Below are 72089 nucleotides of genomic sequence, written 5' to 3'. Positions count from 1 at the left end.
TGATAAAAGTGCAACCTGATCATTAGCCATCTAACCAGTTGATGGCATTCCTGAGCATGCCTGATGTAGAACAAAACAATTCTAGCTCTTTAATTCTGTAGGAGCTTTGCTCTGAAAATACCTTGGAACAGAAGGACATGAGGCCAAGACTAAGATAAATATTGAGGAAGTAATAGGCATTTTGGGCGAATTAATGCTGGCATGCCAATTAGCTGAATTTGTCTTTCCTAATTTTAATAGGTCCTGAAGAACCATTCCAGCAGTGTTTGTTGCTGTTGTATTAAACCAGAGCCATTAAGATATCAGGCCAATAAAATGTCACCTGATTAATTTGCCTGCATGTGGCTATGAACTTATTTGAAATCAAAGAATTATTACATTGAATTGAATTGTGTACATTAGGAGATTTAAAATATTATTACTAAAATACCTTTTTATTATGTATAGTTTGTTGTATAATGTTTTCAATTTATCACATTATATTAGCCTTCTTTTTTGTGATTGCAGGAAAGAGTCATGTCAGTTAAGAAAGCCATAGCTTTCAATTTTTCAGTTGAAAATTTGAATTGAAACCTGCAAATTTTTCAATTGAAACCTTCAGTTTTTGGAACTGTTTACTGCAAAATAGTCATAGTGTTATAGATGCATTTAGATGTGTATGAAAACACATCTGAATATTAACTGCATTATACAATACTAATAAGGAAACAGTCTTTTTTTCTTCTCAGGTGATATGGGCTAAAATATAGTGCTGCATATAAAAAAGTCAGAATGGTAGCAGAAAAAGGCTTGGAGTTCACGGTTAATTTATTCCTGAAAATAGTTTTTTTTCCCCATTTTCAATTGAGATAAAGATAATATAAAGTGAAATACTCAGATGTTACATGTACCATTTAATCATCTTTGATGAATGCATATCAATAAACAGAACATTTCCATCTTGGAAAATTCCTTTCACCTTTCCCAGTCAACCTCCCCAGGAGCAAAAACTGATTTCTATCCCAAAGATTAGTTTTGCTTATTCTAGAATTCATATACTCTAGCTGGAATCATACAGATATACTTTTTTTTGTGTGTTTGCTTATTTCATTAAGCATAAGTTTCATAATGTTTCCTTTTTTATTTTTTGAGATAAATTCTTGCTCTGTTACCCAGCCTTGAGTGCAGTGGCATGATCTCAGCTTACTGCAACCTCCACCTACCTCCTGGGTTCAAGTGATTCTCGTGCTTCAGCCTCCCAAGTAGCTGGGATTACAGGCATGTGCCACTACATCTGGGTAATTTTTGTATTTTTGGGAAAGACAGGGTTTCACCATGTTGGCTAGGCTGGTCTTGAATTCCTGGCCTCAAGCAATCCACCTGCCTCAGCCTCCCAAAATGCTGGGATTGCAGGTATGAGCAACTGCACCTGGCTTATCCATGTTTTAATGCATGTCAGTAATTCATGCCGTTTCATTGCTAAGAAGTATCCCATTATATGAGTGTACCATAGTTGTTGTATATTCTGCCACATTACTAAATTTGTTTATTACTTTTAGTAGTATTCTTGTAAATTCTTTAGAATTTTTGTCAAACACAACAACCATGTCATCTGACAATAAAGACAGTTTATATCTATCTTTTGAATCTTTCTGCCTGTTTTTTTTTCTTACTTTATTGCACTATCTGGGACCTCTAGTTCAATACTGAATAGACAGGTCAAGAGCAGGGAACCTTGCCTTGTGCATTTACTTGGTGACGATCATCTGGGTTGTTTTCAGTTTTTGGCTATTATTAATAAATCTGCTGTGAACATTCATGTACAAGTGATTTTGCACATATATGCTTTCACTTCTCTTGGGTAAATACAAGTGGAACAGTTAGAAGGAAAACATGAGTGCTGGATCATCTGGTAAATTTATGTTTAACATTTTAAGAAAATGGCAAATGATTTTTTAAAGTTGTTGTAGCATTTTATACTTCACTAGCCATGCAGAGAGTTCCAGTTGCTCCATGTCCTTTTCAACATTTGGCACTTTTTTTTTTCATTTTAGCCAATCTAATGAGCATGCAGTGATATCTCATTATGGTTTTAACTTGAACTTCTCTGATGACAAATCATATTGAACACTTTTTCTACAAATTATTGGCCACACAACATTTACATATCTTTTTTTGTGAAGTGTTTAAGTGTTTTAATTTTTAAATTGGGTTGTTTGTCTTTTTGTTAGGTGATACAGATGTTATTTGTATATTCTGCTATAAATACTTTGTCAGTTTTATGTGTTATGAATATTGTCTCCCACAGACATGGCTTTATATTTATTTCTTGTTGGTATTTTGTGAAGAGCAAAACTTTTTGGGTTTTAGATATAATTTCGATAAATTATAAAAATAAATTCTTTTTCTATTATGATTTGTAATTTCTGTGCACTTGCCAAGAAAGCTGTGCCTAACCCAAGCTTTTAAAGTTTTTCTCCTATATTTTCTTCCAATAGCTTTATTGTTGTAGTGTTTGTATATGAGTCCATTATCAATCTTTGGTTTGGAATATGGTGAGTAGTAGGTATCAAAATTATTTTATTCCAAAGGGAAATTCAGTTGTTCTGTACCATTTATTAAAGAGGGGTTCCTTTACCATTGATTAGCTATATTGCTCTAACTAAAACCAAGGCTCTATTTCTGTACTATCTATTCAGTTCCATTTATCTCCTTTTTCCAGTGCTATTTTTCTCTTGATTACAGTTGCTTTATAAGAAGTCTTAAAGTCAGGTAGCATAAGTTCTACATTTTTCTTCTTTTATCCCACTAAAGGGAAGTTTAGCTATTTTCATCCTTTGCCTCTTCAGATAAATTTTAAAATTATCTCACCAATTAAAAAACTTCTACAGAGTTTAATTGTTATTTCATTGAATCTGAAGATAAGTTTGGGGAGAACTGATGTTAATATTGAGTCTTCTGATTCATGAACATAGTATTTATTCATTTATTCAGGTTTTCTCTAGTTTCTGTCAGTGATGTTTTATAGTTTTTAGTATAGAAATCTTTTACATCATTTGCTAAGTATATTTCTAAATAGTTGATGCTTTTGATGCTATTGTAAAATTTAAAATATCATTTATTTATTTTGAGAGGGAATCTCACTCCATCCAGGCTGGAGTACAGTGGTTTGACCATGGCTCACTGTAACCTCTGCCTCCTGGGTTAAAGCTTTCTCCTGCCTCAGCCTCCCTAGTAGCCGGGAGAACAGGCATGCACAACCATACCTGGCTAATTTTTGTATTTTTAGTAGAGATGGGGTTTCATTATGTTGGCCAGGCTGGTCTCAAACTCCTGACCTCAAGGGATCCGCCCACTTTGGCCTCCCAAAGTGCTGGGATTGCAGGCATGAGCTACTGGTGCCCAGCTTAAAATTTCATTTTCAAATGGTTAATTACTAGTAAAAGGTAAATAAATGTAGTTATTTTTGGACAGTGACTTTATGTTGTGCCACATTACTAAATTTGTTTATTACTTTTAGTAGTATTCTTGTAAATTCTGTAGAATTTTTGTCAAACACAACCATGTCATCTGAAAATAAAGACAGTTTATATCTATCTTTTGAATCTTTCTGCCTGTTTTTTTTTTCCTTACCTTATTGCACTTTCTGGGACCTCTAGTTCAATATTGAACAGACGGGTTGAGAGCAGAGATCCTTGCCTTGTTTTGATCTAAGGAAAAAAAAATTATTACTTTAGTGTTACGTACAATATTATCTATAGGCTTTACTTAGATGCTGCAATGGTTTGAATGTTTGTGTCTCTTCAAAATTTATGTTGAAACTCAATCCCTAATGCAATAGTATTAAGAGGTAGAGTCTTTGGGGGAAGTGATTAAGTCATGAGCCCTCATGAATGGATTATTACTCTTATTAAAAGGCTTGAGGGAACTACCTATGACCTTTTTTTTGGCCCTTCTGTCCCTTTTGCTATGTGAGGAGACAAAGTATGCCCCCTCCACAGGATGCAGCAACCAGGTGCCATATTGGAAGCAGATAACAGGCCCTCACCAAACACCAAACTTTCTTACTTAAATTAGAATCAGAAGAAATTGATTTTATATCTTCATTCTTTTTTTTTTTTTTTTGAGACAGAGTCTCGCTCTGTCACCCAGGCTGGAGTGCAGTGGCACAATCTCCGCTCACTGCCACTTCTGCCTCCCAGGTTCAAGTGATTCTCCTGCCTCAGCCTCCCGAGTAGCTGGGATTATAGGCACCCACCACCACGCCCAGCTATTTTTTTCTATTTTTAGTAGAGATGGGGTTTCACCATGTTGGCCAGGCTGGTCTTGAGTTCCTGACCTCGTGATCCACCTGCCTCGGCCTCCCAAAGTGCTGTGATTATAGATGTTAGCCACCGCGTCTGGCCTACATCTTTATTCTTTTAAAAACCATAGACATTTAAAGCTATAAATTTCCCTCCAAAAAGTAGTTTTCCTGTATCATAAAAATTTTAACATGTTCTGTTTTCAGTGAGTACAAAATATTTTCTAATTTCTTTTGTGCTTTATTTTTGAGCCATGCATTATTTATTAGTGTATTTTAAATTTTGAAACATTTGGCAGATTTTTTAGGTTTCTTATTGGTTTCTAATTTAATACTGTTGTAATCAGAGGACATATTCTCTATAATTTCAAACCTTTTAAATTTATTGATGCCTGTTTTGTGGCCCATTACATGGTCTATTTTGGTGACTGTTTCATGTGCATTCTGTTCTTCTTGGATGCAGCGTTCCATAAAAGTTAGAGCAATTTAATTGGTAATATTGTTCTGATATTCTATATCTTTACTGATTTTTTTTTGTTTCACTGGTTCTTTCTACTAATAGGAGAAAGACATTAAATTTTCCAACTATGAATGAGAACTTGTCTATGGATTCCTTTAATTTTACCATTTTTTTGCCTTACATTTTTGGGAGCTTTAATATTAAATACAAGCACATTTAGTATTTTTGCATTACTTTGATCAATTTGCCCTTTTGTTAGGTCTTTCTGTCTCTGAAAATATTTATCCTAAATACACATCTGGGTCCTTATTTCTTATTTATATGGCCAGATAGCTTTATTATGCATAGTCATGGGAGGGTAAATAGTTTTTTTCCTTTTAAAATTTCAACCTATGTATACCTTTATTTTGAAATTGTGGGGTGGAGCCAAGATGGCCGAACAGGAACAGCTCCAGTCTACAGCTCCCAGCATGAGCGATGCAGAAGACAGTTGATTTCTGCATTTCCAACTGAGATACCAGATTCATCTCACTGGGGAGTGTTGGAAAGTGGGTGCAGGATAGTGGGTGCAGTGCACCGAACCTGAGCCGAAGCAGGGCGAGGCATCACATCACCTGGGAAGTGCAAGGGGTCAGGGAATTCCCCTTCCTAGTCAAAGAAAGGGGTGATGGCACCTGGAAAATTGGGTCACTCCCACCCTAATACTGCGCTTTTCCAACGGTCTTAGCAAACGGCACACCAGGAGATCATATCCCGTGCCTGGCTCAGAGGGTCCTATGCCCATGGAGCCTTGCTTATTGCTAGCACAGCAGTCTGAGATCAAACTGCAAGGTGGCAGCAAGGCTGGGGGAGGGGTGCCCATCATTGCCGAGGCTTGAGCACGTAAACAAAGTGGCCGGGAAGCTCGAACTGGGTGGAGCCCACCACAGCTCAAGGAGGCCTGCCTGCCACTGTAGACTCCACCTCTGGGGGCAGGGCATAGCCAAACAAAAGACACCAATAACCTCTGCAGACTTAAATGTCCTTGTCTGACAGCTTTGAAGAGAGTAGTGGTTCTCCCAGCACACAGCTTGAGATCTGAGAACGGATAGACTGCCTCCTCAAGTGGGTCCCTGACCCCGAGTAGCCTAACTGGGAGGCACCCCCAAGTAGGGGCAGACTGACACCTCACACGGCCGGGTACTCTTCTGAAACAAAACTTCCAGAGGAATGATCAGGCAGCAACACTTGCTGTTCACCAGTATCCACTGTTCTGCAGCCTCTGCTTCTAATACCCAGGCAAACAGGGTCTGGAGTGGACCTCCAGCAAACTCCAACAGACCTGCAGCTGAGGGTCCTGACTGTTAGAAGGAAAACTAGCAAACAGAAAGGACATCCACACCAAAACCCCATCTGTACATCACCATCATCAAAGATCAAAGGTAGATAAAACCACAGAGATGGGGAAAAAACAGAGCAGAAAAACTGGAAACTCTAAAAATCAGAGTGCCTCTCCTCTTCCAAAGGAACACAGCTCCTCACCAGCAATGGAACAAAGCTGGACAGAGAATGACTTTGACAAATTGAGAGAAGAAGGCTTCAGAGAATCAAACTACTCCGAGCTAAAGGAGGAAGGTTGAACCCAGGCAAAGAAGTTAAAAACTTTGAAAAAAAATTAGATGAATGGATAACTAGAATAAACAATGCAGAGAAGTCCTTAAAGGACCTGATGGAGTGAAAACCACAGCACAAAACTATGTGACGAATGCACAAGCCTCAGTAGCCAATTAGATCAAGTGAAGAAAGGGTATCAGTGATGGAAGATCAAGTGAATGAAATGAAGCGAGAAGAGAAGTTTAGAGAAAAAAGAATAAAAAGAAATGAACAAAGCCTCCAAGAAATATGGGACTATGTGAAAAGACCAAATCTATGTTTGATTGGTGTACCTGAAAGTGACAGGGAGAATGGAACCAAGTTGGAAAACACTCTGCAAGATATTATCCAGGAGAACTTCCCCAATCTAGCAAGGCAGGCCAACATTCAAATTCAGGAAATACAGAGAATGCCACAAAGATACTCCTCAAGAAGAGCATCTCCAAGACACATAATTGTCAGATTCACCAAGGTTGAAATAAAGTAAAAAATGTTAAGGGCAGCCAGAGAGAAAGGTTGGGTTACCCATAAAGGGAAGCCCATCAGACTAACAGCTGATCTCTCGGCAGAAACTCTACAAGCCAGAAGAGAGTGAGAGTCGATACTCAACATTCTTAAAGAAAAGAATTTTCAACCAGAATTTCACATGCAGAAAAACTAAGCTTCATAAGCGAAGGAGAAATAAAATACTTTACAGACAAGCAAATGCTGAGAGATTTTGTCACCACCAGGCCTGCCCTAAAAGAGCTCCTGAAGGAAGCACTAAACATGGAAAGGAACAACCGGTACCAGCCACTGCAAAAACATGCCAAATTGTAAAGATCATCGAGGCTAGGAAGAAACTGCATCAACTAAAGAGAAAAATAATCAGCTAACATCATAATGACAGGATCAAATTCATACATAACAATATAACTTTAAATGTAAATGGGCTAAATGCTCCAATTAAAAGACACAGACTGGCAAATTGGATAAAGAGTCAAGACTCATCAGTGTGCTGTATTCAGGAAACCCATCTCATGTGCAGAGACACATATAGACTCAAAATAAAGGGATAGAGGAAGATCTACCAAGCAAATGGAAAATAAAAAAAGCCAGGGGTTGCAGTCCTAGTCTCTGATAAAATAGACTTTAAACCAACAAAGATCAAAAGAGACAAAGAAGGCCATTACATAATGGTAAAGGGATCAATTCAACAAGAAGAGCTAACTATCCTAAATATATATGCACCCAATACAGGAGCACCCAGATTCATAAAGCAAGTCCTTAGCGACCTACAAAGAGACTTAGACTCCTACACAATAATAATGGGAGATTTTAACACCCCACTGTCAACATTAGACAGATCAACGAGACAGAAAGTTAACAAGGATATCCAGGAATTGAACTCAGCTCTGCACCAAGCAGACCTAATAGACATCTACAGAACTCTCCACCCTAAATCAACAGAATATACATTTTTTTCAGCACCACAACACACCTATTCCAAAATTGACCACGTAGTTGGAAGTAAAGCTCTCCTCAGCAAATGTAAAAGGACAGAAATTATAACAAACTGTCTCTCGGACCACAACGCAATCAAACCAGAACTCAGGATTAAGAAACTCACTCAAAACCGGTCAACTACATGGAAACTGAACAACCTGCTCCTGAATGACTATTGGGTACATAACGAAATGAAGGCAGAAATAAAGATGTTCTTTGAAATCAACGAGAAGAAAGACACAACATACCAGAATCTCTGGGAGATATTCAAAGCAGTGTTTAGAGGGAAATTTATAGCACTAAATGCCCACAAGAGAAAGCAGGAAAGATGTAAAATTGACACCCTAACATCACAATTAAAAGAACTAGAGAAGCAAGAGCAAACACATTCAAAAGCTAGCAGAAGGCAAGAAATAACTAAGATCAGAGCAGAACTGAAGGAAATAGAGACACAAAAAACCCTTCAAAATATTAGTGAATCCAGGAGCTGGTTTTTTGAAAAGATCATCAAAATTGATAGACTGCTAGCAAGACTAATAAAGAAGAAAAGAGAGAAGAAACAAATAGACACGATAAAAAATGATAAAGGGGATATCACCACCAATCTCACATAAATACAAACTACCATCAGAGAATACTATAAACACCTCTATGCAAATAAACTAGAAAATCTAGAAGAAATGGATAAATTCCTTGACAAATACACCCTCCCAAGACTAAACCAGGAAGAAGTTGAATCTCTGAATAGACCAATAACAGGCTCTGAAATTGTGGCAATAATCAATAGCTTACCAACCAAAAAGAGTCCAAGACCTGATGGATTCACAGCCGAATTCTACCAGAGGTACAAGGAGGAACTGGTACCATTCCTTCTGAAACTATTCCAATCAACAGAAAAAGAGGGAATCCTCCCTAACACATTTTATGAGACCAGCATCATCCTCATACCAAATCCTGGCAGAGGCACAACCAAAAAAGAGAATTTCAGACCAATATCCTTGATGAACATTGATGCAAAAATCCTCAATAAAATACTGGCAAACCGAATCCAGCAGCACATCAAAAAGCTTATCCACCATGATCAAGTGGGCTTCATCCCTGGGATGCAAGGCTGGTTCAACATATGGAAATCAGTAAACATAATCCAGCATATAAGCAGAACCAAAGACAAAAACCACATGATTATCTCAATAGATGCAAAGAAGGCCTTTGACAAAATTCAACAACCCTTCATGCTAAAAACTCTCAATAAATTAGGTATTGATGGGACATATCTCAAAATAATAAGAGCTATCTATGACAAACCCACAGCCAATATCATACTGAATGGACAAAAACTGGAAGCATTCCCTTTGAAAACTGGCACAAGACAGGGATGCCCTCTCTCACCACTCCTATTCAACATAGTGTTGGAAGTTCTGGCCAGGGCAATCAGGCAGGAGAAGGAAATAAAGGGTATTCAATTAGGAAAAGAGGAAGTCAAATTGTCCCTGTTTGCAGATGACATGATTGTATATCTAGAAATCCCCACTGTCTCAGTCCAAAATCTTCTCAAGCTGATAAGCAACTTCAGCAAAGTCTCAGGATACAAAATCAATGTGCAAAAATCACAAGCATTCTTGTACACCAATAACAGACAAACAGAGAGCCAAATCATGGGTGAACTCCCATTCACAATTGCTTCAAAGAGAATAAAATACCTAGGAATCCAACTTACAAGGGATGTGAAGGACCTCTTCAAGGAGAACTACAAACCACTGCTGAATGAAATAAAAGAGGATACAAACAAATGGAAGAATATTCCATGCTCATGGGTTGGAAGAATCAATATCATGAAAATGGCCATACTTCCCAAGGTAATTTATAGATTCAATGCCATCCCCATCAAGCTACCAATGACTTTCTTCACATAATTGGAAAAAAATACTTTAAAGTTCATATGGAACCAAGAAAGAGCCCGCATCACCAAGTCAATCCTAAGCCAATAGAACAAAGCTGGAGGCATCACGCTACCTGACTTCAAACTATACTACAAGGCTATAGTAACCAAAACAGCACGGCACTGGTACCAAAACAGAGACATAGATCAATGGAACAGAACAGAGCCCTCAGAAATAATGCCACATATCTACAACTATCTGATCTTTGACAAACCTGACAAAAACAAGCAACGGGAAAAGGATTCCCTATTTAATAAATGGTGCTGGGAAAACTGGCTAGCCATATGTAGAAAGCTGAAACTGGATCCCTTCCTTACACCTTATACAAAAATTAATTCAAGATGGATTGAAGACTTACATGTTAGACCTAAAACCATAAAAACCCTAGAAGAAAACCTAGGCAATACCATTCAGGACATAGGCATGGGCAAGGACTTCATGTCTAAAACATCAAAAGCAATGGCAACAAAAGCCAAAATTGACAAATGGGATCCAATTAAACTAAAGAGCTTCTGCACTGCAAAAGAAACTACCATCAGAGTGAAGAGGCAACCTACAAAATGGGAGAAAATTTTCACAACCTACTCATCTGACAAAGGGCTAATATCCAGAATCTACAATGAACTCAAACAAATTTACAAGAAAAAAAACAAACAACCCTATAAAAAGTGGGCGAAGGACATGAACAGACACTTCTCAAAAGAAGACATTTATGCAGCCAAAAAACACATGAAAAAATGCTCATCATCACTGGCCATCAGAGAAATGCAAATCAAAACCATAATGAGATACCATCTCACACCAGTTAGAATGGCCATCATTAAAAAGTCAGGAAACAACAGGTGCTGGAGAGGACGTGGAGAAATAGACACACTTTTACTGTTGGTGGGACTGTCAACTCATTCAACCATTGTGGAAGTCAGTGTGGCGATTCCTCAGGGATCTAGAACTAGAAATACCATTTGACCCAGCCATCCCATTACTGGGTATATACCCAAAGGACTATAAATCATGCTGCTATAAAGACACATGCACACATATGTTTATTGTGGCCCTATTCACAAAAGACTTGGAACCAACCCAAATGTCCAACAATGATAGACTGGATTAAGAAAATGTGGCACATATACACCATGGAATACTATGCAGCCATAAAAAATGATGAGTTCATGTCCTTTGTAGGGACATGGATGAAACTGGAAACCATCATTCTCAGTAAACTATCGCAAGGACAAAAAACCAAACACTGCGTGTTCTCACTCATAGGTAGGAATTGCACAATGAGAACACATGGACACAGGAAGTGGAACATCACACTCCGGGGACTGTTGTGGGGTGGGGAGAGGGGGGAGGGGGGAGGGACAGCATTAGGAGATATACCTAATGTAAATGACGAGTTAATGGGTGCAGCACACCAACATGGCACATGGATACATATGTAACAATCCTGCACATTGTGCACATGTACCCTACAACTTAAAGTGTAATAATAAAAAAAAATTAAAATGGAAATTTTACTAAAACCCCAAACTGAGGATGACTGGGACCATGTCATAACTTCATAGTAATAAAGACCCTTCTGTGCAAATGCCTCTTCACAGAGAACAATAGGCATGTGATACTAATGGGTTTAAGGGGACCACAGATTCATGTACTTTTTGCCAGATCCTTCTAATTTCTAAGCTATTCCTTTGTTAGAAGCCTTTGAAAGTAAATTAAGTCACCTTGGTCAATAGCTCTGGGAATTGTTATCCCAGATACGAATAAAAAGCAATACAACTTTTGAAAACTTGCTGTCTCTTGGGGCCTGTTTCCTCATCTTTCTAAATAAGAAGGAATAATAAACTACTTTAAGTTATAATGATATTATAGAAATAAATATTTATAAAGTGCTTTGATGAAGAACAGAGGAAGATGCTATGAAGTGCCAACTACAGGTATTATTTAATCACATTCAGCACCTAAATCAGAAAGATTAAATGATGGTTGGCATAACAACTATTCTGCTTCATCTCAGTAAGTAATTTTTCTGAAGTGTTGATTAGTATATTCTTAATTCATATGAATTTAGCTATTACAGTCTGCTCTTGAACAATGGGGGATGGAGGGGAGGGTTAGGGTTGCTAACCCCCACACAGTTGAAAATCTGCATATAACTTTTGACTCCCCCAAAACTTAACTACTAATAGCCTACCACTGACTAGCAGTTTTACCAACAGCAGAAACAGTCAATTAACACATATTTTTATGTTACATGTATTATATACTGTATTCTTAGAATAAAGTAAACTAGAGAAAAGAAAATCATAAGGAAGATAAAAATACATTTCCAGTACTGTACTGCTTTTATTGATCCCATAAGTTTATGTCTTCTGCTTACAAGTTGACTCCTTTGTCTGAAATGGTGGGCAACTGCAGCTGCAGACCTCAATCTACAATACACATCAAGCGATTCAATCTTTTCTTGTAATGTCATGACTTTTCTCTGCTTCTTGGGACCACTTCCAGCATCACTAGTAGCACTTTGTATGGGTTCTATGGTGTTATTCAATGTTTACAGTATTGTGCTAAACACGATGAAAAATACATGAGAACCACAAGAGATCACTTTTTACTGTGACAGCAATTTACCGGAGAGACAAACTGCTCATTTGGAGATATCAGCATCACACTGCAATTTAAGCGGATCCTCACAGCACTTGAGCTCACCATAATAGCAACTGAAGATGGCTACAAAATTATTACAGCAGTATATGTAGTATGTACTATGGTTAATTTATGCAGTTATGATTGAATACTGCAGCTTTACATTTGTTTACATTTCTCACTACAACGAATGGTGCTATGTATGGTAGGTAAACGTTTCTGTGCATTAGTTTTGATAAATTTTAACTTTCTGTAATACACTTGTGTATATTTTATGGTAGTAAATAACAAAATAGGCTACTATCTACATACATTTTATGCATTCACAACATACCTAACTTTTTCTTTTTTTTTTTACTTTTGACTACATGGTTCATCTGCAAGTTTTTTCAAATTGTCACACATTTCCAAAAAATTTTCCAATATATTTATTTCAAAAATTCATGCATACGTGGACCCATGCTGTTCAAATCCCTGTTGTTCAAGGGTCAACTGTAATGGTTTCATTTGCTTGGAGAGAAAACACAGCTCTTTACAAAGGTACATAAATTCATGACTTGAAGGATTGCTACAAATCTTTTTGAGTTCTGTTTCCCAAAGAGATTCTTAGTTCAAATTAGTGGTATGTTTGTATCTTCATGCCACTACAACTATTTTAAGCAGAAAGTAGGTTTAAAGCTAAACCTATTTTTATTTCTTGTATTTTAGAATTTAGTTTATACATTAAGTTTAAAGCATTTGAACTTGCTAAAATGAAGTAAATTAATTTTACAGCTATATCATTATTATTTCTAAGTCCATCCGTTCAGTCTTCCGAGTGGGTTAATGATATAAATGTAATCTAGTAACGTGAATAAGATTGGACAATCCCCACAAAGAAGATTGAGCAAAAAGTTCATGATGCCTGATCACTAAAATTCCAGAGTGTTAGACTATTAAATTAAAAAATTCTCAATAAGTATTAAAAATAAAATGATTTATTAATAAAGTGTTATTTATTTTAAAATTATTTACTTTATTTTAAAAACTGTGGAAGTAATAAGTATTTATTTTATCATACACAAACATTGCAGGAGCACACAGAATAGGAAGCAAACATTCCCTATCCCACATAGTAAATATACTTGAACATGAATGTTGGCACTTGGTATGTATAATTCTGTAGGAAACAGCTTGAGGCCGAGATAGCTGGCTGTTCCTAATAGTTTTTCCCCGTTTTCTACTGTTTTAGAACTTTTAGTGGGGCATATAGTTGCCCAGAATGAAGACTTCATTTCCCAGCCTGCATTGTATCTTTTTATGGCCACATAACTAAATTATGGACAGTGGATTGCTAACAGAAGTATTTTGTACCAATTTCAAGAAACATTTTTTTCAGAGACAAGTGGCATGTGCACTCTGCTCCCCTTTTCTTCATTTGTTCCTCTGTCCTGCTGCCTGAAATGTGAGTAGTTCCTTGGACCATAAGCATGAGAGTTGTATCTTAGGGAAGAGCTGATAATGACCTAGATCTCTCAGGACATCATGGGCCAGAACCACCAGAGCAGTCTTGGCTTTCTTACCTCCAGACCAATAGATGAGAAATACAGAAAGTTCTGTATTGTTTAAATCACACATTCTATTTTTTCCACATTTGCAACTCATTCTAATCTTCACTCATGGAGAGTTCTGAAAGTTTTGGATATATGCAAATATAATTTAAATTTTTGACAGGTGCTTCCAAATTTTCCTTACAAAAATTATTTTACTTCATACTTTACTAAGAGGTCTATGCAAATGCTTTCCCCTCATAAGCCATTATCAGGATTTTAAATATTTTCTGAATAGGTTATTAATGTACTCTTTTTCAGTTCCTGCCCCTTTCATTTTATTTTCTTATCTTGCCCTACATTTTTATCGTTGTTTCTCTCTCTAGATTCTCTAATTTTTTTTCTACCTCTGTTGTGACTTTTTTGTCTCCAGCCTCTTTCTTAGCTTTCTCTTTTCTCCAACGGGCAAATTGGAGTATTATTTTTTCTCTTCCGGAGGATACGCCACCTTGGATCTACTCCCTGGGGCTGGTTCCAGGAATCTTAAAATCTGAAAAGGGTTCAAGCATACTTAGTAGTTGTATTCTTGATGAACTGTGAACCACCACTATTGCAACATTTATGTATATCCTCCAAATTTGCAAAATTCAGATTGCTTATGAAAAATACATACACACAAAATGATTAAAAAATATAGCAGTCCAGAGCTTTTTACCACCAATCTGTACAAAGCAGGCCTTCGTGAGACTTAGGAAATCATTCTACTTTTAAAAGAGAGTATTCTATGCAACTATTTTCTCTACTAATAATTGTGAGTCTTCCATTGTTTGTTACAGTAAAGGAGACTTTCTTTTTTCTTTTTTTTTTTCTGTTCCTTCCAGAGCAGGGCTAACTCTTAGGCAGTGTGCCAGAGTCAGCCTAAGGAGACTTTTGACTGCTTTCTTTCCCCTGCTCTTCCTAGCAGTAATTCTCCATGTGACATTGTTAGTGTCTAACTCTCCAACAATCCCAAGCTGTCATACCCACAGCCTTACTTAAAGAACAGTCTATATACATTTTCTTACCCACAGGTGACCTTCATTTGTCCGCTTAAACTTGACATACTGGCCACAGCTGGTTTCTCCAAGGTTTACATCTGATCCTAAGGCAGCCATCTGGACTTGCCATGGTTACTGAGGCAAGCAGGTTCAAGGGCTTGATAAAAGGAGTCATGTAAGGATTACTCAACTGCATTTTAGAAGTCTGAATGGCACACACTCATAGACACACACACACACATTCAAGGGGCTGGGTAAAGGGAACTCCCAGAAGGAAAGGAATAAGGATGCCTCATGTGATAGCAAGAAGGAGACTGGAGAGAGGATATTAACCATGGCAGAGGAAGTAGACACAGTATAGGGGAAACAGACATGAGATAAGCTGCCACAGGTGTGCCGTAGTGGCAGTACTAAGCAGGGGATGAGAATGGATGGATAAGACATTAGAACTTCTGTGATCTTAAAAAAAAATTCAGTTTTCCAAGAGTCCAGCTGTGTATCTTTTGAAAATGTTTTCTGTCTCATCTTCTTCCTCTTGTCCTTACAATAAATCATACCTACTCAGGTAAATTGGCGTATCTTTCTCATCGTAATTGGAAAGAGCCTAACATATTTTTAATGTCCCTGTTTGCATCTTATTAAGCTTGTTACAGAATATATTTCTAGTTTTTTTCTGTTGGACTGTGCTCTTGCTCCATCAGGAAACAGTTTAATATTCCTCAGATTCGAGGTAATGATCCTGTCTCCTCAATTCTGTGGTCTTCCTAAAGGACTGTGCTAGGAGAAGAACAAGCAAAAATTAGACACCAAATTGTTTTAAGGCTTGCTAGTTACTTGTTTATTGTTTCTTGTGTCACTGGTCTTTATTTAGTTGTTCTAGACATTCTGTCTACTCTCACTTACACAATTTTTATTTTACTCTTTATGGAGCATTCTCATCGGCTTATAAACATATTATTCCTCACATCTGAATAAAACTCTTTTCTTGATTTCACCTTCCCTGTTACTGCCACACCATTTCTTTGCTTTTCTTGGCAAATTGAAAGCATTGCCTATTTTTATTATTTCCAGTTCTCTTTCCATTCTCCCTTAATCTCACTACAATCCAGGTTTTCTTGTTTCCATCACTCCACTAAAACTGATCTCAATAAAGGCCTCAGTAACTTCCACATTGCTAAATCCTGTGGTTAATTTTCAGTCTGTATTTTATTTGACGTAGCAGCATCACTTGATGCAGTTAATTCACCTGGCGTCTGCAAACACTTGATTTCTCTCCTTCATTTCCTGCTTACTCAAATTTTCTGCTTTCTCCCCTTCTTTGCAATCTTTTAATCATGGGAAAGTTCTGTTCTTAGTTCTTTTCTGCCAAGGAGAGAATAGAGTTGTTGTGTTGTGCAAATGCCATGTCAACAATTCAGTTCCCGTTAGATTATTCTTTTAATCCAAACAGTGCAGAAGAATAGAAAGTGAGCTCCCCACCGTGGGCCCTTGGTCCCACTCTTTGTAGTCTTAAAGTGTGGATGTTCTAACAGAAATTTACCATAAATTAATGGATACTAGCCAATACTTGCTGTGCTCTCATGGTCATCCGTGGATATGCACAGAGCAGCAACATATTTGAGTTGCTCGATGTGCTTGTTTGCAGCTGGGCTTGCTCTACCTTCTTGTTCCAGCTCTTATACTGGAAACAAGAGTCCTTTTCAGGGTCTATTTAGTGCCATGTTTTCCTCATTTTTGTGTTTTGGAGGTGATTTTACTGTTTAAAGTGGCCCCAAGCATAGTGGTAGAGTGCGGCCTAGTGTTTCTAGTCATAAGAAGTCTCTGATGTGCCTTGTGGAGAAAATACATGCATTAGATAAACTTAGTTCAGGCATGAGTTCCACTCCTGTTGGCCATGAGTTAAGTGTTAATGAGTCAACAATGTATAATATTCAATAAGGTGCTTTAAACAGAAACACATGTAAAAGAAGGCTGTATATTGACCAGTGAGTTGATAAAATGGCGGTGACCAGACACTAGCAGAAATCTAGCCCTAGCGGCGACTTATTCAGTATTTCTGCTAGGAGCAATGATTTAATATTTGCCAATTCAATGTTTCTGGAGACTTTACAGATCATAAGTACCGAGAATGAGAATCAATTGTATTTGCAAATTTAATAGTAACAAATTGACTTCTAAGATGTCTGTAATAATTTTTACTCTAATCAACAATATATGAATGGCTCTTTGTTTATTCCTTCACTAACAGTGTGTATTAGAAAATGCCAAGTCTTTGTCAGATAGGTTAAAAAGGTGTATTACTCTTATATTAATTTATATATCTTTAATTATGCATATTTATACATATGCATGCATGTATGTCTGTCTGTGTGTGTGTGAGAGAGAGAGAGAGAGAGAGAAAGGTTTGCTCGTATCTTTCACCCATGTTAAAAATTGGTTCCTTGGTGTTTTTCCTTATAGATTTATGAAATCACTTTATATATTGAAGAAATTTATCCTTTACTATATTGGTTGAAGATTTTTTTTCTCAATATGTCATTTGTCTTTCAACTTTGATTAAGTTTTTTTTGACCATTAAAAACTCTTTATAACACTAAATAAAAAGTTTTGAGATACAGCTGGAGATTATGGCAAACAGGAGGCAGGACTAGATTGCAGCCACTTGAACGGACAAAACAGTGTGTGGAGGCTCGCGTCATCAACTTTTGCTTCAGAACGATGCAGGAATACGTTAGGAAAGCCAAGAGAACCTACAGAGCCTCTGAAGGAAGCTGACTGCTCCTACAGGACCCAGGAAACACCCCAAATACTGTGAGTACCCAAACTGTGGAAGTGGGAAAGGGAGATCGTCTGCCCCCAAACACACACCCCCACTGGGGAACCCTGAAGGTCTAGATTACAGGAGAAAATTCTTACCTTACTTGGAGCTGGCTCAGTTTAGAGAACTGAGAGAAATACAGGGGTATAGGAAGCAGCAGGAAAATCCCTGTGGGCTTGCTGGATCCCCTAGAAGGCCCTTTCTGCCTCGCCTCACAGGGGTCCTTGAGGAGGGTTGCCAGAGGCACCGGGAAAAGGCCACAGGGAGAAGGAAACCTCCAGCTGAAATTTGTAACAATTTGAACCAATCGAGAAGTCTCCTGGCCAGAACTCTGGGGAGGGCGTGAATCTGATATACAGACTCCACAGGCAGGGGAAGAAGGATTGCCCTACTTATTTTCGCAGCTGGGTGGTGGGTAGCCTGGGGTAACTTCCTGCTTGCCCACTACCTGGAAACAGACTTGGTGCTGTTGGGGGGGCGGTGGGCATGGTGGGAGTGAGACTGGCCCTTTGGGTTGCTTGGGAGCTGGGTTGGGTGAGGCCTGTGACTGCCAGCTTTCTCCCACTTCCCTGACAACCTGCATGAACTGCAGAGGCAGTCATAATCCTCCTAAGAACATAACTCTATTGACCTGGGAACCACACCTCCATCCTCCACAGCAACTGCAGCAAGACCCACCCAAGTAGAGTCTGAGCTCAGACACGCCTAGTCCTGTTGCCACCTAATGGTCCTTCTCTCACCGCCCTGGTAATTGAAGACAAAGGGCATATACTCCTGGGAGTTCTAGGGCCCACTGCCCCTTCCTCCCGTACTACCACAGCTGATGCTGTCTTGAAAGTGCCACCTCCTGGCAGGAGGCCAACCAGCATAAAAATAGTCCACTAATCAAAGCTAAGGACCCTCACAGAGTCCATTATACCCCCCTGCCACCTCCACCTGGAGCAAGTGCCAGGATCCATGGCTGAGAGATCCACAGATGTTTCACATCACAGGACTCTGTGCAGACAACCCCCAATACCAGCCCAGAGCCTGGTAGGCTTGCTGGGAGGCTAGATCCAGTAGAGACATAACAATCTCTACAGGTTGTGTCTCAGGAAGCCACATCTCTAGGAAAAGGGGGAGAGCACTACATCAAGGAAACACTCTGTGGGACAAAAGGAACCTTGAGCCCTAGACCTTCCCCCTGACAAAGCCTACCCAAATGAGAAGGAGCCAGAAAATCAGCTCTGATAATATGACAAAACAAGGTTCTTTACCACCCCCCAAAAATGACACTAGCTCACCAGCAATGGATCCAAACCAAGAAGAAATCCCTGCTCTACCTGAAAAAAATTCAGAAGGTTAGTTATTAAGCAAATCAGGAAGGCACCAGAGAAAGGGGAAGCCCAATGTAAGGAAATCCAAAAAATGATACAAGAAGTGAAGGGAGAAATAGTCAATGAAATAGATAGTATAAATAAAAATCAATCAAAATTTCAGGAAACAATGGACACACTTATAGAAATGCAAAATGCTCTGGAAAGTCTCAGCAACAGAAATGAATAAGCAGAAGAAAGAACTTCAGAGCTTGAAGACAAGGTTTTCAAAGTGACCCAATTCAACAAAGACAAAGGAAAAAGAATAAGTAAATATGAACAAGGCCTCCAAGAAATCTGGGAATATTTTATATGACCAAACCTAAGAATAATCAGTGTTCCTGAGAAAGATGAGAAATCTAAAAGTTTGGAAAATACACTTGGGGAATAATTGAGGAAAATTTCCCTGGCCTAGCTAGAGAACTAGACATCCAAATACAAGAAGCTCAAAGAACACCCGGAAATTCATCACAAAAAGATCATTACCTAGGCACATCATCATCAGGTTATCTAAAGGTAAAATGAAAAAAAGAATCTTAAGAGCTGTCAGGGAAAAACACCCAATAACCTATAAAGGAAAACCTATCAGTTTAACAGCAGATTTCTCAGCAGAAACTCTACTAGCTAGAAGGAATTGGGGCCCTATCTTCAGCCTCCTCAAACAAAACAATTCTCAGCCAAGAATTTTGTACCAAGTGAAACTAAGCTTCATAAATGAAGGAAAGATATAGTCTTTCTCAAACAAATGCTGAGAGAATTCACCACTACCAAGCCAGCACTACAAGAACTCCTAAAAGGAACTCTAAATCTTGAAACAAATCCTGGAAACACACCAAAACAGATCTTCTTTAAAGCATAAATCTCATAGGACCTATAAAACAAAAATACAATTAATAAAACCCCAAAAAACAAGAAACCAAGGTATATGGGCAACAAATAGCATGATGAATGGAATGGTACTTCACATCTCAATACCAATGTTGAATGTAAATGGTCTAAATGCTCCACTTAAAAGACACAGATTGCAGAATGGAAAAGAATTTGCCACTCAACCCTCTGCTGCCTTTAAGAGACACACCTAACACATAAGGACTCACATAAACTTAAGATAAAGGGATGGAAAAAGACATTCCATGCAAATGGACACCAAAAACGAGCAGGAGTAGCTATTCTTTTATCAGACAAAACAAAGTTTAAAGCAACAACAGTTAAAAAAGTCAAAGAGGGTCATTATGTAATGATAAAAGGCCTTGTCCAACAGGAAAATATCACAACCCTTAATATATATGCACCTAACACTGGCGCTCCCAAATGTATAAAACAATTAATAATAGACCTAAAAATGAGATAGACAGCAACACAATAATAGTGGGGGACTTCAATACTACACTGACACCACTAGACAGGTCATCAAGACACAAAGTCAACAAAGAAACAGTGGATTTAAACTATACCCTGGAATAAATGGACTTAACAGATATTTACACAACATTCTACTGAACAGTTGCAGAATATACATTCTATTCAACAGCATATGGAACTTTCTCCAAGGTAGATCATATGAGAGGCCGCAAAACAAGCCTCAATAAATTTGAGAAAATTAAAATTATATCAAGTACTCTGTCAGACCACAGTGGAATAAAACAGAGAATCAACTACAAAAGGAACCTCCAAAACCATGCAAATACATGGAAATTAAATAATCTGCTTCTGATCATTGGGTCAAAAATGAAATCAGGAGGGAAATTAAAAAATTCTTTGAATTGAACAACCATGGCGACACAACATATCAAAACCTCTGGGATACAGCAAAGGTGGTACTAAGGGGGAAGTTCATAGCCCTAAACACCTTCATCAAAAAGTCTGAAGGAGCACAGACAATCTAAAGTCATACCTCAAGGAACTAAAGAAACAAGAACAAACAAAACCCAAACCCAGCAGAATAAAGGAAATAACTAAGATCAGAGCAGAACTAAATGAAATTGAAACAAACAAACAAAAATACAAAAGTGAAACAAAAAGCTGGTTCTTTGAAAAGATAAATAAAATTGATAGACCATTAGCAAGATTAACCATGAAAAGAAGAGAGAAACTTGAAATAAGCTCAATTAGAAATGAAATGAGAGATATTACAACTGACACCACAGAAATACAAAACATCATTCAACCCTTATGTGCATAAACTAGAAATCCTAGAGGAGATGGATAATTCCTGGAAAGATACAACTGTCCTAGCTTAAGTCAGGAAGAATCAGATACTCTGAACAGACCAATAATAAGCAGTGAGATTAAATGGTAATAAAAAAATTACCAACATAAAAGAGTCCAGACCCAGATGGACTAACAGCGGAATTCTACCAGACATTCAAATAAGAATTGGTACCAATCCTACTGACACTATGCCACAAGATAAAGAAAGAGGGAACCCTACCTAAATCATTCTATGAAGCTAGTATAACCCTAATACCAAAACCAGGAAAAAACATAACCAAAAAATAAAACTACAGACCAATTTCCCTGATGAACCTAGATGCTAAAATCCTTAATAAAATACTAGCTCACCAAATCCAATAACACATCAAAAAGATAATCCACCATGATCAAGTGGGTTTCACACCAGGGACACAGGGATGATTTAACATATGCAAGTCAATAAATGTGATACACCACATAAACTGAATCAAAAACAAAAATCACATGACCATTTCAATAGAAGCAGAAAAACCATTCAACAAAATCCATCATCCCTTTATGAGTAAAACTCTCAGCAAAATCTGCATACAAGGGACATACCTCAATGTAATAAAAGCCATCTATGACAAACCCACAGCCAACATAATATCAAATGGGGAAAAGTTGAAAGAATTTCCTCTGAGAACTGGAACAAGACAAGGATGTTCACTCTTACCATTCTTCTTCAACACAGTACTGGAAATTCTAGCCAGAGCAATCAGGAAAGAGAAACAAAAGGCATCCAAATCAGTAAAGAGGAAGTCAAACTGTCACTGTTTGCTGATGATATGATTGTTTACCTAGAAAACCCTAAAGACTCCTCCAGAAAGCCCCTAGAACTGATAAAAAAAATTCAGCAAAGTTTCTGGATACAGAATTATTGTACATAAATCAGTAGCTCTTCTATACACCAACAGCAACCAAATCAAGAACTCAACCCCTTTTACAATTTTGCAATTTTCAATGAAATTCCCATCAAAATATCACCTTCATTCTTCACAGAATTAGAAAAAACAACCCTAAAATTCATATGGAATTAAAAAGAGTCCTTATAGATAAGAAAATCTGGACTAGCTAAAGCAGAACTGGAGGCATCACATTACCTGATTTTAAACTATACTCTAAGGCCATAGTCACCAAAACAGCATGGTACCTGCATAAAAATAGGCACATAGAACAATGGAATAGAATAGAGAACTCAGAAATAAACCAAAATACTTACAGCCAACTGATCTTTGACAAAGCAAACAAAAATACAAAGTGGGGGAAAAGACACCCTATTCAACAAATAGGGGTGGGATAATTGGCAAGCCACATGTAGGAGAATGAAATTGGATTCTCATCTCTCACCTTATACAAAAATCAACTCAAGATGGATCAAGGACTTAAATCTGAGACCTCAAACTGTAAAAATTCTAGAAGATAACATTGGAAAAACCCATCTAGACATTAGCTTAGGCAAGGATTTCATGACCGGGAACCCATAGCAAATGCAATAAAAACAAAGATAAATAGCTGGGACTTAATTAAACTAAAGAGCTTTTGCACAGCAAAAGGAACAGTCAGCTGAGTAAACAGACAACCCACAGAGTGGGAGAAAATCTTTACAATCTATCTGACAAATAACTAATACCCAGAATCTATGATGAACTCAAACAAACTAACAAGAAAAAAACAAACAATCCCATCAAAAAATGGGCTAAGAATATGAATAAACAATTCTCAAAAGAAGATATACAAATGGCCAGCAAACATATGAAAAAATGCTCAACATCACTAATGATCATGGAAATGCAAATCAAAACCACAGCGAGACACCACCTTACTACTCCAAGAATGGCCATAATAAAAAATTAAAAAAAAAATAGATGTTGGCGTGGATGTGATGAACAGGGAACACTTCTACACTGCTGGTGGGAATGTAAACTAGTACAATCACTATGGAAAACAATGTGGAGATTCCTTAAAGAAGTAAAAATATATCCATTTGATACAGCAATCCCACTACTGGGTATCTACCCAGAGGAAAAGAAGTCATTATATGAAAAAGACATTTGCACATACATGTTTATAGCAGCACAATTTGCAATTACAAAAACGTGGAATCAACCCAAATGCCCACTAATCAATGAGTGTATAAAGAAACTGTGACACATATATATGTCGCACATATCTATATATGTCACATATATATGAGTATATACCTATATATATTTTGGGTGTATACCTATATATGTCACATATATATATATTTCATAGTTTCTTTATATATATATATACACACACAATGGAATACTACCCAGCCATGAAAAGAAATGAATTAATGGCATTTGCAGCGACCTGGATGAGACTGGAGACTTATTCTAAGTGAAGTAACTAAGGAATGGAAAAACAAACATCATAGTTCTCACTCATATGTGGGAGCTAAGCTATGCAAAGGCATAAGAAAGATACAATGGACTTTGGGGACTCAGTGGGAAAGAGGGGGAAGGGGGTGAGGAATAAAAAACCACAAATTGGGTGCAGTGTATACTGCTCAGGTGATGGTTGTACCAAAATCTCACAAATCACCACTAAAGAACTTACTCATGTAAGTAAACACAACCTGTTCCCCAATAACCTATGGAAATAAAAAAAATTAATAAAAGTTTTTATTTAGTAGAATTTATCAGTCTTTTCCTTTCTGGTTTTGAGCTTTGATTAGAAAAACCTTAGCTCTATGTGAAAATAGTTTTTTAATTTATTTTGCTTTTATAGATATTTTAATTTTTTATTTTATGTATATACATAGGTGTCTATATTTCTGGGGTACATGAGATATTTTGATACAGGCATACAATGCATAATAACATCAAGATAAATAAGATATCCATCACCTGAAACAACTATGATTTCTTTGGTTACAAAGAATCCAGTTATGATCTTTTAGTTATTTAAAAATGTACAATAAATTATCGTTGACTGTAAGCACCCTGTTGCACTATCAAATACTAGATCTTATTCATTCTATCTAATTATATTTTTGTACCCGTTAACCATCCCCACTCCTCCCCCACCATAATTCCCAGCCTCTGGTAACCATCATTCTATTTTCTATCTCCGTAAGTTCAGATGTTTGAATTTTTAGTTCCTACAAATAAGTGAGATCATATAAAGTTTCTCTTTCTGTGCTTGGTTTATTTCACTTAACATAATGACCTGTGGTTCCATCCATGGTGTCATAAATGACAGGATCTCATTTTTTTATGACTGAATAGTACTTCATTTTATATATGTTCTACATTTTTCCTATCCGTTCATCTGTTTATGGACAAATAGGTTGTTTCCGAATCTTGACTACAGTGAATAGTGCAGCAATAAACAAGGGAGTGAAGATATCTCTTTGATACACCGATTTCCTTTCTTTTGGGTATATACCTAGCAGTGAAATAGCATATGGTAGTTCTATTTTTAGTTTTTTGAGGACCCTCCAATCTGTTCTCCATAGTGGTTGTGCCAATTTACATTCCTACCAACAGTGTGTGTGAGGGTTCCCTTTTCTCCATATCTTCACCAGGATTTGTTATCACCTATCTTTTGGATAAAAGCCATTTTAACTTGGGTAAAATGATCTCATTGTAGTTTTGATTTACATTTTTCTGACAATCAGTGGTGTTGAGTACCTTTCCATATGCATGTTTGCCATTTGTATGTCTTCTGAGAAATGGCTACTCAGTTATTTGCCCATTTTCAAGCCAGAATATTAGATTTCTTCCTATAGAGTTGCTTGAGCTCCTTATACATTCTGATTAGTAATCCCTTGTCAGATGGATAGTGTGCAAAGATTTTCTCACATTCTGTGGGTCATCTCTTCACTTAGTTGATTTATCCTTTGCTGTGAAGAAGCTTTTTAATTTGTTGTGATTCCATTCGTCTATTTTGCTTTGGTTGCCTGTGCTTGTGAGGTATTGCTCAAGTAATCTTTGTCCACCCCAATGTCCTCAAGAGTTTTTCCAATGTTTTCTTTTTTCTCTTTTCTTGCTCTAATATAACCTGGTGGCCTTTTAGTTTTCTTGCCAGAGTCTCACTTTGTTGCCCAGGCTGGAGTGCAGTGGCAAGATCTCAGCTCACTGCAACCTCTGCCTCCCAGGTTCAAGTGATTCTTGTGCCTCAGCCTCCTGAGTAGCTGGGATTACAGGCATGTGCCACTATGCTTGGCTAACTTCTGTATTTTTAGTAGAGATGGAGTTTTGCCATGTTGGTCAGATTGGTTTTGAACTCCTGACCTCAAGTGATCCACCTGCATTGGCCTCCTAAAGTGCTGGGATTACAGGTGTGAGCCACTGTGCCAGGCCCCCAAGTTTTCCTTTAGCAGTTTCATAGTTTGAAGTCTTAGACTTAAGTCTTTAATCTATTTTGATTTGAGTTTTGTATATTATGAGAGAGAGGTTTTAGTTTCAGCCTTCTGCATATGGATATGCAGTTTTCCCAGCATTATTTATTGGAGAGAGAGATTCTCTTTCTACCAATGAACGTTCTTGGCAACTTTGCCAAAAATGAGTTCACTGTAGATGTATGGATTTGTTTTGGGGCTCTCTATTCTGTTCTATTTGTCTATATGTTTGTTTTTATGTGATATTAGCATGCTGTTTTGGTTACTATAGCATTGTAATATAATTTGAAGTCAAGCCATGTGATCCTTCCAGTTTTGTTCTTTTTACTCAGGACAGCATTAGCCATGCTAGGTCTTTTTTGGTTCCATCTGCATTTTAGGATTGTTTTTTCTATTTCTGTGAAGACTACCATTGGCATTTTGATAGCGATTGCATTGAATCTGTAGATTGCTTTGAGTAGGATGGACATTTTAACAATATTGATTTTTCCAATTCATGAACATTGGAAAGAAAAGAACTTAATTTTCTTTCCAATTTTTTATGTCCTCTTCAATTTCTTTCATCAATATTTTATAGTTTTCATGGTGGAGATATTTAACTTATTTGGTTAAATTGACTCCTAGGTGTTTAATTTTATTTGTAGCTATTTTAAAAATGGGATTACTTCCTCAATTTCTTTTTTCAGATTGTTCACTGTTAGCATATAGAAATGCTACTGATTTTTGTATGTTGATCTTGTATTCTGCAACTTTACTGAATTTGTTGTCAGTTCTAAGAGAATTTTGATGGAGTCTTTAGTTTTTTCCAAATATAAGACCATGTCATCTGCAAACAAGGATAATTTGACTTCTTCCTTTGCAATTTGGTTGCCCTTCTTTCTCTTGTCTAATTGCTTTACCTAGGACTTCCAGTACTACGTTGAATAACAGTGGTGAAAGTGGACATCCTTGTCATCTTCCAGATCTAGAGGAAAGGCTTTCAGCTTTTCCCCTGTTCAGTATGATATATATGGCTTTGATTGTGTTAAGGTATGTTTCTTTTCTACTCAGTTTTTTGAGGGTTTTTATCATGAAGGGATGTTGAATTTTATCAAATGCTAAATGCTTTTCAGCATCAGTGTAAATGATCACATGGTTTTTGTCCTTCATCCTGTTGATCTGATGTATCACATTGATTGGTTTGCATATGTTGAACCATCTTTGCATCCCAGGTATAAGTCCCACCTGGTAATGACAAACAATCATTTTAATATGCTGTTGAATTTGGTGTGCTTGGATTTTTTTGAGGATTTTTGCATCAATGTTCATCAAACATACTGGCCTGTAGTTTTCTTTTTTTTGATGTGTCTGTGTCTGATTGTGGTATCAGGGTAATACTGACTTTATACAATGAGTTTTCAAGTATTTCCTCCTCCTGTATTTTTTGGATTAGTTTGAGTAGGATTGATATTAGTTCCTCTTTAAATGTTTGATAAAACTCAGTAGCAGTGAAATTGGGTCCTGGGCTTTTCTTTGTTGGGAGATTTTTAATATACCTTTGATCTTATCATTTGTTATTGGTATGTTCTTATTTTGGATTTCTTCATGGTTAATTTTGGTAGATTGTATGTGTCTAGAAATTCATCATTTTTGCTGAGGTTTTCCAATTTATTGGCATATAGTTATTCATAGTAGCCTCTAATGATCTTCTGGATTTCTGCAATATTGGTTATAATGTCTCCTTTTTTAATCCCTGATTTTCTTTATTTGGGTCTTTTTTTTTTTCTTAGTTTGTCTGGCTAAAGGTTTGTCAATTTTGTTTATCTTTTCAAAAAGCCAACTTCTCCTTTCGTTGACCTTTTGTATTTTTTTTTCATTTCAATTTAATTTATTTCTGCTCTGATATTTATTATTTCTTCTGCTAACTTTGAGTTTGGTTTGCTCTTGCTTTTCTAGTTCTTTAAGATGCATCATTAGGTTGCTTATTTGAATTTTTTTTTTTTTACTTTTTGGATGTGGATGTTTATAGCTGTAAACTTTCCTCTTAGCCCTGCTTTTGCTGTATCTCACAGATTTTGGTATGTTGTGTTTCCATTATTATTTGATTTAAGAAATTCTTAAATTTCCCTCAACTTCTTAATTGACCCACTGGTCATTCAGGGGCATATTGTTTAATTTCCATGTGTTTGTATAGTTTCCAAAATTCCTCTTGTTATTGATTTCTAGTTTTATTCCATTGTGGTCAGGGAGGATACTCGATATTATAATTTTTTAAATTTTTTAAAGAGTTGTTTTGTGGCCTAATACAGAGTTTATTCTTGAGGGTGATTCATGTGCTGAGGAGAACAATTTGTATTCTGCAGTCATTGGATGAAATATTGTGTAAATATTTATTAACTCCATTTGGTCTATAGTGCAGATTAAGTCTGAAGTTTCTTTGTTGATTTTCTGTTTGGATGATCTGCCCAATGCTGAAAGTCTGCAGCTAATTATTGTATTGGGTTCTTCCTCTATTTTTAGCTCCAGTAATATTTACTGTATATATCTGGGTGCTCTAATGTTAGGTGCATATATATTTATAATTGTTACATGTTCTTGCTGATTGACCCCTTTGTCATTATAGTATGACCTTCTTTGTCTCTTTTATAGATTTGTTTTGAGATTTATTTTTGTCTGATGTAAGTGTAGATAATCTTCCTCTTTTTTGGTTTCCATTTGCATGAAATATCTTTTTCCATCTATTAATTTTCAGTCTATCTGTGTCTTTGTAGGTGAAGTGTTTTTCTTGTGGGCAATGGATTGTTGGGTCTTAAAAAAGTCTCTTCAGCCACTCTATGTCTTTTTTTTCTCAGACATATATTTAATAACTGTAGAAATCCAAAAGAAGTAGCATCAAATCTTGAAGTTGTGAAGGAAGCTGTGGGTTGGCTTGACTGGGCTTAGCCACTGAGCTGCCTCAACTGGCCAAGGAATGGGATATGACGACTATGAGGACTTCTATACTGTCTTAATCTCATTATATGTATTATGTATTTAGTTTCAATAAAGCATTTGTACCAGTGGCTCTGGAGCTTGGAGGAAGACTAAAGGAACGTGTAGTGATTCCGAGTTGGGTGTAGATCTACACAGCAGAGCTATAGGGGAGAAGATTAACAAAGTCCTTTCTTCCAATATCAGGACAGTCATGAGTGTCAGTCCCATCCAAACAGGTCACTAGGGCTAAAAGGCTGGACCCTGCCCTCTCTGTCTCTGAATTATGACAGGTTCTTGTTCCCTCCAGGGGAGGCAAGGAGCTTGCAACTGGGAGTTTTCAGTGAATGAGCACCATGACACAGTCATTTCTGATCACTCCATCCAGCTGTTGTGAAAAGATGAAGCAAAGGAGGCAAGACAATGCTTAATCTAGCAGACAAGAGAATGGATAGTGCGATCCTTGTTTGTGCTAGTCATTGGGTGATACACCACTTTCCATCTCCACAAAGCTACTTGTTTCCCTTCATTTCCTCTGTTTCCATTTATTCCCTTCAGTTATGGTCTAGAATCAAACAATTCTAAACCTCAGTGTCTTATAAAGCTGACACTTCAAAACCCACAAAAACAGGTGGCCTTTGAGGTATTTAGTCACACCAAATACAACTAGAGCAGTCACAGACAGTGTAGGTTTGCAGAGATCCATCTCCTTGCTTACTAGCAATTAGGGAATTAATACTCTAAAATTGAGGCAAGGAGCCTGGACTGTTGCCATTTTATGGAAGCCACATAAGTTAGGCAGGACTCCACAGGAGCTGTCCAAGGCCTGATGATGGCAAGAGATGTCTCCGAGTCACGAAATCTGTCTACCATCAAAGATTCTATGCTTCGCCTGAGAAATAATTCTGGTGTGAGTTCTAGTCTCTCAGGACATTATAAAGGAAGGAAAATGACATAAAGGAAAGAAAGAATACCAGAGTGGGAATCCAGTTTTGCCTCAAACTAGCTGGGAGACTAGGCAAGTCATGGAAGGCCTCAATTTCTCTGCAAGTGTTATATTGGACTGGATGGTCATGAAGCCCGTTTCACAGCCAGAGCTTTTGTATGGATGCTAAAATGCTTACATCTCTGAGGTCCTAAAGAAAACAGGAATACCCCTCCCCACCAATTTAGACTGGATTTACTGAGTGTGGTCTTCTAGTCCCCCAAAACGTCCTCCTGATCTGCCCTGATTGTCCAGGGAGGAATGAAAGGGTTTGTGGCATACAAAACTATAAATGCAATGACAGCTGACCATTTAGTAGAAACGAGCCTTGCCTTTACACAGCTTTGCATAACAACTAGCAAAGCCCATGTTTTCTCTCTCCCTGCCCCCAAGCCTACTTCTTTAGGCATGCAGGTAACTGCCCCGGCCTCCAACCTCCTCCCATTTCTCCTCATTCCATCAGGGAACCCTGACTAATGAACCAAGAAGTCCTACAAAGAGGAGGTGTCTCTCATGTACCAATCTGCAGCCATTTAATGATGGCAGGTAGGTCTCATGCTAAAAAGAGGTTGTGTCCAGTAGAACCCAATTCCACAGGAATCCAAACTCCAAGGCTGGGAGGCAGCAGGTGCTGGGGACAAGCTCACTCCTTAGAGTCGGCCTAGAGGACCCACTGGAGGATCTCATAGCGGCGCAGACCCTGGAGTGCATTGTCATAGATGGTGTTCACACTAGTGCAGAGGGGCTGCTGCTGCAGCTCTGTCATCCGACAAGCAAACAGCCCTCCCGCCACACAAAATAGTAGCAGCAGCAGCTTCAGCACAGCCCAGGAACGAGTGTGCTTCCGGGGTGGTGCCTTGAGGGGACGCGAGCCGGACTTAGATTTTGGGGCCTGATTTGTTTCCTTCTTAGGTTTCTTCTCCTGTTCCCGCTTCGCTGCTTTGAGTGCATCATACTCCTTTCTTCGGCGCTCCTTCTCTTCCGCCTTCTCCCGCTTCTGCGCTTCCCGCTCCTGAGGTTCCTTAGCTCGCTGCTTGGCCTCACGCTTCTTCTCTGCCTCACGTTCTACTTACAACTGCCGCTGCCTCTCCAGCTCCTGATCCGCCCGCAAGGCCTTCCTGTGCCATGCACAGGACACGTAACACCGTGTCTGCACACTGCTTACACTGCTTCTCATCCAAGCAGTCACCTGCCACCTTGGCCAGGATAGGATCAAGGGGGTTATCCTTCAGGTCCAGCCACTTCAGGTTCTTGAGCTCAGCAAAGCTGACAGGCAAGGTGACCAACCTGTTGCTGAGGAGATCCAGGTGCTGGAGGTTGACTAGACGGCCGAAGTCCGCCGGCAGCCTGTTCTTACTCAGGTCTAGTTTCACCAGGTGTGTGAGGCCACAGAAATCCGACAGTAGAGTAGTCAGTTTATTACAAGACAGATCCATGATAGTGGCCTCTGGAAGGGCACCCAGCTCCTTCACTGGGACTTCATTCAGGTCGCTCAGACTCAGGTCCAGTTCGTTGCAGTCCAGCTTGTCGCGGAGGTTCCCGCCCTTGCTACCGGCCTTGGTCATGGTGACACCTGCTGAGCGGGTCGCTTCTCTGGGGTTCCGACTGGCGGAAGAAAGGAGCTGAAATGCCGCTTGTCAGTTCAGCGGGCCCCCACCCAACCGACTACCCCCGAGCCCTCCGTCGCTGCCGGTGCGATACCGCCTCCGCCCGTCCGCCCGTCCGCCCGCCTGCCACACTCCGAGACCCGCGCCTACCTCCCACCGGTGCCCACTCTATGTCTTTTTATTGGAGAGTTTAGTTTAGTCATATTCAATCTTATTATTGATAAGTAAGGATGTATACTTGCCTTTTTAAATTTGTTTTCTGGTTATTTTGTGGTCTTCCTTCTTTCCTTCCTGTCTTCCTTTCAATGAAGGTGATTTTCTCAGGTGGCATATTTTAATTTCTTGCCCTTTTTTGTGTATTTGTTGTATGTTTCTATTTGAGGTTACCCTGTGGCTGGCAAATAATAATCTGCAACTCATTATTTTAAACTGATAACAACTGAACACTGCAAAAACAAACAAGCAAACCTGCAAACAAGCAAGGAGAAAACTAATAAGTAAAAACTCTACACTTTAACTTTGTCCCGCAGCTTTTTAACTTTTTGTTATTTCTATTCATATCTTATTATACTGTCCATGTATTGAAAAGTTGAAGTTGTTATAGTTATTATTTTGATCAGTTTATCTTTTAGTCTTTCTATTCAAGATATTAATAGTTTATACACTGCAATTAGTGTTATAACATTAGTGTTTTTCTGTGTACTTATTATTACCAGTGACTTTTCTATCTTTTAATGATTTCTTATTGCCATTAATGTCGTTTTCTTTCAGATTGAAGAACTCCCTTTGAGATTTTTTTTTTTTGAGATGGAGTCTGGCTCTGTCGCCCAGGCTGGAGTGCAGTGGTGCGATCTGGGCTCACTGCAAGCTCTGCCTCCTGGGTTCATGCCATTCTCCTGCCTCAGCCTCCTGAGTAGCTGGGACTACAGGCACCTGCCACCACACCCGGACCCCCTTTAAGATTTCTTGTGGGACAGGTCTGATGATTAAATCCTTAAGCTTTTGTTTGTCAGGGAAAGTCTTTATTTCTCCTTCATGTTTGAAGGAAGGATATTTTCACTGGATCTACTATTCTAGGATAAAAGTGTTTTCCTTCAGCACTTTAAATACGTCATTCCACTCACCTTCTCTTGGCCTGTAAAGGTTCCACTGAAAAGTCGGCTGCCAGATGTATTGGGGCTCCATTTTTTGTTGTTTCTTTTCTCTTGCTGCTTTTAGCATCCTTTATCCTTGACTTTTGAGAGTTTGATTATATGATGCCTTGAGGTAGTCTTATTTAGGTTGACTCTGCTTGGTGTTCTATAACCTCCTTGTACTTGAATATTAGTATCTTTCTCTAGGTTTGGGAAGTCTTTTGTTAACCCTTTGAATCAGCTTTCTACCCCTATCTCTTTCTCTACCTTCTTTTTAAGGCCAATAACTCTTATCTTTGCCCTTTTTGAGGCTATTTGCCAGATCTTATAGGTGTGCTTGTTTTTTATTCTTTTTTCTTTTGTCTCCTCTGACTGCATTTTCAAATAGTCTGTCTTCAAGCTCACTAGTTCTGCTTGATCAATTCTGTTGTTAAGAGACTCTGATGCATTCTTCAGTATGTCAATTGCACTTTTCAATTATGAAATTTCTGCTTATTTTAATTTATTCCAATCTCCTTGTTAAATTTATCTGATAGGATTGTGAATTTCTTCTTTGTGTTATCTTGAATTTCACTGAGGTTTCTCAAAACAGCTATTTTGAATTCTTTGTCTGAAAGGCACATATCTCTGTCCATGATTGATCCCCAGTGCCTTATGTTTGGTGAGGTCATGTTTTCCTGGATGGCCTTCATGCTTGTGAATATTCATCAGTTTCTGGGTATTGAAAATTAGGTATTTATTGTAGTCTTCACAGTCTGGCCTTGTTTGTACCTGTCATTCTTTGGAAGGCTTTCCAGGTATTTGAAGGGACTTGGGTGTTATGATCTAAGTTTTTGGTCACTACAGCCATATCTGCATTAGGGGGCACCCCAAGCCCAGTAATGCTGTAGCTCTTGCAGACTTTTAGAGGAAGAGCCTTGGTGGTCTTGGATAACATCTGGATGAATTCTCTGATTTACCAGGCAGAGACTCTTCTCTTCCCTTACTTTCTCCTAAACAAACAGAATCTCTTTCCTGTGCTAAGCTGTCTGGAGCTGGAGGAGGGGTGACACAAGCACAACTGTAGCCACCACAGTTGGGACTGAACTGGGTCAGATGTGAAACCAGCAAAGCAGTGGGTCTTGCCCAGTGCCCATGGCCTGGCTACTGCCTATGTTTGCCAAAAGCCCTAAGACTCTACAACCAGTAGGTGGCAAATCTAGCCAGGTTTGAGTGCTTCCATTCAGGACAGCAAGCTCCCCCTATCTCTGGGCAGGTCCAGTGATGACATCTGTGACAAAGGTCTGGAGTTGGAAACCTTAGGAATCTACCTGGTACTCTCTTCTACTGAAGCTGTGCTGGCACCCATGCTGCAAGACAAAGTTCTTCTCACTCTTCCCTCCCCTTTCCATAACCAGAGGAATCTCTCTTCATGGCCATCACCACCCCAGTCCTGTGGTGAGTACTCCCTGGCTATTGCTGATGGTTCACTCAAGGCCCAGGGGTTCTTCTGTCAGCTTGTGGTCAATGCTGCCAGGCCTGTGTCTCTCTCTTCAAGAGAAGTATGCTCCCCTCTGTCACAGGGCAGGTCCAGAAATCTTGTCCAAGAGTCACAGCTTAGAATTGGGAGCCCCAAGAGACTGCTTGTTGTTCTACCTCACTGTGGCCAAGCTGGTACCTAAGCTCAAGACAAAATTTCCTTCACTCTTACTGTTTCTTTCCTAAAGCAAAAAGAATCTCTCCCCCTAGCCACTACAACTGGGAAGGTGCTGGGTCACACCTGAAGCCAGCACATCTTTGAGTCTCACTCCAGCCCGCCCATGATGATTACTGCCTACCATTGCTGATTATTCAGTGACCAAGGGCTCTTTTTTAGAACTTGCAGGTTTTGGGCATATAGGTGGTTTTTAGTTATATGGATAAGTTCTTTAGTGGTAATTTCTGAGATTTTGGTGTACCTATCATCCAAACAGTGTACACTGTAGCCAATATGTTGTTTTTTATGCCTCACCAACCCCAACCCTTCTCCCTGAGTCCCTAAAGTCCATTATATCATTCTTATGCCATTGCATTCTCATAGCTTAGCTTCCACTTATAAGTTAGAACATATGATATTTGGTTTTCCATTCCTGAGTTACTTCAGTTAGAAAATGGCCTCCAGCTCCATCCCAATTGCTGCAAAGACTACTATTTTATTCAGTTTTATGGCTGAGTAGTATCCCAAGGTGTATATGTACCACATTTTCTTTATCCACTTGTTGGTTGATGGGCATTTAGGTTGGTTCCATATTTTTATAAGTGTGAATTGTGCTGCTATAAACATGTATGTGCAGTGTCTTTTTCATGTAATCACCTTTCCTCTGGGTACTCAGTAGTGGAATTGCTGGATGATTGGTAGCTCTATTTTTAGTTCTTTATCGCCATAGTTTCCATAGTGGTTGTACTAGTTTACCTTCCCCCTAGCAGTGTAAAAGTGTTTCCTTTTTACCACATCCACACCAACATCTATTATTTTTTGATTTTTAAATGATGACCATTCTTGCAGGAATATGGTGATATTGCATTGTGGTTTTAATTTGCATTTCCCTTATAATTAGTGATGTTGAGCATTTCCATATGTTTGTTGGCTCTTGGTGTATTTTCTTTTGAGAATTGTTTATTTATGTCCTTTGCCCCCTTTTTGATGAGATTATTTGTTTATTTCTTGCTGATTTGTTTGAGTTATGTGTAGATTCTGGATATCAGTCCTGTGTCAGATGCACAGTTTGTGAATATTTTCTCCCACTCTGTGGGTTGTCTGTTTACTCTGCTGATTATTTCTTTTGCTGTGCAGAAACTTTTTAGTTTAATTAGGTTCCACTTATTTATTTTTGTTTTTTTTGCATTTGCTTTGACTAAGGGCTCTTTAGTTAGCAGGTAATGAAACCTGCAAAGACTAGATCCTTCCCTTGAAGGCAGTGGGTTCCCTTCTGGCCCAGGATGTGTCTAGAGATGTCTGGGAGCTAGGGCCTAGAATGGGGGCCTTGGGACTCTGCCTGGTGCCCTATCCTACTGAGGCTGCACAGGTACCCAAGTTGCAAGACAAAGTCCTCTTTACTATTCCCTCTCCTGTTCTCAACTGCAAGGAAGGATCTCCTCCTGGAGCTGCGAGGTGTGCTGGCTAGGGTTGGGGGAGGGGTGGTGCAAGCACTTCCTTGGCTACTCTGGCTGGTGGCTCACTAGGTCACGTGCCCCTAAGTTTAACGGCTGCAAGCCCAGCATAACATTAGCACTTGCCCAGGAATAGAACACAGGTTTCAACCTCTGGGATGGGTAATTCCCCTCTGGCATGGCCTGGTCTAAATATTCCCTCTGTGAGTGCCAACTGAGTTCTGTACAGCGTTGCTTTCCACAGTGATAGGGCAGTGCTGAGTTCCAATGCAAAGTCGCACAATCACTGCACTCTGTCTCCCCCAAGCACACAGATTCTCTCTTGTACAAGGAGGCAACTCCTGAGGGATGGGAGAGGGGTGGCACTGGTGATTCAAGACTGTCTTTCCTACCCTCGTCAATGCCTCTTTCAGTAATATGAAGTTAGAACCAGACACTGTGATTGCTCACCTGATTTTGCTTCTCATGAAGATGCTTCTTTTTGTGTGGATAGTTGTTCAATTTGGTGTTCCTGTGGGGAGGACAGTTGGTGGGAGCTTCTGTTCAGCCATCTTCCCCTCCTGTGAAAAATTAAATTAAAAAAAGTCTTCCATATTTTCCTTGAGTCTTTTTAAATTTCATAATTTAATATTTAAATATTTAATTTGTCTAGAATTTATTGAGTGGTAGGTCTAGCTTTGCTTTTTTTTCTTAACAGCTAGCTGTTTGAAACAACCATTTAAAGAACAAACCTAATTTAATTAGCTTGATTTAACCATTCTACAATGTATACATATATCAAAACATTATGTATATCATAAATATATACATTTTTGTCAATTAAAAACATTAAAAAGAAAAAAGAAAAAGAAAATACTGTCCATTTCCTCCATTACTTTGAAATGCCATCTTCGTGTTACATACTAAATTTCCATATATACTTACATCTTTTATTTTGGTACAGCACATTCCCAATTTTTTTTTTTTTTTTTTTTTTTTTATTATACTTTAGGGTTTTAGGGTACATGTGCACAATGTGCAGTTTTGTTACATATGTATCCATGTGCCATGTTGATTTCCTGCACCCATTAACTCGTCATTTAGCATTAGGTGTATCTCCTAATGCTGTCCCTCCCCCCTCCCCCCACCCCACAACAGTCCCCGGAGTGTGATGTTCCCCTTCCTGTGTCCATGAGTTCTCATTGTTCAATTCCCACCTATGAGTGAGAACATGCGGTGTTTGGTTTTTTGTCCTTGCGATAGTTTACTGAGAATGATGTTTTCCAGTTTCATCCATGTCCCTACAAAGGACACGAACTCATCATTTTTTATGGCTGCATAGTATTCCATGGTGTATATGTGCCACATTTTCTTAATCCAGTCTATCGTTGTTGGACATTTGGGTTGGTTCCAACTCTTTGCTATTGTGAATAGTGCCGCAATAAACATACGTGTGCATGTGTCTTTATAGCAGCATGATTTATATTCCTTTGGGTATATACCCAGTAATGGGATGGCTGGGTCAAATGGTATTTCTAGTTCTAGATCCCTGAGGAATCGCCACACTGACTTCCACAATGGTTGAACTAGTTTACAGTCCCACCAACAGTGTAAAAGTGTTCCTATTTCTCCACATCCTCTCCAGCACCTGTTGTTTCCTGATTTTTTAATGATGGCCATTCTAACTGGTGTGAGATGGTATCTCACTGTGGTTTTGATTTGCATTTCTCTGATGGCCAGTGATGAGGAGCATTTCTTCATGTGTTTTTTGGCTGCATAAATGTCTTCTTTTGAGAAGTATCTGTTCATGTCCTCTGCCCACTTTTTGATGGGGTTGTTTGTTTTTTTCTTGTAAATTTGTTTGAGTTCATTGTAGATTCTGGATATTAGCCCTTTGTCAGATGAGTAGGTTGCAAAAATTTTCTCCCATTGTGTAGGTTGCCTGTTCACTCTGATGATAGTTTCTTTTGCTGTGCAGAAGCTCTTTAGTTTAATGAGATCCCATTTGTCGATTTTGGCTTTTGTTGCCATTGCTTTTGGTGTTTTAGACATGAAGTCCTTGCCCACGCCTATGTCCTGAATGGTATTGCCTAGGTTTTCTTGTAGGATTTTAATGGTTTTAGGTCTAACATATAAGTCTTTAATCCATCTTGAATTAATTTTTGTATAAGGTGTAAGGAAGGGATCCAGTTTCAGCTTTCTACATATGGCTAGCCAGTTTTCCCAGCACCATTTATTAAATAGGGAATCCTTTCCCCATTGCTTGTTTTTGTCAGGTTTGTCAAAGATCAGATAGTTGTAGCTATGTGGCATCATTTCTAGGGGCTCTGTTCTGTTCCAATGATCTATGTCTCTGTTGTGGTACCAGTACCATGCTGTTTTGGTTACTGTAGCCTTGTAGTATAGTTTGAAGTCAGGTAGCGTGATGCCTCCAGCTTTGTTCTTTTGGCTTAGGATTGACTTGGCCATGCGGGCTCTTTTTTGGTTCCATATGAACTTTAAAGTAGTTTTTTCCAATTCTGTGAAGAAAGTCATTGGTAGCTTGATGGGGATGGCATTGAATCTATAAATTACCTTGGGCAGTATGGCCATTTTCATGATATTGATTCTTCCAACCCATGAGCATGGAATGTTCTTCCATTTGTTTGTATCCTCTTTTATTTCATTGAGCAGTGGTTTGTAGTTCTCCTTGAAGAGGTCCTCACACCAGTTAGAATGGCCATCATTAAAAAATCAGGAAACAACAGGTGCTGGAGAGGATGTGGAGAAATAGGAACACTTTTACACTGTTGGTGGGACTGTAAACTAGTTCAACCATTGTGGAAGTCAGTGTGGCGATTCCTCAGGGATCTAGAACTAGAAATACCATTTGACCCAGCCATCCCATTACTGGGTATATACCCAAAGGACTATAAATCATGCTGCTATAAAGACACATGCACACGTATGTTTATTGCGGCACTATTCACAATAGCAAAGAGTTGGAACCAACCCAAATGTCCAACAACGATAGACTGGATTAAGAAAATGTGGCACATATACACCATGGAATACTATGCAGCCATAAAAAATGATGAGTTCGTGTCCTTTGTAGGGACATGGATGAAACTGGAAACCATCATTCTCAGTAAACTATCGCAAGGACAAAAAACCAAACACCGCATGTTCTCACTCATAGGTGGGAATTGAACAATGAGAACTCATGGACACAGGAAGGGGAACATCACGCTCCGGGACTGTTGTGGGGTGGGGGGAGGGGGGAGGGACAGCATTAGGAGATACACCTAATGCTAAATGATGAGTTAATGGGTGCAGGAAATCAACATGGCACATGGATACATATGTAACAAACCTGCACATTGTGCACATGTACCCTAAAACCCTAAAGTATAATAAAAAAAAATAAAAAATAAAAAATAAAAATAATTGGGTACTTCTTCAGTTTTCTGTGTGGCACGCAAAGTTCACAGCTCCTTAAATACTTATGTAACACCATTCTTGGGGGGATTTTAAAGAGTTACCCTTCCTACTCCCCAAACACCAGAACTAAGCCACATAAGAAACAGTAACAGAAGTAAGATCCTATGGTTTTACAGAGTGGCTTCTTTAGAATTGATGTTAAGTAATATTCTAATTCATTTTTTTTGCTGAGCAATGATAGTTGTTGAGGTAACTCAAAATTCCCATCCACTTAATGAACTCTTTTCACCAGCAAATACAACAAGACCAAAATCAGATCATCAGTCCAATGGTTTCCCTGTAAACTCCTTGGCTAGAAGATGAGATTATTAACTGGATCTCTTTTCATATAAAAAACAGCTTCTATTTTGGAGAGGTGAATTTGTTCAGCAGATCTTGTTTGCTTTTTGTATTAGGTTTGATGGAGCCAAACTCCAATTACCCATCAATATTTCTCAGTTGGAGATCTGATGGTTCCTTATGATTTTGTCAAAGGAAGCATCTTCAGTTACCTTATTATCATAAACATTAAGAGGAATGTACATGTTGACTTTTTGCCCATCTAATTCATTTGGGTGTCCTGTTGGGCCAACTGACAACTTGTCAGTAGGCTATCTTTCAAATTCTTTAAATGTTGAAAGGAGAAATGTCATGCCTTATTTAAATCTTTCCAAATATGTTCCCTCAAAGTTTATCTTTCATGGTTGTTGGTAAAGAATAATTAGATGGAATTGAAAGTTGTATATACTCTTCCAAAGATAGGCTATATACAGTGTTTCAGTTATCTACTGCTATGTAACAAACTAGCAAAAAGTGTGGTGAATCAAAACAGTTGATTACTGTTTCACAGTTCTGTACATTGATTGTGCTTATCTCAGCAATTTTCACTTTCTTTCATGCAGTTGCAGGCAGGTAGTGGCGCTGGAGTCATCTGAAGTTCAACTGAGCTGGACATTCAAGATGGCTTCTTCCCTTGCATGCCTGGAGCCTCATCATGGATGGCTGGAACAGTTGGCCACTGGCCAGGTGAATCTCTGACTGGTCAAATTTATGAAATAGGAGACATGGTTAAATCGATCTTTAGGAAACTTATTCTTATCTGTCTGTGATTTCAAGCCCCCCTCCAAGTTTTATGCACTTAAAAGCCAACTACTTTGTAAGGTCTGAGAAGCCTTTTAAGCAGATTGGAAGACAGGCACTCTGTAATAATGTGCAATGTCTTTTCTTGTTGCTTAGAAGGGTATGCACAAATTTTTACTAATACTGCAAACTCAAGCCTTTGGCACAATGTTCTTCAGTGTTTAGATACTTCTATTTGTTTCATTAAAAATTAAGAAAATTTTCTTATGAGCCCCAGATGAGCTTACCCTTTAAAACATTTCTAAAAATAAGAAGCATGTCTTAATTGTTCCTTTGAAATACTGTTGGAAATTAGATTGTAGCTGTGTAGAACTTAATTTTTTCATATTCAGTTATTTTTCTTAATTGTCTAAATTTTTGCTTGCAAGGAACTGTATGTATGTATACTTGTTTTCTCTAGATCTTGAAATCTAGGTTATTTGTACCGTTTTAAACCCATTAATTTTTTTTTATGTGTTACTGAAGAGTATCCTGTGGTTTTCACTCTAATTTTTCTCCAGGACACAAGTTAATTGATGTCTGGAGGAATTAAAAAAATAGATATAAATATGCTACATTATAATTCAGTATAAGTTCAGTATCCAATCTCTGCCTGACTGCTGGAGTTGAGACATAAATCTTCTGCTTCAGTGCTCCTCCAGACTCAGAATGGAATGAACAGTATTATTAGCTCTCGTTCTCAGGCCTTTGAACTATACCGCTGGCTTTCCTGGGTCTCTAGCTTGCAGTGGGACTTCACGGGATTTCCCAGACTCCATAATCAATTCAGTAACACTGAATCTAAACCAGATAAGGCAGTTTCAGCACTTAAGTCAGACCCCAGGATTGGCCTGCCAGGTTCAAAACTGAGATGCTCTTCTGAAATTGTCTTTGTTAAGAAGTTGAGGTGCTTGTGGAAGCTTACGCCAACAGGAGATACCTAGCAAGTGTGCTGCTATTTGAACCTTAAGCCTTTATGGGAATTGTGTTGGAGGTTTACATTTGAATGAATGTAGACTTTAGGGAGCAGAGTTGAAACACTGTTGGATGAAAACACACAAGGAAGATTGAGGAGAGCAACAGGAAGCCAGCATTTTAGAGATATTTGGAAGTTGAGAAGCCTTCAATGTTCACTGAGGAGGACTTGTCAGAAATGAAAAATTGGGATAGTAGGGTGTCTCTGGAGCCAGGAGAACAGAACAATGGTTTTTACACTGTGCTCCCCAAAGTTCCACTAGAGGTTACCACATTTTGTAATAGCAGAGAGGAGTAAATAGATGTGACTCTATGCGTCTCACTAAAATCAGAGCTGTGAGTACTAAAAAATCACTCCAGTGACTTTCATCTTTGATTGCAAGTGTAAAAGATGAAGAAAATTTTATTCACTAGACCTTATCTTAGGAGAAAACTGCCTGATTGCAGGAAGAGAGACAAATCTCAAAAGCTTGCTCCAACAAAATAAGATGCTTACTGAACTACTAAGCAGGAGAAAAAGAGAGAAATTGTTTTGTTTCTGAAAAGAAGGAAGAAAAGAAAGAATGAACAAAGAATTAAGGGAGAAAAATGGGTAGCAAAAGAGAAGGCAGATCTTATGGTGTGATTCTATGACTCAGATATCATCAATAATGTTTCTACACATACATATCTTTTTCTTTAAATAACGGATAAAGGTTCTGAATTTTACATTGTGCTAATATAGAGCAAAATAGAGAGATTTGGGCTAATATAGAGCACAAATTTTATGTTGTGTATAGAGCAGATATTTGGAGAAAGTCCCATGATTATGTAATATTTGGGAATTCGAAGAGATCATGAAGAAGCTTTGAATTTTCACAGGCCAAGTGTATTTGAAATAGGACTTTTTATAGTAGCTCTGACCAGTAGAAATCTAATATGAGCCAAAAAACACAAGCCACATATGTAATCTTAAATGTTTTGTAGTTGTCACATACAGTTTACATGCCCCAACATTATAATCTTCACACCTGAATGATTTTTTTTTTCTAATATGCTTCACCTTAGTGGATGACCACCACTATTCTTAAAATTAAGTAAATTATATACCTGGGAGAATTTACTGTCTCCCTGACTCATCTCACACCATCTTCATAAATTAAGGAATCCTGCCAAATACTTTTTAAATTTACCCCCTGTGGTAGACACAATAATGGCCCACCAAAGATGTCCACATCTTAATCCCTCAAGCCTGAGAATATATTTCCTTAGATGGCAAGAGAAGACTTTGCAGGTGTGATTAAGTTGAAACTCTTGAGATAAGGAGGTTACTCTGGATTATCTGGATGAGCCAAACCCAGTGTAATCAGAAGGGTCTTTGTAAGAGGGAAGTGGAAGTATCACAGACAGACAAGGTGACGTGACAACAGAGAAAGAAGGCAGAGGGACTCAAGGAAGAGGGCTTGAGCCAAGGAATGCAGGAAAACTGGAAAAAACATTGAAATAGATTTACTCCCCGAAAATAACAAGAAGAAACACAGCTCTGCTGACATTTGGGTTTTAGCCTCATAGATCCATTTCAGACTTCTGACTTCCAGAACTAGGACACCTAGGTGTGACAACGTGGGGAGGAGGTAGAGATTGTTCTTTTGCATGCCTAATGTTTGCTTCCATGTAAGAGCTACATTAAAGAAATACTCCTGGCCTCCTTCTAGAACAGCAGTGTCTTAATCTGATTGGCACACCTGGATGATACCAAATTATTCTTTTAAGGAAATCAATGTATCACTAAAAATGCATAGAAAAACATCTGGCAATAACATTTGAGGGCTGTGGAGCTACAGTGTAAGTACACATGCGTTGGTGTGCACACACCTGACTTTTATGTTTGGAACTGAAGCCAGCCATCTCCCCTAGGACAAATCTTTAATTTGCTAAAGAAACACAAGAACAGGATTTGCTTTCAGCTAGTCATTTATAATGATTCAGTTTTCTTCACTTGATCAAAGGAATATAATCTAATACTTGAAAAATGGGGTCAAAACAGCATTGTGAGGAAAATATTTACTGCAAATATTTATAATTGTGTAAGAAGAATCATTCTTTTTAAAATTCAAATTGTGTTTTAGCTTTAGAAGTCTTTACTAGATCTTTTAAAATCACAATTAAATATTTGAGACTCTATGTAACCCCCCAAATTAAAAATAGTATATTAGTTGTTTTAAACAATATTCATCACTTTTACTTTTTATGTTATAATAAATTTATGTATGTAAAAATTTAAATGTACAGCACATGTAGTTTGTGTGTGTGTGTGTGTGTAGCATTATAAAAATATGAGGACAAATGTTACTTAGTATAAAAACATATATATATAAATAAGTGTACAGGAGAGTTTTTGAATTAAAACCTGCTTTACCTAATACCATTTTGAATGAAAATTATGGATATTGATTCCCTGATTAAAGGAACTCTGCCTTCTCAAAAAAAAAAAAAAGTTTCATGTCATGGCTGGTTTTGAATCACCTGGCAGGAAGGATTTTTTTTGTAAGAATTAAACTGCATGTTTTACATTTGTGCTGATCATGCCACCTTTGCTGCCATCTGGTTTGATGTGATATCCAGCATATCTAATTCCAGCACCTGAAAGTTTAAAGTGCTTTCTTTCTAAAGAAAAATAATGCTCCATCTACGTCTATAGGCTTTGTCAGATGGGGGAGCACATGTATAAGAAACATTTACCAAAGAAAGATTGAAAAATTCCAAGGATTTATTCCTAAATTAGGTTCTAATGATCACTCTCCCTTTCCAGTTCATTTGTGAGATTTTTCCCAGATTTGAGCACTTTGGTTAAAAATTAAAAAAAAAAGCCCAGCTAAACAACTATGTTGTTCCAAAGACTTGCTAGCTATTCTGTTCTGTGGCCAGTATTTCCTTGGTGACCACATCAGTGCAAGCATGATTTAACTGACAGTTAAAATAGTAATATTTATAAAGACTCTATGTTTAGAGGATAAGACATTGATAGTATACCAATGATTTTGAACATAGGCTCCAGAGAGAGCTAGATGCTAATTTTGACTCCTTAACTTAACCATCTGACCTTGAACTAGTTACTTAGTCTCTAGACCTCAATTTCCTCATCTGCAGAATGTGAATAATGAGTGTTCTTGTGCAAATTAAATGAGATATGTATTTATACTAGATATTGTCATTTTTTCCTTCGGATCCACTGTCCACCTGCTACTCTTTGGTCTCCCTCCCAAGGAGGCTGACCTGCATGGACCACTAGAGGCTCCCTTGTCCTTTGCTTTTTTTTTTGGTTTAGCCAATAGGGTGCCCAGACAGAGGATCAGAGGGAGGACTGAGAGTGAGGTTGGGGATTTATTCTGAATGTTTGCCCTGCAGCACTGCCTTAGGCTGTCACTATTCCTCCCCAGAAGCTTTCTAGGAGACTCTCTCCTTCTGTGTTCTGGAAAACTACTCCCTACCCTCTTCCCTTCAGGCTTAACGACAGGTAACAGCCCTGCCATTACTAGCTTCAGGGCAGAGCATCATCTCTACAACCTGCCACTTCTTTGCAAATAATGCCTTTATGAAACTTTGCTAAGAAAATCCCAATTTAACCATGTCTCCTTGTTTTTTTTTTTTCTGGGATGTTGATTGGTACAATATGTGTTTACCATACTGCCTTGTACCTAATAAACGTCCAACACAGTGATATTTATCATTAAGAAGACTGAAAACATGTAATCATTCTTACAATATCTATACAACTGGTATGCTGAACAAGTGTGGTGCTTGGATTGTGACAACGACACAGCTTAAATAAAAATAATCTTACCACTGTGTGCTTAAACTTCATTTGGTGATGACAACTTCCTCTCCCTGGAGGAAAACTCTAGAAGTCCCATGATTTCTCTACTCATTCTTTTTTTTTTTTTTGGATGAGCACTGGGACTTTATTACACAGCACGGCACTAGTGACAACGGGAGGGGTGGGCAGAAGTACAGGTCGGAACATGCCACAGTCCAGGGACGGTTGGTCATTCAGAAAGTACGTGTTTTCAGAACACTCATTACTAAGACCGTCTGGGGTTGTTCCGGGGGGTTGGGCCGGAAGCGGTAGGCCGGCATCATCCTCTTGAGGAGGGCCTAGTTCTCGTTGTCTTCCTTGGAGAGAGCGGCCGGCTGGTCAATGCGGAAGCCGGCGCCAGCCACTGCGGTGGTGCCCTTGTTGACTGGGTTCTTGATGCCCTGGCTCGCCGAGGCCCTCACTCTCCTTCCAGCCCATCTTCATCAGCATCTAGTAGCCGATGTTCTCCTCGGTCAGCTTGAACTCCTTGTACTCCCAGTAGTCAGGCTCGCGACCCTCCTTCGGGGCCTTGAAGGTCTCTACAAACTTCTCCAGCTTGTCTGGAGGCAGGAAGTCTCCGATGAAGTGCTTGCCTCGGCTCATCTTCGTCAGCTGCTCGGCCCATTCCCTCGTCTTGTTCATCTCCATTCGCTGCAGCTGGTGTTCCCAGGTGCGCGGCTTGCTGTTCACCTCCTCGTCGCTGTGGTAGCCATGCTGGTGCTGCTGCACCGCCTTCTCCCACAGCAGCTGCGTATCCTGCATGGCCCGCTTGTGCTGCATGATCATGTCGTACATCTGAAGCATCTCCTGCTGGTCCTTCAGCTGCTGCCTCTGTGAGCACGACAGCTCCGTGAGGCCCGCTAGACCCACGGACTTCCCGTTCTCAAAGCCGAGCCCCTTGAGGTCCTGAACTGACAGAGGTGAGGGAGAGGCATCCACGTCCCTCTGCACCAGCTCAGCAGGTGAGAGCTCTACTTTGTCCTCTTCAGGCCTCCACAGGCCCTTCGGCTTCCTCTTGACGGTGGCTGCGGAGGCTGGCTCCCCGGGGGCGCCTGGAGCGGGGATGACTGGGGGCACAGGCGAGGACGAGGCGGGGCAGGTGGTTGTCGGGCCTCAGGAGGGGACCTGCGCTTCAGGCCGGGGTCTGGTGCCATGAGGGTGCCTTTGGAGTCGGCCTTGGCTTTCCGGAACTCCTCCAGCTTCTGTCAGTAGCAGTTGGACGCTTGGCTGTTGGGCTGGCTCGTACAGAAAGCTGAAGGCCTGGTTTCCGCAGCTGTTCTGGAGGGCGATGGTTTCCACCTCGGGATCCCCGCCAGCTATGAACCCGGCCAACTTTTCTGCAAGGTTCTTGACCTCTTCGTCCTCTGGGAGAGAAATTTTCTGAGAGGCTGCCTGCGACTTCTGCGCTTCCTTTCTTATCTCAGCTACCTCCTTTCTGTAGTAGAGAAATTGCCTGCTATTCTTACTGTGCAAAAATGGAAACGCCAGGTTATCCTTGTAGTCCTCCAGTCACTTTTTCCTAACTCGGGGCCTGCTTCTGCCACAAAGGGGCCAATTTCTCTATCACTTTCTGAGTCTCGAGTCCCTCTGGGGGTGCAACTTTGATCTCCAGCCACTGCTTCTAGTCCTCCTCACCCTCGTCGTGGGACTGGAAGACACCCGGGCGGTGCGCCACAGGCAGCTGCTTGGCGTGCGAGTAGTTCTTCACCGGCCTGGCGGGTTGGCCAGCCTTAGGCCTGTCCGCCTGCTGATAAGGAGGGACCTCTTCCCGGCGCAGGAGGTAGGCGTGCTGGGAGGGGCACTGGGCGCCCTGGCATTGGGGGTGGGGGTCATCTGTGCTGTTCTGTGCCGTCTGCAGCTTCAGAAACTGCTGCAAGAAGCTACCGTCGTTGGCAAACTTGTTTGAAGCGCAGGAAGAGTTGTGTGCATTTGTGATTTCACCGGGATGTGGGGGGGCTGTGGGCTGGCCACCTCGTTCTGCTTGGCTTTCTGTTCCATTTTGGATCCAATTTCCCCTTTCTTCTGAGCGATGAGCTGTTCCTGGTGAAGGATGTTCATGTTCATTTTTCCAGATTTAGGGGGAGAAACCCCAAACCACTGGTTAGCCTTTCCTGCAATATCCCGGTTTTCCATCTTGAGACTCATCCAATCCCGCAGTCTCTCTACTCAGTCTCATGTGACAATCCTATAGTCACTTTAGGACATGAACACACTCACAATTCAGTAATTAGAATGTCCTGACCATGGGATAACAAAGATCTGACCTTGGTCGCCTCTTCTCCTGTTTCCCAGGTTGTACCTGATCCAGGCTGCTGCCTGCTGTAGGGACAGGGTGAGTTCCTAGCTCTCTCTCATCTCACCTCCTTCCTATCTCACAAACTGCTGTTTTGGAACTGCCAGTGTTCAGGGTAGGAGAGAGCAGAGGTGTAGGGGAGGGCACTGCTTGGCTAGGAAGCTTCAGCTTCTCTGGACATATGGATGGTTAAAGCTGATGCTCCAGGGTGGGTCAGGAGATGATGAAGCCGACGCTTCTCTCTTGGGTTCTTCTTGAGCTCTTCAGAGGTTTCTTACTGGGCCCTCTCTTATGCAGCTCCCTGGACTCAGATGGATTGCTTCCTGGGCATCCACCATACACCTCAGCCTCTTTCTGCTTTTCCTTCCTGTAAATAGTCCTGTTGACTGAGAAGGAGGATAACCTCTCCCTGACACACTCTCCCTCCTGACACACACCTGATGTGAAACACAACGCATCATTCGGCTCAGTCCTGCTGCCGTAGTGGTCTCTTGGCTTCTCCATCCAAGCAGTTTATGAGCTTCCAGACTTCCTAGTCCCCAGACTACTTGAGCTTCATCAGGCCAAGTCAGGCACCAGTCTTTCATGTCTCCAATAGCAGGGAGCACATTTCCAAGCTGTTGCAGGGGTTCCCTGAGACTCCCGAACTAGGTTTGGGGATAGAAGGCAGCATACCTCAATCCATCCTCTAAAGTATTAGAGATGAGGAGAGAGCCCTCTCCAAAGAGATCATGTCACCATATCCTCAACCTACCAGTGTCTCCAATCTCTTTTATGTCCTTGATTGGACTGAGGGATCCAAGAGTCAGAAACAAGTTCTGGTAGGGCTCTTACTTGGTACAGCTGCATAAGATATTTGGTGTGTGATATCTGTGATATCAGCCTCATTGCAGAAACACATATTTTACGATATTAGCCAAAATTGTTGAGTGGTTTTTTTTTTTATTTTTTAGAACAAAACCTTAGTAATTGGGACATGGCTAGAAGAAGAGAGTTTTTTGGTTAGTAGTTTGATGATGGTATTTATATTATTTTTCTTCTGCCTACATTTGTCTTTTTTCTATAAATTGGAACACAGGATAGAGAGCTAGAACAAGGGCGAAAGTGGGGAGTGATAATACTACAAGCATCTAGAATGACTGATATTGACATCTGGTGCTAGATGCTATAGGGGAGGCATAGACACAAGGAGGGGGCATACTGCACTCTGGGATTTATAATACAAAGGGAGAATCTCTTATAAATGTAAAGGGAGATACTTACAAAGTAAAAGGGAATCAGTGACTTGATTGTGGTGATGGTTGCACAACTCTGTGAACATATTAGGAACCATTGGATTAGTCACTTTAAATGGGTGCATTGTATGATATATAAATTATATCTCAATAAAGCTGTTAAAAAAGAAAAGTAAGACAAAGTGGGAACTAAGAGAAAAGAAAGGGTTCATTCAATCTGGAGAGTCTGGGGCCAGAGCACACTATTGTTATGTGAGTCTCTAGGTCACAGAAGATCAAAAGAAGAGGTTGATGTAAAACCTGGCTCTTTTTGTGGGATCAGTGTGTAGCTCAGCTGATAAAAGAGACTTCCCTGAAACCCCTGTAAGCCTGCAAGCACCATCTCTGCATTTTTTTCTCTAGTGGCTAAACAACGATGGAGAAGGGCCTGCCTTTTCTTACAGCTGGATGTGGCAAGCAGCCAATTTGCCTTATAGACTGGTAAAAAGTTGAACTGAGACCACAGACATGATGATTGTGGAGTCTGTTTGCCATCCCAGGCTGTCAGTAGAAGAAGCAGGGTGTTAGAGAGAATGAGGGGATAAGACACAGAGAGAGCAGTTCAGAGCTCTTAGCATTCTTTGAAGGTGATGTTAAATGTTCCAGGAAACTGAATGCTTTTAGAGAGAGATGGAAGGCTGCATCTGTTGAGAATTAAAGTGAAGAGGTCTGACTCATCTGTGGCTCACAAGAAATTTAAAAACTTTTTCCTTTATTATGTAAATTTTTAAACACACACAAAATAGGGAGAATAGAATAATAACTTCCCATATAGCCATTGCTCTGAGAGGAGGGCTCCATAACAGTTGAAATAACTACACTTTGCCTTATCCTTTTACTCTGCAAAAATAATATTCAAAAAAATGTAATGACACTGAAACAGAAATGTACTATTTAGTATTCTAGCATAGATGTCCATTTTAATTTCAGATTATGATAAAATAACTTGTGCAATTTTTTTTGTTATTCAGTTTGAAGGCATAATGTCTTTGATAAATCTAATTGAATGGGTAACTTTATTCTTCCGTTCATATATTAAAAAGTTTTGGCTGGGCGCGGTGGCTCATGCCTGTTAATTCCAGCACTTTGGGAGGCCGAGTTGGGAAGATCACAAGGTCAGGAGTTCGAGACCACCTTGGCCAACATGGCGAAAGCATGTCTGTAGGAAAAAATACAAAAATTAGTCAGGCACGGTGGCACGTGCCTGTAATCTCAGCTATTTGGGAGGCTGAGGCAGGAGAATTGCTTGAACCCGGGAGGCAGAGGTTCCAGTGAGCTGAGATTGTGCCACTGCATTCCAGCCTGGGTGACACAGCAAGACCGCTTCTCAAAAAAAAAAAAAAAAAAAAAAAAAAAAGGTTTTTAAGCACATGGAATTAAATTTATCATTCTCAAATCTTACAACACTTGATTTGGCATTAGACCACAAGCTTAATTGCATCAAAGGGCAAACAAGTGATATGCTCAGACTTCCCATTTTGCCAGCATGTAATATCTTTTCTAAATTATTCAGCAGTTGATTACCCAGATTACTTCATTCGTTTTTCCTTTTGCTTCCCTGTGAACTTTTAACTTCAGTCATTCGTTCACCAAAGAAGAACTTTGTCAAGAAGGAGAATTAAAGCAAAACAATCTCTTTAGCCACTCTGCCACTCTTTTTTTTTGGTTTGTTTGTTTTTTGTTTTTGAGACAGTGTCCTGCTGTATTGCCCAGGCTGTAGTGCAGTGGTGCAATCATGGCTCACTGCAGCCTTGACTTCCTGGGCTCAAGTGATCTTCCCACCTCAGCCTCCCAAAGTGCTGATATTGCAGGCATGAGCCACCTTGCTCAGCTATTTTGACTCTTTATCATCTTCAGGAAAATATCTGGAAGAACTAGTAATTAAATCTCCAAAAGGCACTAATCTATAGCAATTTTGCCTCTTGCCTCAAGTGGGAGTTTGGAGTTGTCCATGAGAATTAATCCCTGTTAGGGAGGATGATCAACAGGTCAGTGTTAGGCAGCAACATCAGGAGTCTGGAGGGCAAAGACAATGGGATTCCTAGGGTTTACCCCCTTGCAACAGGACCCAGTGGCCAGATGGCGAATGAGAACCTAGGGAGCATTCCCCTTTGCCCATCCTCTCATCACCCCCAGGTAAGGAACTGAAGGTTCTAGTAGGGAAGTCGAGGCTGAACTGTGGTTACATAGTCCGAGTGAATACAGCAGATGCAAGCCCATGATAGTGGACTAAGGCCTCAAACCGGAAACCAGGTCTACATTGGCAGATTATTTCTAAATGTCATGAATCAGTGGGATGAGGCTTTCTCTGATTCCTCAGAAGGTTGGCAAGGCTAAGCATGATTTTCTGCGCCCAGCAAATAAATTCTAAGGAAGGCTGAGCTTTCTGGTTCTCTCTTTTTTTCACCAAAAACTTTTTATTGGCCTTTTGGATAGAAACGGGTTTACTTGTCAGGAAGGATGATCCCATCATACTTATGCTGGAAGCAACGCATGATCTCCTCTTTGCCGAGTCTGTGTTTGGCCCTAGTGCAGCCTGTCCTGTGCTTCTTGTCTGTGATGCTGAAACCTGGCCTACCCAGCACCGCAGAGAAGTCCAGGCCATAGATACCAATGCTTGGGTCATATATGATACCCAAATCACTGTGTTCCTGGATCGCAAAACCAAAGTTTCTAGTATCTGAGAAGTTATTTTTTCTTAACTCATACTTCTGCACCTTTAGATCCTTCTCCAGGATTTCTTCTGCCTTGGACCCTTGAACTGTGTAGTGGACAGCAATCTTTTTATTTCTCTGCATGCCAGAGGATCTGATTGTATCTAGCTCTGGAAAACACAGGACTCTGCCCTGTGAGCTTCTCCAACACCTTGGCTGCTTGTGTCAGTCTGTCTCCACTCTCCTCAACACAGATGTTGCGGCAGAGCTTGCAGATGTGAAGTTTCTGCATGGAGTTCTCCTTTTCACCTTGATCCACCATGATAGAGAACAGGAACAGCTCAGGTTCTCTTAAAAGAACTTTAGGAAGCATCAAATGGGATATATTTTGGGCAGCTTCAGAAGCTCTACATCAGTCTCTGATCAGGCAAGAAATATCTATATATGAAAAAGCTGTAATTAAAATTTGCAGTTCATTCAACTTTAATGCAGCAAATTATATCCTTGATATTTGGAAAATCCTGCAAATGTCTGAAAAGCAGTCTATTGTGAGATAGCCATTAAATTCTAGAATCTTTTAGTAATAAGATTGTATTTGGATGGGGCTACCTGTAGGGTAATGACATAATCCTCATTGCGAAATAAAAACAACTGCAGAGGCAAGAGCTGCCATCAAGAATTATATGCTCCTAAGAGTGCCAAGTTGCTTTAAATTGTTTCTTCCTTTTACAGTGATACAGAAAGAGAGAAATCCCTTTTAATATCTCCATAAAATATTAAAATGTGGTCAGGGTCTTCTAAAAGCCCCCAAAAATCTGTGCTTTCAGAAGTATGTTAGTCATAGTATTCAGAATCACATAGCTACCACCATGGTGTTCCCATAGACTGGCCACATACCCTTTAAGTAGAGAGAGAATGTGGCCAGAAGTGTTCTTTCTTTTGGTTGCTGGAAATGAAAATGAGAACAATCTTACAATTTCAGAATTAGCAGGAGCCCACTTTTTTCTTTAAGCATTTCTTTATTTGTGGATTTTCAGAATGGTACAATTTAGAGATTCAAATATGAAGCCTTGCTTTCTCTACCAGACAAAGGAAAAGATATGGCTCTATCCTGCGATATACGGTATATAATCTCCTTCAGAGGAGATTTCAGCTTTATAGATAAGTTAGAATCTCCTTCTCCTTTCCACGGTTTGATTTCTACAATACACAATATTTTTAGGGCCTGAAAAAAATGACAATGTCCTCTCTTTCCTGAAGCACTTTTTGTAGTGGAAGACCTTTTCTTTACTGTAATATTTTATAAGTGTGGGCTTGGGAGAGAGAAAAAGAAGGCAGAGAAAAAAAATCGTATAAATAATTGTTCAGAATGTGTCATCTGTCATTATTTTCAAATACAAGTCCTGTCCTTGGAGCTGTTCTCTTATTTCACTGATTTCCTAGAAAAATATGAAAAAGAAGGCGAGACTGCTTATATAGTTTAAAGTTTGTTATTTCACTTTTCATATCCTGCTGCAGATCACACCCAACATTTCTGGGACTCCGGGGTGGTGTTTGAACAGATATCCTCTGTTCAATATGTGCTCCATTGTCATTGTTGAGAAGACAATAGTTCCCAGGTCTTCTGCATCCAGGTGACACAGGGCAGATTGAGTGCATCACCAAACAATGCACATCTCCTTTTCTATGATCATTTATTGTTGGAGAAGGAAGATACTTATTTTTATATTTGAGGGAACTGATGTCCAGAGATGAAAAGTGATACATTTAGAGGTCGATGGCTAGTTAGCAGTACAGTCAGAATGGCTGCAATGACTGCCAGATATCTTGACCCTTTGTTTAGTGTTAATTTCACCATTTTGTAACCATAAGCCTCTTTGGTGGCACACTTTTATTTGCTCTATCTACCTGAGACTCTGGGTTTCTCATATTGAGGACCTGCTTCCTGCCTTGGCAGAAAGCCTGCCCTGACCTGCTCTTCTGTCAAAGCCTCCTGGCAATCTCCTTGCCTCTGGCTACATGCAGTAGCTTCCTTAAACATTTGGTGGCTTCCCAATCAACCTCTAGTTCTGGTGCTATTTGTGACCCCTCTTCAATCTGCCTAATTCCCAAATTACTGCTTTGCTTTGTTGCCCAGGCTGGAGTGCATTGGTCCGATCTTGGCTCGCTGCAACCTCTGCCTCCCAGGTTCAAGTGATTATCCTGCCTCAGCCTCCCAAGTAGCTGGGACTAGAGGCGTGTGCCACCATGCCCTGTTAATTTTTGTGTTTTTAGCAGATGGGGTTTCACCATGTTGACCAGGCTGGTCTCGAACTCCTGACCTCAGGTGATCTACTCTCATCGGCCTCCCAAAGTGCTGGGATTACAGGTGTGAGCCACTGCGCCCGGCCTTTGTTTTAGCTTTGACCTGGGGAGGGGAAGGAGGGGACACTTACCCTCTTCCTTATGCAACTAGGAATCTTCTCCTCAAGCTTTCTTTTCCCAGGAGTGGAGAGTGTTTGAATCTCTTCTGCTCCTCTCTACCTCAGTCCTCAATTCTCCCCAGGGAGGAGGAGGGGTGGAGCTAATTGATCAGGCAATTTTACTAGTGAGTGTGATCAATATGCCTTGTGCTGGGGAAACTGGCTCTGTCCTGCCTCTCTTTGACCTGAGGTGCTGTACCTGCCTCTCTTTGACCTGAGGTGCCGTGGGCCTGCTCAGATCTCTGGCCTCTTTTTTTTTTTTTTTTGAAATGGAGTCTCCTCTGTCACTTGCCCAGGCTGGAGTGCAGTGGTGTGATCTCGGCTCACTGCAAGCTGCACCCTCCCAGGTTCACGCTATTCTACTGCCTCAGCATCCCGAGTAGCTGGGACTACAGGCGCCCGCCACCACGCCTGGCTAATTTTTTTGTATTTTTCGGAGAGATGGGTTTCACCATGTTAGCCAGGATGGTCTCAGTCTACTGACCTCGTGATCTGCCCACCTCGGCCTCCCAAAGTGCTGGGATTACGGTTATGAGTCACCGCGCCTGGCCATCTCTGGCCTCTTAGTTCAACTCTCTAGCTGCAGTGTTCTCCAGGTGATCACCCATGCGGCAGGATGCTGTTTTCCTTGAAGCTGGCTGAGTAAGTGGATTTGGTGTGCTCTACAGACTGCATTCCCCATAGTTTGGACCAAGATTTGGGAAGAGTCAGGACGATTATTTTGTCCCAAGGCTTAAAATTTAATCTTCCTCACAGTTGACAATTGGGCCCTGTGTGTTGGAAGTTATTAGGTGCTGGCCCAGCCATTAATACAGCTGACACTGTGATTCCTGTTTGGCTATCCATTCTTTGTAGGACTTCTCCATTAGTTAGAACTTTTGTAGGGAGAAAAGTAAGCTTTAGACTCCTGAGTGTCAAAGATCTGCAGTGTTGGGTCTTTTCTCCTGGTTACCCGGTTGTCGGAGGATGAATTGCCTATCTACTATACAATTTTTGGTCTGTCATTAGCTCCAGTTTCACTACTCAATTCACATTAATCAAAAACCATTTTGAAAAAATTGATTTAACAAGGAAAACAAATGATGTTTACTTAATACTTTTATACACTCTTTATCATACTAGCTATTGCATTCAGATTGTCTAGTTTATTACCTGTAACAACATAGTGATGGGATATTAATATACCAATTTTATAGATAACAAAACTTAGGTCCAGAGGGGGGATCTCTCAAAAGGTCATTCGGAGACACTCAAGATATCCCCATTTGTCCAGTACCTATTATGTGCCGGGCATAGACCTAAATGTTTTACAGAGAGTGTTTTGTTTATTATTTACCACAGTCCTGCCAGGGAGATATTATAGTCTCTGAGAAATTAACAACATGCCAAGGAGCATATGTCAAAGGAAGGATGGAGACAGAACTGGAATTCACATCTTTCTGGCTCTAAAACTGCAATTCTTCCTAACATTTCAGGGTGCTTTCCCTTTACAAGTGCTCATTTTTCAACTAGATTTTTGAACTGTTAGGGAGACAAGTTTATTGTTTCAGGCCTGCACAGAATTGATAGTACCAGTGAGAGTTCAGTTTCTCTCTCTGCCTTCCCATCAACTTCTCTCCCATTTCTGGGAATGGGGACAGAGAATTTAGAAAATTTATAGGTACACAATGTAATTTTGTTTGGAAAACCCTTCAGATGATTGAAATCTCTTAAGACAACCTGTACCTTCACCTCTCAGATTTATGCCCAACGACAAGATCTATGGCTGTCTGTGTGCTCTTAGAGTAAGTGCTGTCTGTCGTATTCCTGGTACATGGCCCTGGTTTGGTACTTCCTGGTGTCTTGTCCCAATTACGGGCTCCTTTGCCACTTACAACCCTCTGGTAAAAGACCAGGTCACTTCCCAGGAAGCAAATTATTTGATTAAGCAAGTGTTCATGTAAAATTTGTAATATACACATTTAGAAAAAGATCAAATTACTAGCTGTACAAGTTTTGCCTTTTCTTTTTGCATTTTGTAATGTGTTTGCTTGTCAAACTTGGAGGAGATAAAATGGACAGTAGCAACATTTCCATTGGAAGAAAGATTTCTGAAGAGCTTATAAGGAGGTAAATTTGAGTGGTAGGATGTTTCTTACATTTATTTAACAGTAGGCAACACATTTAGAGGTGCAGCAGGTTAACATGTACTGGGGAAAGCAAAGGTAAGAGATTGAAGGGTTCAGGTTGTCTTTGAAGATAAAAATGGGAAGCCTGAAGATGAATTTGAAGTCCCAAGAGATGGGGAGGAAAAAGTGAGGTGTGGGAAACATGATTCGAACTACACTAGATTTGACTTCTAAAAGTAAAAATGAAGATAATGCCAACATAGCTAGGTTAGGGGCAGTTTATTTGCTTATTTGTTATATTCTATCACAAGCTGGTTGCCAGTGGGATAAATACTAAAGAGGAGATGTACTACATGGCAATTCATTGGATAATCATACTAATAATCTATTTTTCCTAGAATAAATAAATTTATATTTAGATTTATAAAACTGGTTTATTGAACAGTCTGAACTGAGTATGCATGAGGGACTAGAGTAGTTTTAATTTTTCTTTCCTTATTCCTGCCTTGATGCATCTTCTTTCTAGTCTCATTATTTTGACCCTTTACAACATCTTGGGAAGATTCACAGCATTCTGATTGCTTTGAGTGTTTCAAAAATCTAGTACATGCCAGGTTAATCCACATGAAAACTTTGAACTCATCCTATGTGATACTCTGCCATGGTCCAAGATTTCAGGACAGTATGGAGGTTCCTCAAAAAACTAAAAATAGAACTACCATATGATCCAGCAATCTTAGTTCTGGGCATTTACCCAAAGGAAAGGAAATCAGTATATCAAAGAGACATCTGCACTCCATGTTTATTACAGCACTATTCGGAATAGCCAAGATATGAAATCAACCTAGGTGTCCAACAACAGATGAACGAATGCATACACACACAATGGAACACTATTCAACCATAAAAAGAGTGAAATTTTGTCATTCTTGGCAACATGGATGGAAATAAAGGACATTATGTTAGGTGAAATAAGCTAGTAACAGAAAGTTAAATACTGCATGTCTTCACTCAGTATGGAAGCTAAAAAAATTTGATCTCATAGAAGTAAAAGGTCAAACAGAAAATACTAGAGGCTAGGAGAAGGAGGAAATAGGGAGTCTCGTTAAAGGATATAAATTATAGCTAGATAGGAGGAATAAGTTCTAGTGTTGTATAGATGTAGGATGACAATAGTTAACAATAATATGTAGTTTCAAATAGCTAGGAGGATATTGAATGTTGCCAACACAAAAAAATGATAAATTTTGGAGATGATGGATATGCTAATTACCCTGATTTGATCACTATACATTACATGTGTCACAATATCACTATGTACTGGTGTGCACAGTGGCTCACATCCATAATCCCATTACTTTGGGAGGCCGAGGCGACAGGATTGCTTTAGGCCAGGAGTTTGAGACCAGCCTAGGCAACACGGTGAGACCCACTCTGTGAAAAAATAAAAATAAAAATAAAAATAAATTATCCAGGCATGGTGGCACGTGCCTGTTGTTCCAGTTACTTAGGAGGCTAAAGCGTGAGGATAGCTTGAGTCCAGGAGTTTGAGGCTACAGTGAGCTATGATTGTAACACTGCACTCTAGCCTGGGCAACAGAGCAAGACCTCATCTCAAAAAACAAAACTAAACAAAACTATATACCCCCTAAATATATACAATTATTATGTATCAATTAAAAACATGAAAAAAGGACAATATCCAGTTTGGTACAAAGAACAAGTTATCTGGATAATAATGTCTAATAGAATATAAGGAATCTAGAGAATAGGAACAGGTCTTCATAAGTGGTTTTATTGTTTGTTTAAAAACTGTTGCATTGGATCGATACTAAGTGAATTCAGTTTATTGTTTAAATGTCTGAAAAATCTGATATAATTAAACTATTTCAATGACATTAATATTTTCAGTATGAAATCATAACTTTAATAAGAAAACAGTTTAAAAATGATATATATGTATAACACTATTATTGATTATTTTGATATTCTAAAAGTAGTAGTAGAGGGTCTTATGGTCTTATTATAGAAATATGAATTAAATACAAAAATATGGAAAAGGATAAAAAGTTAACTTATAATAAATAAGAAACAGTGGATGTAGACCATTTTTATTCCATCCATCTACGGATCCACTAATCAATCATTTAAACCACCATTTATTGGGAGGCCACCACATTTTAGATTACAACTAAGTAAAGTCTGATAATCCATAAATTCTGATGATAAAATATGCCCAAGAAGGCCAATTTGTTTTTTCCATTACCTCTCTTTTCTGGACTTACTTCAGATTTCTCTTTATAGTCTGTCTGTTGCTTGGCCCAAGAGTTGTACCTTGCTCCAGTCTGCTGTGGCCAGTACTTTTGCCTTCAATGCTTTTGGCAAATGTTACCCAGAAAGCCATTCATCCTTGAGAACACTCTGAGGTGGCTAAACAAAGGCAAGCTACTTTACCAGTTCCTTAGGGGGCCACTACACAGGATAAAATGGGCAATCATATTTCTTTAAGAACAAGTTCTGAGTTGCTCCACCTGGTACTAGGAGTCTGTGCCAGGAGTGTGGGCTGCTATACAAATGGCTACTGCCAACATGAGATGTGAGGGATGGCATGTGGGCAACTTAACATGCTAGGACACTCTTTCACCACAAAGCAGCAGCTTATTTTTTTACCCAGTCTTCAGCTGGTTGTTGAAAGTTTTTGGTTGATTCCAGAATTCTGTAAAATTCTTTCAGTTTTTGCCAGCTCATGAATTGCTTTTGTGGAGGGAAAAAGCCCTGGTGTTCCTATTCCACTGCTTTTGGTGATATCACTTTCATGAGTTTTCCTTAGGAATATGACACTGCAAAGGAAGTTAAAGGTCAGCCTTTCCTGTCTTTTGTCTTTTACTTAGAAAATAGCAATACATGAACTATGCACATTTGTAGAAAGAAAGTCTCATTTAATTAACATTTCTGACCCACACCTTCACCAATTCCTCTTTCTTTTTACAAGGGGAAACACTTTATCTAATTGGCACCATGGGTAGAAGGCTCCTGTCCGCCTGCTCTAGGCGCCGTTTAAATTTCCCCTTTTATTTTTAGTTGACAAATGATATGCTTTGGCTGTGTCCCACCCAAATCTCATCTTGAATTGTAGTTCCCATAATCCCTACATGTTGTGAGAGGGACCCAGTGGAAAGCTATTGGATCATGGGGGCAGTTTCCTCCATGCTGTTCTCATGATAGTGAGTTCTCATGAGATCTGATGGTTTTATAAGGGGCTTTTCCCCCTTTGCTTGGCACTCCCTATCTCCTGCTGACTTGTGAAGAAGGTTCCTGCTTCACGTTCCACCATGATTATAAGTTTCCTGAGGCCTCCCTAGCCATGCAGAACTGTGAGTCAATTAAACCTCTTTTCTTTATAAATTACCCAGTCTTGGGCAGTTCTTTATAGCAGCATGAGAACAGACTAATACAGTAAATTGGGTACCAAGGTAGTGGACTGCTGCTATCAGGATACCTGAAAATGTGGAAGTGACATTGGGACAGGGTAACAGGCAGAGGTTGTGATGTAGGATTTTTCTCAGTCATTTTGCCAGCCAGGGACCTCTGGCTGGCGACGCCCCTCACTGGAACTCACTCAGACATGCTACCTGCCGCAGGAGGCACCCTGCCCACTTGCCCGACCTGGGCTGAGTTTGGCTTGTGCACTGGCTCAGCCTGCAGCTGAGCTGGGCATGCCCCAGCCTGCCTCTGTTATAGCTTGTACCTGTGTTCAGTGGTTCCTGAGCTCTTGTCCTGCATCCAAAAAGAATGAGGATACACTGTCAATTGAAGGGTGATGAGAGCGGAGAAGAATTTTATTGAGTGAAGGAATAGCTCTCAGTGGAGAGTGGACATAGGGGTGGTCCCTCACCTCCACAGTCAGGTGGTTTTTCTCCCAGTGTGGCTGAGTCCAGGGCTTTTGTGGGCTCAGACTATGGGAGTGTGTGCTGATTGGTTTGTGAGTATGCAAGCCTAAAGCAAAAGACTAAAGAGAAGGCACAACTCAAATATGGTCATGGCAGTGTAGAAAACCAATTAGGAAAGGGTAGATATATGTAAAATAGGTGAAGGGTGGGGATCAGTCAGAGGAGTGTGTCAAACGGGAAGACAGGTTCTCAATCCAGTCTGTGGATTTGACTTGTAGCTAGGGTTTCAGGCTTTAAACTGTCTTTGGCTTATAGGTAGATTTTCACTGGGGATCTGTCCCTATCTGCCTAGGCATTTGTCTGCCTCCTGCCACTATTGCTTTGAACAGTTGGAGGACTCAAAAGAAGACAGAAAAATATGAGAAAGTCTGGAACTTCCTGGAGACTTTGAGGGCTCAGAAGACAGGAAGATGTGGAAAAGTTTGAAACTTCCTAGAGACTTGTGGAATGTCTTTGACCAAAATTCTGATAGTGATATGGATAATGAAGTACAGGCTGAGGTGCTCTCAGATGGAAATGAGGAACTTGTTGGGAACTGGAGTAAATGCCACCCTTGCTATGCTTTAGCAAAGAGACTGGTGGCATTTTACCCCTGCCCTAGAGATCTGTGGAACTTTGAACTTGAGGGAGATGGTTTAGGATATCTGGTAAAAGAAATTTCTAAATGGCAAAGCATTCCAGAGGAAGCACAGCATAAAGGTTTGGAAAATTTGCAGCCTGATGATGTAGTAGAAAAGAAAAACCTGTTTTCTGGGGAGGAATTCAAGCTGGCTGCAGAAATTTGCATAAGTAATTGAGAGCTGAATGTTAATCACCCAGACAATGGGGAAAATGTCTCCAAGGCATGTCAGAAAACTTTACAGCAGCCCCTCTCATCACATGCCCAGAGGACAAAATGGTTTTATGGACCAGACCCAGGCACCCCCTGCTCTGTGTAGCCTTGAGACATGGTGCCCTGCATCCCAGCTCCTTCAGCTCCAGCTGTGGCTAAAAGGGGACAAGGTACAGCTTGGGCCATTGCTTCAGAGGGTGCAAACCCAAACACGTGGTGGCTTCCATGTGGTGTTGAGCCTGTGAATGCATAGAGGTCAAGAATTGAGGGTTGGGAACCTCCGCCTAGATTTCAGAGGATGTATAGAGATGCCTCAATGTCCAGGCAGAAGCTTGCTGCAGGGGCAGAGTCCTCATGGAAAACCTCTGCTAGGGCAGTGTGGAAGGGAAATGTGGGAGTGGAACCCCCACACAGAGTCCTCATTGGGGCACTGCCTAGTATAGCTAGGGCAGTGAGAAAAGGGCCACCATCCTCTAGACCCCAGAATGGTAGATCCATTGACAGCTTGCACTGTGTGTCTGGAAAACCCACACTCAACACCCGTCCATGAAAGCAGCTGGGATGGGGGCTGAACCCTGCAAAACCACGGGGGAAGAGCTGTCCAAGGCTGTGGGAGCCTACTGCTTGCATCAGTGTGACATGGATATGAGACATGGAGTCAAAAGAGATCATTTTGGAACTTTAAGTTTTAATGACTGCCCTATTGGATTTTGGATTTGCATGGGACCTGTAGCCCCTTTGTTTTGGTCAACTTCTCCCATTTGGAACGGCTGTATTTACCCAATGCCTGTACCCCCATTCATTGTATCTAGGAAGTAACTAACTTGTGTTTGATTTCACTGGTTCATAAGCAGACGGTACTTGCCTTGTCTCAGATGAGAGTTTGGAATTGTCTCAGATGAGAGTTTGGAATTGGACGTTTGAGTTAATGCTGGGTTGAGTTAAGACTTTGGGGGACTGTTGGGAAGGCATGATTGTGCTTTGAAATGTGAGGTCATGAGATTTGGGAGTGGCCAGGGACAGAATGATATGGTTTGGTGTATTCCCACCCAAATCTCATCTTGAATTGTAGTTCCCAGAATCCCTATGTGTCGTAGGAGGGACCTGGTGGAAAATGATTGGATCATGGGGGCGGTTCCCCCCATGCTGTTCTCATGATAGTCAGTGAGTTCTCATGAGATGTGATGGTTTTATAAGGGGCTTTTGCCGCTTTGCTCAGCACTTTTCTCTCCTGCCACCATGTGAAGAACGATGTGTTTGCTTCCCCTTCTGCCATGACTGTAAGTTTCCTGAGGCCTCCCTGCCTTGCTGAACTGTTAGTCAATTAAACCCCTTTCCTTTATAAATTACCCAATTTCAGGTAGTTTTTTATAGCAGCATGAGGACTAATTCAGTAATAATTGTACATATTCATGGGATACAGAGTGATGTTTTTATATGTGTCTACTGTGTACAATGATCAAATCAAGATAATTAGCATATCCATCACAGACATTTGTGTTGTGAACATTCAAAATTTGATGAGATTAATTCTTAAATCAGTTAAATCATACTAACAACTGGTTGGTACTTAACCACTATTATGGCTGAAGGAAATAGGGCATGAAGGAATGGCACATTCTTAATGTTGGCTAGACAAGGTTATGTGATTATATGTGTATATACAATTGGAAGGGAATGCTTGTGGTTGGGATAGCCATGAGGACAACAGAAGTCTATTATTCTTAAGGGAGCTGCAACTAAAATGAAAGAGAGTTTGCAAAAATCAATCATACAACAAAAGATGAAAATACTGTGATACGTCTGACCTAAGAGAATTCGGCTTTTAAAAAATATGTTTTAAATTAGAATTTTAAATAACTTGCTTTTATGTCCTTCATGAGAATGCCTTTTAAGCAGGCACAAAATTTTAATCATTGCTTAATAAAACTATATACATATTTCTTTGCTAGAATGAACTTTCTCTTTCTGGAATGCCTCTGTCACCATTAGAATTAGTCAGATATTACGCCTCTACCGTCATTTCACGCAGTGGCAGACAGGTTTGTGTACCCTGATTGCTGTGTGTTCCTTTGCATTTCAACCCCAGGCACCTATATGTGAGTCACAGGATTTATTCTCACCAATGGGAAAGTGGGAAGAAATGATGTGCCATTTCTGATTGAAAGCAGTTAGAGTATTATAAATCTTCCCTTTGCTCCTCCAGTCGGCTGAGAAAGAAAAACTGTAAGATAGCGTATTGCAAAATGGAAACATAACTTGTCCCTGAGTCACTGTTAAAGGAGAGCAGTACATATTGCAGTGTCTGTGATATGAGTAAGAAGGAAACTTTTATTACATGGAGTTGCTGAGATTTCAGGATTTGTTATTGTAGCATAATTTGTTATTTGAGTAATATACAGGGACACCATTACATTACTAGGAGTAACATGGAATTACCTGTTTTGAAAGTAAGTTGTCATTTGATACCTGATTCTTTATATATTCCTTGTTTTCTGAACTTGAAAATTTGCTGTATTCCAAGAAGATATATATAGTGATGAATTTACTACTTTCATGCATCAAAACTGTATTTACTATATAATTCTAATTTTGCTATAAAACACTCCATCACAAATCTAGGCCCATATTTACATTTGTAACTATACATTACAGAAGTTGGGAAGAAATACAGCAAATTATTCATTTTATTTTGTCACTGGCTGGGACAGAAGATGGCAGTAGAATTGACAGAATTTTTTTTGTATTGAAAAATGTTCTATATTTTAAATATCCCCTTTAAAATCTTTAGTTTTATAATTAGGGGCTGTATTCAGTGGCTCATGCCTGTAATCTTAGCACTTTGGAAGGCCCGGTGGAAGGATTGCTTGAGCCCAAGAGTTCAAGACCAGCCTGGGCAATATGGTGAGACCTTATCTCTATAACAGCAGCAACAACAACAAGCTGGTGCAGTGGCAATGTTCCTGTAGTACCAGCTACTTGGGAGGCGGAGGCAGGAGAATCCCTCGAACCAGGGGGTTGAGGCTGCAGTGAGCCATGATTGCACTACTGCACTCCAGCCTGGGTGACAGAGAGAGATCCTGTCTCAAAAAACAAACAAAATTAGTTTTGTAATTAGGAAAGAAAATAATAAAAGTCATAAAAGAAAAATTTAAAAAGATAAAAATATGCTCCAAAGAGGGTATCCATGTGGTGAACAAGCACATGCAGAGATGTTCAATATCACTAAACATTAGGGAAATGCAAATTAAAACCATGATACAGTACCACTACACAGCTGTTAAGGTGGCTAAAATTAAATGTATACTGACAATACTAAGTGCTGACTTAACAGAACAACTGGAAATCTCATACATTGCTGGTGGGAATGTAAAATGGTATAACCAATCTGGAAAACAGTTGGGCAGTTTCTTATAAAGTTACACGGTAACTTACCATATGACCTGGCAATCCCACTCCTAGGTATTTATCCAGAGACTTGAAAACAATACACAACAATACATAGTATATATAACAAAATAGTATTTTACATAATAATAAATGCTAGTTCCATTCTTCCTAAAGAAAATAACATGCCTGCCCGAGGGAGGTAAACAACAATGCAAGCCAAGTGCCTAGTCCATACAAAACCTGCACACAAATGTTTATGGCTACTCTACTCATAATGGCCAAAACCTGAAAGTGACCTAAAGGACTTCATTGGGTGAATAGAGAGCCAAATTGTGGTATGTCCATAGAATTGTGGCATGTCCATAGAAGGTATAGAATGCAGTACATCTCAGCAGTAGAATGGGATGATATACTGGTACCTGCAATAAGACAGATGAATCAAAGGCATTACACTATGAAATAGAAGCCAGTCTCAAAAGGTTACATGTTGTATGATTTCATTTATATGGCAACCTTGAAAAGCTGTAGTGATGGAAAACGTATCAGTGATTTTCAGGAGTTAGAGAAGCAGGAATGTGGATGTTCTGGGGTGATAGAACTATTCAATGTCCTGATTGTGGTGATGTTTATACAAATCTATACCTGAGTTAAAATTCATAGAACTGTACACTGAAAAAAGTTAAATTTCATGGCATATTAATTAAAAAACAAAATAAAAATAAAACTAAATCAGAAACAAAACAAATAATGCCTACCCTTCAAGCTCTGGTCTTTCCCACAACTACTTTTCTAGTCCATTCCAGACCACACTGAGATAAAGAACCATTTATCATTTGGTTCTTATCAACAATAGAATGTACTTCCTAGATCAATAATTGTACTTAGAATAACATATTTGCTGACTACATCATTTATCACTGGACACTTATCAGTAATTGCTTTGCACTGTTGCACACCTCTCCCAGGTGGGCATGCCTTGTTTCTCTAGAAAGCATGGAGCTAGCACTCATTTTTATGTACACTACTATTTCTGCTCTGTCTACTACGTATTGATATGTGTAATACTTCTTTTGTGTATGATGTGTGCAATACTATTGCTGCTGTGTATAATTCCATTTTATTTTTTATTGAAAACAAACTAGTGAGATAGTATTAATATTTCCATGTGTTTTTGAAGAGGAAACTAAGATTTGTAAAATTATAGGAAGTGTCCAGAGTCACATAAAAAGCAAGAGGCAAAGCTGTGGAGTAAGACTAGTTCTGGCTGACTCTAAAGCCCATGATCTTTTCTCTGTGCCACTGTGCTGCTGCACAACCAGTTGGCATGCTACCCAAGGAAGAGACTGTCTTCGTTTGAGAATCGCATTCAGCCCTCAAGGACTTCTTGGCATTTGAATGAAAGAAAAAACAAACAAAAAAAAATTTAGTTCTGTTCTGTAGGATAGCTTTAAGGTGCTTGAATACTCTAGTTTGGCTGTGTGCTTATCCCTCAGAGTGACTCTGACTTTACAAGGCCAGGTGTGGGGAGGCGGAGCTGGTGTGAGTAACTGGGGAAACGATGTGTGGGCTGCAGGAGCCAAGGCTAGGCTTGTTTCTTGGTGATCGTCCTGGAAATTAGGAATCATGCAGAAGAACAAATAATAGAAAAAAGACACGAGAATCTTGAGAATGTAGCTCTAATGTCCAACAGCAGTCATTGTATGTAATGAATTAATTTCTCTCTTATGCTTTTGGAATGTTATTAGTACTCTCCTTGGGAGAACTGAGAAAAGAATCATTCAAATTATTTTTGTTTTCTGTGGGTCAAATGAGGATCTATAGTTGAGAAAGACTGGAGGTTGGGAGTGTGGGGTAGTAGGAGAGAGGTTCCTGCTTTTCTATACAGGGAAAGGGAGTTTTGGATAGATAGAAGGGGAAAACTCTGTGAGTGACAGGGGCGGCCAGTAAGTACCCTGCTTAGACCCAGGTATTGGCATGTGAAGGTGAATAGAGCTTTTGTCTTGCTTTTCCCACTGGGTTGTCTGTCATTATGAGGCAAGGAAAGCCCCAGTCAGGTCAGGAAGGTACTGGGGTTCACGCAGCAAGGCTTGATTTTTGTTTTCCCTGTGGGCAAAGTGCCTAGTCTCAAAGGTGTTTGCTTTCTTTGTTGGGTGTTCTCTAAGATAAGAATAAAACAAAACTAAACCACTCAGAAAGTTGTGCTTCTGTAAATAAACCTTCACTGAAGTGTAGAGTCAGAGCTTTCCCTGAAATTTTCCCTCTACATTATGTTGCTGCTGCTGCTTAAATATTATAAAGTCCAAAATAATGGTACGTTGTGATTTGGTGCTTTATCGACACTGCATTGTCATTGTTAGAGGCTTTTATTTTTGTTACTTCGGTTCTAGTTCATTCACATTGCAAATGGCTGCTTTAAGACCACTTTTCTCTTTCCCCTCCCATTATCTGCCTCTTGGTTCCAAGGTTTCCTTTTATAAAGGGTCGTTATGTTTCGTATGATGTGGTAGCTTGTTTGTACTCATCCGAAAGCCCATTTTCTTTTTCTGCCCATATTTTTAACTTTGAACCTCTGTATTCTTTCCTCATGCCACTGATGCCACATCTTAATTTTGTATCATTGGCACATGGTAATTAATTTGCTGCTTACATTTTTGGTTTCATTAACAAAGACATTAAACAAATGTACCATATGTTACAACTTATTCTGTGGCTTTCAATTTTTATTCTTGTTAACTCTTCTTGACATTTTCTGTAATTTAAATGTGCACTCTTAAAGACTCTCAACTTCCACATTAGCTATGAGTATGTGGCTGGTCTTACATAGGAGATAGATTCCTCTGTGTTTTTAAATGGAATATGGGGAGAAATCACTGGCTGGAAAATAGCTATTTCTTTAGTGTTACCTTTACTTTTAAAAAGTTGCCTGAATTGTATCAACTGGGGGTGCTGTGAATATGTAGGAAATATACTTTATATATTTATATAAAGTACTCTTGGGAGCATTAATAACCTGGATGATTAAGCAAGTTGGGCAATAACTTGAAGTTTCAAGAAGACTCAAGGAGAAGTAGAACTTTGATGACAGAAAGTGACAGTTACTCCTAGAACTTCAGTAGGGTCCTGCTGTGAGGGGGAGGACCCATGTGCTTAGAGAGAAGAGAGAGCAGAAGGGAGAATGAGTAAGAAAAGAAGATGCCAGGAGATGGAAAAAATGGAAATAAGACAGTACCAAAGATGAATATTCTGATAATTTTTTTCTACAAGCATAGCCAGAGATAGAGGAGGATAAAGGTTGTACTTTCCTTGGCTCAGAGATCAAAAGGGTTCTGCCTCAGGATAAAAGATAAAAATATAGTGAGGGGAGCTTCCATTTCCAGCAATGTTGTAGACTAGATAGTTCATAAATACCCCAAAGCTTTATAAATGCACCGCTCTCATACACACACATACATATTTTTAGGTGCATAGCTGGGTTGGCAAGGATGAAAAGGAAATTCTGAGTTCAAAATGATAAGTATAAATCCTCACTTTTGGTCAGCACTGAAGCCAGCAGCTGCCCTGGGCTAATCTGCAGATTTCTAGTGGCCTGGAGGCTTTAGTTTTAATAGGTCAAGGATAGGAACACAGAGATATCAATGGATTTATCAGAGACTGGAGGAGAAATCAGGATTTCCGAAAAGTGATTATCTTTAGCGAAATAGAGAACCAGAAAAAAATTTCCAGAAAGGGTGATAGTAAGGAATCTTGCTTGTCTTGGCCGTGGCCCAAATAGAAGCAAAACTTCTTTCATGAGAATTTGTAACTGTAAGCTGATCCTCACACTTATTGGGGACCAGAATTCACTTTACCTATGTGGCCCAGGAAAACCCCAAGCCAAGTATTTAGTTTAACCTGGTTATACAAACACAAATCCTGCTTTAGAGGATCACACCTTCAATTGAGGCTTCAACGATATCTAACAAGATAACTCTCAATAAGAATGAACTCTTTCTCCCTCTGTCTCTCAGACACACACATAGACAAACACACTTGTGTGCATACACACACCTACACACACAAACACACACACACACCAACTACCAAACATGTGGAAGAACAAGCAAGTATAAATAAGAGTTACCCAGAAACAACCAATTTCAGAATTAGAACCTTGAAGACCTCAGATACTGGAATTACTGAAAATAGAATATAAAATAAGTATGTATAATAAGTGTAAAGGAAAAAGATGTTAATGACAATCTTACCAAGTATAATCCCTGACCAAGCAAATGTGAAAAAGAATAAAACTAGTAGAAATGAAAAATACAATAAGTAAAACGCAAAACCCAAGAGTTTAGTTAAATGGCTTCTACTTGTTGTTGAATGTGAAGAGAATGCATCATGGGTAGATGAATTAGTAATTTGTAATTTAAATATAGAAGGAAAAATAACAAACAGCAGGGGTTTTTATAGGAGAGGCTCCAGAAGCCAAATTATAACTAGAACTTTGTTTTCCAGTCTTGCTTTATCAAAAGGATCACCGTAGCCATTGTTTAAAATATATGTTCTTGGGCTTCACCACAGACTTCTTAATCAGAATTTCAGTTTTAGAAACACATGCTACAGCAGTGATTATCAAAGCATGGTTCCTTAACTAGCAGTATTACTAGTATTACCATACCTGGCTAATTTTTGTATTTCTTGTAGAGACAGGATTTTGCCCTGTTGCCCAGGCTGATATCAAACTCCTGGGCTCAAGCAACCCACCCACCTCAGCCTCCCAAAGTGTTGGGATTACAGGTGAGCCACTGTGCCCAGCCAGGGAATTGTTACAAATGCAACTTATCAGACCCTACTTAAATCTACAGGATCATAAACTCCAGGAATCTGTGGTCTAAGAAGATATATAAGTGACTCTGATGCATATAAAATTTCAGAATTGCGTTAGATCACTCCCTGGCCCTAGCATGAAGGAAAAGCTAGTTTTGGTGGTCTACACAGGGCAAATAGAAGAACTAAAATTAAGAAAAAAATGGGAAGAAATTGAGATAACTTTCTTGGTATCTGTACGCACCAACTAGTCTGCTAATCCTCTGAAATCCCGTGGAAGTTTTCCTATCCCTTTTACACCTTCTGTCTCTGCTGTTCACCTCTTCTTTCCCTGTTAACTCCTCCATACCCTTCAAGTTGCAGTGTACATTAGTGGTTCTCAAATTTTAATGTAGGAATCACATTTTGAGAATCACTGGTTAAATGTGACATCTTACAGGATATTTTCTCTAATCCATAGTCTAGGCTGGGTCCTCTGTTGCATCTCTTGCCGGCTTCTACTATTATCTCTAATAGGATTATGGCAAATGTAGACAAAATAATTATTTATAATGTTTTTTCATTGTCTTTCATCCTTCCTGAACTATGAACTCCAGACCAAAGCAGAGAGCAGAGACTTTCCAGACAAGGGTGCAGACCATATCCCTTTTGTTCACACTGGTAGTCCTAAAGTCAAGCACAGTGTCTGTCATAAATAAGATAGTGGTTGAATAAATATTTGTTGAATGAGTGAATGGATGTCTTTATTTGCTTGTCCTTTGTTTACCACCAGAAGTTTGGGACCAGCCTTTCTCACTGCTGTTATCTATTTCCACTAAAAACATCTCTCCAATCTGCTTAGTGGTAAAGAAAGAAATGGTTCGAGATAGATACTGCTTTTGTGGTCATGTCTAGTTACTTTTAGACAATAAAGCATTTTTTTCCATTTATTCTCTTGTGTGTATTTAGGTTTTACGCTTGGAGATTCTTTTACCTGTTTTATCTGATTTCCTTTGGGAATGTTATTTATCTCTTGATACAGTTTAGATATTTGTTCACTCCAAATCTCATGTTGAAATGTGATCCCCAGTGTTGGAAGTGGGGCCTAATGGGAGGTGTTTGGGTTATGGGAGTGGATCCCTCATGCATGGCTTGGTGCCCTCCCTGTGGTAATAAGTGAGTTCTTGCTCTATTAGTTCATGTGGGAGCTGGTTGTTTAAATAACATGGCACCTCTCCCACTCTCTCTTGTTCACTCTGTCACCATGTGACGCAACTGCTCCTCACTTGCCTTCTGCCATGACTGTAAGTTTTCTGAGGCCTCACCAAAATCAGATACTGTCGCCATGCTTCTTGTATAGCTTGCAGAACCATGAACGAAATAAACCTCTTTTCTTTCTTTCTTTCTCTTTCTTTTCCCTTCCCTCCCCTCCCCTCCCCTCCCCTCCCCTCCCCTCCCCTCCCCTTCCCTTCCCTCCCCTCCCCTCCCCTCCCCTTCCCTTCCATGTTTCTTAGATGGAGTTTCACTCTCGTTGCCCAGGCTGGAGTGCAGTGGCGTGATCTCAGCTCACTGCAACCTCTGCCTCTCGGGTTCAAGTGATTCTATTGCCTCAGCCTCCTGAGTAGCTGGGATTACAGGTGCCTGCCACCACACCTGGCTAATTTTTTGTATTTTTGATAGAGACGGGGTTTCACCAAGTTGGCCAGGCTGGTCTCGAACTTCTGACCTCAGGTGATCCACCCGCCTCGGCCTCCCAAAGTGCTGGGATTACAGGCGTGAGCCACCATGCCCAGCCTAAACCTCTTTTCTTTATAAATTACCCAGCTTGAAGTATTCTCTGATAGCAATGCAAAATAGACTAATAGATCTCTGTATTAGTTTACTGTTTCATTATTTAAATGCCACAAACAGGAGACAGTATGGTAGAAAGTACGTGTTCTAAGCAAGGGGGACTTTTAATAGTTTATCCTCCTAAAGTCTCTTCAGTGATTTTTTTTTTTTTTTTTTTGAGATGGAGTTTTGCTTTTGTTGTGCAGGCTGGAGTGCAGTGGTGTGATCTCAGCTCACTGCAACCTCTGCCTCCCAGGTTCAAGTGATTCTCTTGCCTCAGCCTCCCAAGTAGTGGGGATTACAGGCATGCACCACAACACACGGCTAATTTTGTATTTTTAGTAGAGACAGGGTTTCTCGATGTTGGTCAGGCTGGTCTCGAACTCCTGACCTCAGATGATCCACCCACCTCGGCCTTTCAACAGGCGTGAGCCACCGTGCCTGGCCTTTTTTGTATTCTTGATTAGATTTCCTACTCTGTAAAGATTTTAAGGTCCCTAAAGCCAGCTCATCATGGGTAAATGGTAAAACCCTTTTGAAAGGTCATTTGTCAATCAATAGTAAGTTCCATGAAAATACATGAAATGCCTTGTGTACATCATGAAACACATACATTTATCCCTGTTACCACCCCACAACCCACTAAATGATAGAAAAGAGATTTAAAAAGTAAGTTTCCAAGGACAAACAGGGAGATAAGAACAAACAACAGGTAACTAACTTAGCACATCAGAAGGTTGAAATATCAGCCTGCAAGGTGTTTTGGAAAAGGCAGAAGCCAAGAAACAAGTCCTGGGAAGACTGAGGAATTGGAGGCTCTAGGAATTTTCAAAGATGGGAATGTGAGTGAGGCTGAAAAATGTTAATGGACAGACATTAAAAGCAGCTGTTAGCCTCTTGAGATTTCCCTCTACCTATTGTAAACCTTGGAGGGGATGTCTGCCAAAATCGTTTTAGACTCTCTATACAATGTGGGGAAACTTACAGTCTCTATACCTTCAGGTTTGGGGCTGATTCCTGAAATGAGGGGAAACCAGGTGGTACTTAAGTTCCCTTGCTAGATATGTACTTGAAAGGGTCTATGCCAAAAATGTTCTTAATAGTAATCTATGGAGAGTTGGGAAGAACAAATAGTTTTAATTTCCCATTCTACCCATACTTTCCATATTTTCTAAAAGGAAAAAAATGAGCTATATTTCTGCTACCTTAAAGTATCTACTTTCATTTTTCTGATCCTAACCAGTCTTCATGTACATTTGAGTGTTTATTAGATAATATGTGTTTGGCTGCAATTACCTGAAAACCTAACTAATGGTGGATTAACCACGTTTATCATTTGCTTAAAAGTGCAGAGATTGCCCTTCTCGGTGTGGTGCAGAGGTTCAGTAATATAATCAAGGACCCATACTCTTTTTTACTTCTGTTCCATCACCTTTAACATGTTGTCTTTTGGTTCCTGTGTTTGTTGCCTCATTTTGTGATGGTTCCCACAGTTCCAAACCTCACACCATAGCACTGGAATTCCAATTAGGGATCAAAAGACATGGGTA

The 72089-nt window shown here is 39.7% G+C and overlaps 3 pseudogenes; all 3 read right to left on the bottom strand.

The window, feature by feature from the left end:
- Positions 1–29049: 29049 nt before the first annotated feature.
- Positions 29050–31362, bottom strand: LOC129493301 (leucine-rich repeat-containing protein 59-like; annotated as a pseudogene).
- A 13691-nt stretch (positions 31363–45053) lies between these two features.
- LOC129492709 (SURP and G-patch domain-containing protein 1-like) lies at positions 45054–47103 on the bottom strand (annotated as a pseudogene).
- A 3855-nt stretch (positions 47104–50958) lies between these two features.
- Positions 50959–51501, bottom strand: LOC129493303 (large ribosomal subunit protein uL5-like; annotated as a pseudogene).
- Positions 51502–72089: the final 20588 nt, after the last annotated feature.

This window comes from Symphalangus syndactylus, chromosome 11 (assembly GCF_028878055.3).
Source record: "Symphalangus syndactylus isolate Jambi chromosome 11, NHGRI_mSymSyn1-v2.1_pri, whole genome shotgun sequence".
Lineage (NCBI taxonomy): Eukaryota > Metazoa > Chordata > Mammalia > Primates > Hylobatidae > Symphalangus > Symphalangus syndactylus.
Note: the sequence above shows the minus strand (reverse complement) of the source record. Positions and strands in the feature narration are given on the sequence as shown.